Source organism: Centroberyx gerrardi, chromosome 13, assembly GCF_048128805.1.
Source record: "Centroberyx gerrardi isolate f3 chromosome 13, fCenGer3.hap1.cur.20231027, whole genome shotgun sequence".
NCBI classification, from domain to species: Eukaryota; Metazoa; Chordata; class Actinopteri; order Beryciformes; family Berycidae; genus Centroberyx; species Centroberyx gerrardi.
The window spans coordinates 15700094-15759458 of NC_136009.1; the positions used below are offsets into that span (position 1 = coordinate 15700094).

Here is a 59365-nt window from a genome sequence, read left to right on the forward strand (position 1 = left end):
TAAAACCCATACAAGTTCAAGTATAAACAACTGAACAAGGCAGACGTAATAGAGTAAAAACATTTTATTGGAACATTAGCAGTTGCACAAGAATTGTATTGGCTGGAAACTAGACTGGAAAAGGGAAATAGGGCATCGGAGGCATAGGAGGAGGATAATGGACATGTGGATGAAGGTGTGGGTGAAAGTGTGCTGCAGGCAGCTTTGTGGTCACTTCTGGAGTTGACTCAGTTGTCGTCTCAGTTGTCGTCGCAGCAGTAGTAGGCGGGGTGGTTGGTTCTCTTGGAGGGGGAACAGGGAAAAAAGGAGGGTAGAAAGGAGGGAAGAAAGGAGGAGGGAAGAAAGGAGGAAGTTTTGGAGGTTGGGGTTGAGCTGTTGATTCAGTCTTGGTTGTTGCTTCGGTAGTTGTGGGTGTGGTAGTTGGTGGAGTAGTTTGTTGAGTTACTGGGAAGGGCATATGATAGGGAGGGATGAAAAAGGGTGGGTAGAAAGGGTATTGAAGGAAAGGGTGAGGAGTTGTAGCTGGCTGTGCAGTGGTTGCATCAAGGGTAGTCGATTTTGTGGTGGTTGGTGTTGTAGTCATGGCTGGAGGGGCAGAGAAGTAGGGAGGATATTGGAAAAAAGGTGGGTAATAAGGGGGATATGGTGGAAACACAGGGATCTGAGGTTTCCCTGTGGTTGTGGCCGTTGTAGTGGTCGTAGTTTCTGGTGCAACAGTAGTAGGGTACTGAGGTAAAGGGGGAAGTTTGGGATACTGCACATTTGGGCTCTGGTGGGGCGGTGGCATCTGAGGAAACTGTGGGTATGAGGGAAGGTACCAGGGTGCTTGAGGCATAAGTGGTTTTGGAGCAGCAGTTGTGGTGGCAGCAGATGTTGCGGGACACAAGAGCGAGACTGGAATTCCCTGCCAGCGCATTGGGAGAACATGACTTCCACTCTGGGGGAGAGAGAGAACACAACACATGGGACTCCTGTTCATGGCAATAAAATGCCATGAGTTTTAATTAAATTAATTTGTAATGTAAAGTAATTAATTAGGGAAGATCAAGATGAGTAAATGCTATAGAAAGAGTAACTTTCCACTATTCTGGAGAAAGTCAAGTCTTGCATTTCAAAGCAAAGGTTACCTCTTCAATCATATTGCAGCCATTGTAGGGAACCACCATAACAAGTCCAAGGGAGTTCCTACGCATGTTGTAGCCACAGGTTGGAGGGACCTGGGCAAGAGGCAGTGGAGATGCACTTCCTGTGGGGGGAGAAGGTGCAGGTGTGACACTATGCACAAGCTTTGGTCTCAACATGCACTGCATACAGTTCATGTCTGAAGACAATAAATGGACCTTGTTACTCTACCTTGGTCCAACACAAACTGCGATGCTCCTGGTCCCATTGCTCGGAACTTCATCTGGTCCCCACCGCACTGCAACGAAGGAGTCATGAGCCTCCATGCTACTTCAGGGGAACTGGCATCTTTCATTTGTCCCATGGGCATAGCTGAAACATTAGATTACAACATTAAAGTCACTTATGATATCCAAGACTTTATTTTTACAGTTTATCCTCACTTTAAGTGGCCCTAGTAAAAAAAAAAAAAAAAGCTTGCCATTTAACAGTTGCTAGAATCCTTCCAGTTAAAATCCTATTACCTATGAGGAGCTGTAGTAACTTGCTCAAGTCAGAGTTAGTCTTTAAAATGAATTAAATAAATGCCCTTTTAACTGAAATACATTTGCAAGTCATTAAGAGCACTAGGCTATTCTTATCCTCAGACATAGTAGCTACTTGAAAATAAAGTCATAAAAACTGATTGACATCGGACCCTTAGTTAAGAGACACAGTCAGACTGTAGTGAACTCACTGATTTAAACTCATACCTGCATAATCTGCTTGATAAGATGTTTCATCTTCCACAGAGGCATTAGAGGAAGCTTGCTTGGCCCCACCGTTGACATTCGAGTTGACGCCCGCTGACCCTTTCTCAAACACTCTACCAAACAGAATCGTCCCCTCTTGGACACCTGTCGTTTTGGCAGCACCGGCATCTCTCCGTCCATCTCGTCTGTCGGCTTTCTTCAAGCTATAAGATTGTATCGTCGGCGCAAAACAACATACCAGAAAAACAGTTGCAGCCAGGTAAACACTACTTCTCCTTTTTCCTTTACACACCATTGTGCTACGCGTGAGACTCGTGGAACTGTTCAAGCGCCAGTGAGACGGTGGTTAGTCGAAGCTATTTGTATGGTAACGTTTTCCTCCAGCAGGTAGACCAATCAAAAGCTGCCGTAGGTAGGCCTAATTGACCTCCTCTAATGATTGTGCATTGGTCGCACCTGGGTCATTCTTTTTCCCGGTTGCCGTAATCATTGGCAATCGGGGAGCAATTATCGTGACATGCAGTTCAATGTTACATCGTATCAATGATGTAATGTAGCCTAATTCTCCTTGGCCCAGTTTGTCAAAACTTTTAATCTGTATCACAATTACCGTATACAGATTTTCTTATTCCTTTTTTGCAATCCACGATCAGATTTATCTAGCCGATTTTGTGTCAGTTTTTCAAAAAACAGATTACAGAATCCAGACTTGCAGCCTATAAATAGACCTCTCTCCTGCCATCTGTTGGACAAATAATGTCACAACGTTGTTGAGATAAAAAGACATAACAGGTGAACTACATGGAAATGTGTTCAGTAATGTGCCTTTTTAGCTTTTTGTTAACCTACAAAATGGCAGTTGGTAGGCTATGAGATTTATGTTGAAGGTTTCGTTCAATTAACAAAATGTAATTAAATGCTATTTATATTCAAGATGTACTGAATGTATTACAGTTACATCCCTATTTCTTGGTTATATAAAATACCCATCATGTCTCTAATGCTCTTCATGTCTTCCACCCTGATTCCACCCTTCCAGTGGAATTAAGATTATCCTGATTTTTGGCATCAAAACTATACTAATCTCTGGCTTTTAGTTTTGAAAAACTAGAATCAACATTTAAACTTGATTAAAGGTAGGATTGATTGCCTAATCCACATCTAAATGATCTGAACCTGATATATCAGTTTTGAAAAACCACATTTTCAGATCCAATCCCATCACTGAATTTTTTTCTTTTTGAAAAACTGAAACATTCACACAAAATGTAGGATTTTAACTCAAGATCCTCCTTTTCTCAACATGGCAGACCAAGGCAGGAAGGTGGGCATAGTGAAATCAGCACTTGCAGGACACATTTTGAATGTGACAATATTTGTCATTGGGATTCATAATGTATTATGACCAGCCAGCCGGCAACCAAAATTAGGTATTATGTTTACACATTGCTCTAGACAACTATTTAATCTCCAAGGTTACTGACAACACCAGCAAGAGTATTATCCATGGCTGAGCACTTGACTAGCACTGAGGTGAGTGTATTGCCTTGGGCATTTTGCTACTTTGTTGCTAGTTTTTTTCAAGGTGTGCTGTTTTCAAGATAATGTATTCTGGCTCCAGCTCAAATCAAATTTCCAAACCCATATAGACATTTTGAGACATTCAAGCACATAAATTGAACCGGTGCATTGCCCAGATCACTCCATTCCCCTCTGATTAAATGAGTATGATTTGGAACACAGCCTGTCTTTGGGGATTTGGATTTTTCTCTCTCTCACTCTCCTTCTCTATCTCTCTGATAGATGTAGACTTTGGAAATGTCTCCATCTCTCTTCCTCTCTATGTCTTTAACAGGAGAGAAACCATGCAGAAGCAGCAGATGCCATTGTTCCGACCTGGGACAACAAGGAAAGTGAACACAGTGACACAGGTAAGATGAGGCCCAGCTTTCACCCATGTCTGTTGTAATTATCATTTAAGTGAAAACATAAAGGGTGAATCCTATATTATTTCAACAGCCGTCCTATTGAGGCCAATGTTTAGCCTCTTTAGACTGGTGTGACACCTATTGGGGGCAAAATGTAATGGTGATATAGAAGGAAATGCCACTCAATTTAAGTTATGAGAAGAACTGTTGCCTATAGACTGTTGTCTCCTCATCTCAGATGTGGTAAATGGTTGAGACATGTGAGAGTACATCACTATATCTGTCAGTCTATTCATGCCATAGTGACTTTTCTTCTACCATTAGATGTCGCCGGTGCTAAACTAGAGCAAGATCTCAGTGAGGTGTTCTCTCTCCTGGATGATCATGTAAGAAGGATGAAGTGGAAAATAAATAAATTCATTTTTTTCTCCTTTTCAACTCTGTTTTTGTATATCTTAAGTAAATCAAGGATGAAATTATCCCATAATTTGCGTCTTTCATTAATTCATTGTTTATTTAATTAGATTTGTATTTTTCTTTGTGTTTGGTAAGAGGATGCAAGAGGACCGTTTACAGTCAGTTGGTGATCTACCGACCCGCTGGTCCAGACTGGCAGGAGTTCTGAGGTACAATCGGGAGTCAGACCACCAGGCGCTAGACTTGACGAGTATTCCTCCAGCGGTAACAAGATCAAATTTCTCCCTTCTGTTGTAAAATCCCATGCGCAATGACATTTCTTCATGTTCCTGATTAGCTCAGTTTAACTCGGTATGCTGAACACTGTGTCTTTTCTAGTCCCAGCATCTGACAGAGCCCCCAGTCAAGTGTGAGTACTGTGGAGAGAAGCCAAGGCCTTCACTGGATCTAATATGGGTGGAGGATCCTGAGGTGAGGCTGATAGTGGATGTATTCCATGGTTTCGCCACATGTGGTGCTGACTGTCTATGGTGTTTTCTGTGTGTCGTTTTTATTGTGTTTGTCCCTCTATCACCCTCTATCTCAGACAGTTATACCCTTCTGCTGTGCCCAGCACCAGCAGCTGTGTGAGATGCTGGTGTATCAGAGATGTCTGGTTCTGGCGAGGTGCAACCTGGGGCCCGGGACTCCGACCCCACTGGACAACAACCCAACCGCAGAGTTGGAGGAGCTGCTCTTCCAGGGCAGGGAGACAGAGGAATACAGGTATATCGAGTTAAAGCATGGACTTATTGAATGGGTTCGGGCACAAATTGAGTTTAATATGTCATGAGTTGAGATTGTTAGCTTATAATAAAAAGCCTATTTCTTAATAATGTCAGTTCATGAGCGCCACAGTCAACAACAACAACAGCAATAATAATAATAGTAATAATAGTAGTAATAATTGTACAGCATTTTTCAAAAAGTGCTTTGCAAAGGAGTATATATGAACAAAAAAGATAAAATCAGCAGTAAAAAGTAAAGAACAGCTGATAAAAGATAGTCACATAAAATCAAGTTCTAAAAAAAGTGGGTTGCAAGAAGAACTGCGTTGTGTTTGTTGTCTGTTTGCATGTGCCTGTGTGTGTATGTTTTTCCTTGTGTTCGTCCACCAAGATATCCTTACAACCATTCCATATAGGGCCACTAAATAAAAACAACAACGGGACCAGAGGACAAAATTGACTCCAATACTTCAAAGGTTTAGGTATTTGCAGGAATGGGAGAGATGTTTCAGTCCACTGACTTATTTGTACCTGAGCCCAGTCAGGAAATGTCATGTGAAAGGAAAGGTATCATGAACAACTTGTCAGAATTAACTTGTCAGCTCACCTATCTTTCTTTTAAAGTCCATCTCTACTTAGAAAACAAGAACAACCTCTAGTCTACGAGGAGAACTCAATCCACCCACCTGTTGCAGAAACCTGTGAGTAGCTTCTCAGTGAGCAGCATCTGGTAACTCGGCTTGAGTTTAAATTCTGTTCGTTCAGTCATGGTAATGCCCTGATGAAGACTTGTGTTGACAAAACTTTGGCTTACTTACATACAGTGCATCGAGGCTAGAATGTGTGACCACTTTTTCCTACTTTTCATGGCAGACAAACATGAACATCTGACTATAAATGGTTATGTATTAGAATTTACATTGATAGTTAACTGTTTGTTGTATGCTACTGCTTAGATATCCCACCATCAAAGGTCCTCAGCTTCCAGCTCTCCACCTGTGCTCCAGGAAAAGGCAGCTGGACTGTGACTCATGATACTGAGACTCAGAAGGGCTTGAAAATAAAAGAGGAAGAGGCAGAGGTGGTTCCCTTTTGTGGCCACGAGGCATTTCAGTTTGGCATAACTCATCATCAGGTAAAAACTACCTTCATGACCCATAAGACCAAACAAACAGTTATCTACTTAATCTAAAGTCATTACTAAAAGTGGTAACTGGAGTAAATGTCCTAAACTTGTCACTTGTCAGAATTCCTCTGAATAGAAGCAATAAAGTTCTGCATCTGTTTAATTTTCAATTGAACAGATGCAAATGAACATATAGTGCCACCATGTGGTCAAACCAGGTCTGCTCTATGCACAAACCACATACTTAGTCCAAATGTAAGCATTTTAATTTCATTGTAACATCCTAGGATAAATATTCTGAAATATTAATTAAAAAAAAAACATTCAAACACGTGAACACATCATCGTTTGGCTTTGCATTATGCTTGTATATTTTTATAGGATGGGGCAGGATTTCTACAGAAGCATTATTCCAATGGGATGAAGTTTCTTACCATGTTCCCTGATGGCTCTGCCCAGGTCTTGTATCCATTCACTAGAACAAATGAGTTTTTTATGTGTTTTGTGTGATATATGTATTCTGCAACGGGGTGTTCCCATCCTTATCATCATGGCAACAGTTACCCCTCAGGCCTCTTGGCCCTGGTCATCGTGGTCACTGAACGAAAGGGGAGGGTCTGCATTGTTTATGATGACAGCCACGCCCCTGATCGACCAATCAGGGCCGTGTTCCAGTCCGATGGCAGAGCAACATGTTACCACAGCAATGGCACCATCTGGTAAGAGCCCCATTCTGACAATAAAACACAACTTCTGGTCTCACATTGTGTACTTTTATTGTGAAGTAAATAACATAAATTAGACTAATTCCCCATTTTTATACTCAGGATATGTCATGCATTCATGTGTTGAATGGGAGGAACACATCCTTTTGCTGAACCTGTAGTGTGTGTGTGTGTGTGTGTGTGTGTACATGTTGCAGGCTGAGCCTAGATAGATCAGGTGGTCAGTGTTTGGATGAGGCGGGTGCCAGAGTTCGGCGGTGGAGCTGGAGCAGCCTGAGCCTCACTCCCACCCCCTTGCGGCCCGTCTTCCTATCCCTCAACAGAATGGTGGGGATCCGGGTCCTGGGACAGGAACGAGTGTTTGTCTCCTTCCTGGCAAGCGGCCAAAGGGCAAAGTTCAGTGTGGGTGCCTGCTGTGTTCAGGTACCAGTCAATCATTGTTTTCTATTTTCAGTCAGTTTTTCAGTTTTGTTAAAGAAGCCTGTTTCTGCCACCTGTAAAAAAAAAAATCCGGCACATCGTTGAGTTTTCCTCAACATTACGGCTAGTATTTCATAAATATGACTTACTATCTCATAATTCTGAATTTGTTTCTCAGAAATATGACTTAATATCTCATAATTATGACATAATTATGAGATGTAAGTCATAATTATGAAATGGTAAGTCAGAATTATGAGATGGTAAGTCAGAATTATGAGATGCTAGTCTAATACGTCATATTTATGATTATGAGATACTAAGTCATAATTCTGACATTATCTCACTTGATGACGAAAAAAAAAAAGTTATGTGCCGGATTTTTCTTTTTACAGGTGGCGGAAACGGGCTTCCATAGTTTTGTAGATATTTGCCAGTAACTTTGACCCTTGTCACAGTGTTTGTTAATTTATTAAAATGATTTGTGAACATTTTTTAACATCAGGTGGAATGTAGAAGAGACAGGCTTGCTTCAGGACCATCCATATCTAAGGAGGAGCTGTTTGTGTCGGCTGGGAGGATTAGGGTCCATCTGGCTATTAAGCGTCTTCACCAGTGCCTGCAGACACCCTCCAGCCTGCGGCCTGTAAGAGACACACTAGCCCCTCGCCTCAATGTTATTATCCGCAGGCTGCTGGAAGTCAGTGACGTTGTTCGAATGAGTGAGAGAGAGAGAGCCTTCATCCATAGATGCCTTCAGGATGGTCTGTGATGTAATAATGTTCACCAACAGCAGCTCTGCCATCATAACGAGGTAAGAGATGAATAATTGCATTTAAATTCTTGTAAAGCATCAGTTATACATTGTGGTATCACCAGAGGACACTCTTAATCATTAATACGGAAAAGGTCATTCTTGCGTAACCATTAACAAGTGTGTCAAAAAGGAAGAAAATACACAATTTTCAGAAAAATGAATTCACAGAAGAATTTGTTTAGAATGTCCTGTTACATGGATAGTAATATAGTATTATGATGCTTTCATGAAGTCACATACCATAGGTCATAATTGAAATGTACCTGTGATCACAAAAACATCCTAATGATCAGATATTTTACATGAGTATTTTTTTTATTAAATTTTTAAATAATTCAAAACATCAGTTTATGACGCCATCAGTAGGTATTAATCCCAGAGACTGAAATAAAAATAAAACACCTGTTTTGAGATATTATTTTTGTGCCTGATGATCTTCAATCTTACGTCCAGATGTTACTAAACAAACATATCCATATGTCAGAATATAGGATGAACAGACTGGCATATCCTTTGCTTTCAAAAACTGTTTAAACCTAATAGGGTTATTTTCTTAATAACAACATGAAAGTGGGAAAGGAAATAAGCAATGATAAAAGCCAATAGAAAAACCCTATAATCAATGCATCCTAATATGCTCAATTATTATGTACAGTTGCTTTGCTAAAAGAATTTGCACTGCAATATAATGCGCAAAAATTTCCAGTGCAGTCTGCCATTGTCCCAGGATTGCTTGCCACTCTAACAAACTAACAAAAATCTAGTGGAACTACTTTTCAGTTAGTTACCAGACCTTATTGGATCTTTTTAAGTTAGTATAGATGGCATAAGTAATTTAGTTAACCCTACATCTAAATTAAATTATGTCCGCATAATTTTTAATCATAAATCATAACTTGATTGTATGTTTTAGTCTTACATTGTACTCACATTGAATCCATTTTGTCTCATCTAATCAGATCAGTGTGTAGCCTCCAGTCCTCCTGACGACATTAGGTGGAGCAGATGGCTCTACAAGATGTGCAACAATCTTGACTTGACTCAATGCGGCCGTCCGGATAAGATTTTTGCCCCACACCAAATCCCCTCATTTCAAGCCATCTTCCAGCACATTTCAGAGTATTGGATACGTGGAAACATTACACATAATTTTACTCTCATGGTTCTAGTTGCAGCAATGTGATTACATCCAGAAACACGCCAAGCAAACTTGTCACGTTCTCTCAGTTGATGCCAGTATCAGCATGACACTGCGCCGACTCATCTTCGTCTGCTGAGTATCAAAGAGGGACGAGGAAGATAATGGACAAAAGGTGTGTGACACTAAGAAAACAAAGCAGGTTGATCTGATATGTATCATGGGACAACATCTGTCGTGCTCCATATAACTCCTTTTAAGCTTATCAGGGCCATTCAAGAAAAGCCAGATGGCAGCAACTGATTGGTGTAAACTCAAATGCTTAGGAAATCTCCAAGCTATTCAGCAAACTTTACCCCAGTTACATGAGTACAATCTTGACCATAGAACCGTTTTCACCTCAGCCACTTTAATGCACAGTCACTTCCGAAATTAGAATCTGTTTTTCTCCTCAGTTAGCCTCACTTACAAAATCATTTTGTCAGCTCATTCCACTACAATAATCAGTAAACCTCATCTAGGCACAAAGCATTGAGGGAAAACACCACAGCTTCACAGTTAAATACTTACTATACTTTTTATTAATCTTCTTAGCTTCCTTCAAGCTATGCAAATATAAAAATTAGAATTCAGAAATCATACCAAGACATATTTTCCCAGTGTCACTTTCATGACAATGACCAGAGAATGTAAGGCTAAGGCTAAGCTACTTCAGGAACAAAAAAACCCAACAAAAATTGTTAAATTATATAATGGCTCAGTGGTAAAAATGACAGATTTTTATTCACATGGATCAATTATATGCGACAAGTTAAAGACTATAAGAATCAATGTTAAATCTCTCCTTATGGGACCACTGATGTCCACAGGACTGCTGTAAGCCTAAACCTAATGTTGCACCAGGATGAATTTTGCAGTAGTATGAACAGTACAACAAAATGACAGAATGGCCGGCACTATTGCCACGGATCCCACTCTGGCGTCAGGGGCGGGACGTCTCGAAGGGGCATGGTGAGGAGTGATGGGGACATCCAGTCTGTGCTAGCAGTCTTCCTGCCTTCAGCGCAGACCTTCATAAACATCACTTCACAGCCCAATGAGAAACCCACCTCAAACCTAGACAGGCAGAGAGAGCGAGAGAGAGAGCAAACCTTAAGTATGAGAAACTCCACTGGCAAATATAGCTTACAACTGGAAAAAAAAAAGACTATTATACTTACATGGAGGGGCCTTTGGCTCCAGCCGGGTGGTGAAGAGTCGGGTTAGGAGCGGTGGTGTGACATTGTGTCCATGTGAACGTTCATCTTCATCTCATTCTCCAGGATCTGCACCAGCTGCTGCATGGAGGGCAGGTGGCCCGATTCCAGTTTGGACCACACTGGCACATCTATGGAAGCACAAAACAAATTATGTAATTCACTGTATTTGATTACATCTCCACACAGCCATATTGATGGTAGGGTTATTGAGATACCACTGACCATAATTAGACATGAAAACGTTTTGGACTGCTATACTTTTGCTGTGGTACTCCATGCAACACTACTTGGTAGGCAAACATATGACTGTAACTGAAATCAATCTATAGCCAGAGACAATGTTCAGTGTTTAGGTGGTAGTAGGAATAAAATATAAGTCAATACAATCAGCATATTGTGAATAAGAGTCTCACCATTTAATGTGATTTCAAAAGCTCCCGTTGACATTAACTGGTTTTCAATCATATTGCTGAAGAAGAACACCATCATGCAGGCATATATCTGAAAGAGACAGAATTTGAGTTGGAAACTTATACATAGAAAACACGTTTTTGTTCAGTTTCTTTCAACTGACAATGGTGCTTCCATTTTCCCTTGCAGCACTGTGCTCAGTGAGCACATCGATCAGAAAACCCACCCTAACAGAAAAGTTACAATAATACAGCAATAGGGAGAAAGAACCAGATGAGGAATGTGGCGCTCTGGTGAGAGTTCAACTTAAATACACACGTACACACACGTGCGCATACACACACAGTTGGAGACAGCCAGACCAGTTTGGACAAGTGGTGGTTTATTGACGCAGACCAAAACAAGTGCATGGTAATCATTATCTATTCTGTAGGTTTTCTATTGATCATCTGTCTTGCTATCAAAAACACGACTCTTTTAGCAGCCTCAGTCTTCTGTTAAAACACAAGCATCATAGATAGGCCATACAGGTCTTTTTGGTTTTGGGTCCTTATTTGCAGATACTTGTGTGTTAGCAGTTACAGGCTCTTCACTCTCGGTCCCCTAGGCATGTCTGTAACCATGGAGATAAAAGCTGCTAGCCAAACACAACAATACTCACCAACAGACTCTCAAAACCCTAAATGAACAGCTAATGAAATCCCATGGGCCTGAGGTGTGTATGTACACAACTGTATTAGAAACACGGCTAAGCGTATTTTCACCCAGTACACTGTACTACATTTCTGTATTCAAACCAGGTTGACATCAACTGTCAACGGCTCGAGTGATCACATGAAAAGCAAGTGCTCAGTTACATCACACTGGGAGTCCTGACCCCGCCCCCTCACATGCAGTTATGCTTGAAACTACTGTATGTGACAACCATGGCATGGGATCAGAGCAGTATTGTTAGCTGCAGCTCCAGGAACGCCCTCCTTACCTTATTTTCCTGGCCCCAGACCCAGATTCCTGGGGCTTGCATACCAAGGAGGGCGAATGGGTCCTTGCCGATGATAATCAGCCCGATCACCAGCAGTTTGAACATAGACAGGAAGGAAGCAATGTGTCTGAGGGAATAAAACAAGAAACCGGCTTGAAATACAATTTCTGGACATGGCAACATAAAGCAGACAATGCTTGTTATAGGTTCCAACTTAGTTCAAAGGCTTCAACATATATTTATGAGAGGGCTAGGCATGGAATTGAGATAGAGGTGATCCTGTATCCAGCTCACTGGTAAATATATCTTTGAGCCTTTGAAATTGTTTGAGACCTATTAATTGAAAAACTGCTACTATAACACAAATAGGCCCTAACTATTATTAAATTGTTCATGTTCAATGTTCATGATTCTTCAGGGGAAAATAGATCTCAAAAGAATAAACTAAGATTTGGCTGTAACACTTATTCTAAACTTTGCATTCAAGACCAACTTGCTTGCAATGCTTCTCAGCAAGTGACAATGACATTTTGTTTTAACCCTTCAAATTTAAAAGTACATAAGAGGTCATTGGAAAAGGTCCTCTTCTTTCAAATGAAAAGGCCACAGATGGACAAGCCCATATCTCAGGGAGGGAACAGGCTGGAGAATAGGAAGCCCAGGGTATGATACAGTCTCCATCATGTAAGGGCCTAATCTCTAGTGTGTTTATTAACAGTTCAACTGATGAGGACCTGAGGGTTTCAATGACACCGATATAACCACACCTTCAACCTACCACACTTGGGACTATTGCATTAATTGGCACAAAGCAGTCTCACTCACCCTGAATTAGCTGATGGCCCGAGTGTATGTTAGGCTTCTAAAATTATTTCCCAGTTTTTGAAAACCTTACATGCCGATTGTCTTGATTAGGAAATTTGAATATCATCAGTAGTAAAATTCTAGTCTATATCCTTTTAGGGTACAAAACAGTATGCAAAATAACGTTCATGAGCAAATTCTATCCAAAATATGGGGAGGTAGGCTATAACATCGGCCTCAGTGCTGTGGCAGGGTTGCTTTTGATTCAAGTCTACTACACTTAAGAAAAATATTTAACATTTGTCTCATTTGCTTATTTAAAAACATGATTCAAAGCCTTCATTGTAAATACTGTCTGTTAAAAACACCACTTCTCAATGGCTGAAATTAGTGAAAATAGCTAACGCTAAGAACAAAGTATATACACATCCTTATCTTACAGGTGCATGTGGTGGTGTGGGGCATCGTGGGAGGCATTAGCAAAAAAGTCAAGCAGCCATATTGATATCTTAAACAAATTACAGTGTAGTTCAGATGGACCCAGTGAGACAGAAATCTGAAAATTTCATGGTGGGAGTTTCAAACAAGGCAGGAGATATGTTCATTCAAAGCTTCCATTTAGTTACTATAATGAACCACCCGTAAGCCAATTAGTCTAATTTTGTATCCTAACTGCCAGATCTCAATAACATGATGCATATTTCACCCAAGTTTCATAAAATTTGGGGCCAATAGATTAAGATATTGTATGTGACTGCAAAAAAAACCCCCACAGAAACACCCGTGGCAAGATGAGCTCAACTGCATCACAATGAGATTTCCTCACTGAAATTACAGCTAATCCCAGGAAACTATCCGACTGCTTCAATTGGGTTAGTTACAATCCAGTTATAATGTAGAGGAAGACAATCTCTCTCCTACCGATAGATGGGTATTGGAAGGTAGTTCTCCCCCTCGATGCGGATGTCCGGGTACCGCTGGTACAAGGCCTGCGTGTACTCCTCAAACACCCGCTTGTACCCTCAGGAAATGCTGTGTGGAAGACAGAAGGCACAGTCATGAGGAACAAGAGCAGGCACAACAATACGGTCAGCTGGGAGGCAAGACTGGAGTGTGAACTTGGCCCTGAGGTCTGGCACACGTGAATTCCACTGTTATCTGTAGATCTTTTGTTGTGGCTTTTCTTCTGAGTGGAAAGTTTTAGTGCTGGTGTGAAATTCCAGTTAGCGGCACAGAACTTAAAATTCTGGCCCCGATTCGTGCCATTTTCTGTCCATCTTTGTGTGGATCATGACACACTCCAATGCAAAATGTGTCAGATTAATGTTGCCTTATACCTCATAGTCAAAGATCTTTCCGAAATTGTGAGAGTCCGCTGAGGGATTTGGCATACATCAAGTATCTGTTATATCAATAAACTCTCAACTTTTATTGCTGGTCCACCTATTATTCATTCACCTGCTTCACTGCCAATCAATTAACATTTTTTTGGAGAGAACATTAGAGAGAAATTGAGAACTCGCACCGAGGCAACTCACATGTCCAGCTCTCTGTACTTTGGCACTGAGCAATTAACAAAGTCTCAAATCGGACAGACACTGGCGGATCCATTGTTGATCCATTCACGACACATAGTATCTTTATTTTGCGTCAACGGATAACTAAAAAGGATCCATCTGGCTGGATGTGGTACCCATACGACCAGCTGCACGAGCATACGCTTTTTAGGATCCCAAACTGCCCTTTTTTCACAAAATCAAAGGCATTCACATCACATGGCTGCAGACAAACGCAGCAGTTAGCCAGGGTTTGGAGTAGCTAATCCCATTCTTCACAATGGAATTACATGTTAATCCAACCAGTAGCTAAACTCACATGAGACGGCAATCACTGGATTTAACGTAACTAACGTTAGTCTGTTTGACAGCGGAAGCGGGGCCATGTTTTCACATACACACTGAAAAACGGTGGCTAACGTTAAATCAGAGACTAACGGTTGCTAACCCGGTGTGTTTAGACCGCGGTTGAGATTTAAGTGGGTAATACATAGCGAATACACGCAAGACCAAAGTCATATTTTAACGTTATCATCTTTAATGTTGGTTAGCTTCAATCTGTAATCAATGCTCGGCCTGCGCGGCGGTTAGCCAGAATCAACGTTGACGTTAGCTAGCTTACAATGACTCGTAATGACCGTATTTGCAGTGTTGCTCACCAGATTTGAAACTTGAGAAGGGGTCCCGTGGCAAACTGCATCTTCATCTTCTTCACGCCGCTGTTGTCAGCCGACGTAGCGCAATACAGCGAGAAAACTCCTAAGAAAAGGAGTGAAAAACGCAACCACTTCATCGCCATTCCGTTCCGGGTTGTTTTCTCACTCGGTCATGGCTGGAGATAACCTGCGCATCTCTCTGGTTCCGCCCTCCTCTCCGCTCCTCCCCCTCGCCTTCTTCTTCTTGCCTTTTAAAGATGGCTGGCATCCTTCTTTAAGGTGCGTTACTGCCACCTGCTGCTCCGGAGTGTGGATTACAGCACCAAAAATCTCTTTACTTGATTCAGATTCTCTCGAATAATTAAAGAAAATTTAGTTTAAGCGCCATTCCAGATAGCTTCCAAAATATTCCTCCTTTATTCCAGCTTCCTCTAGTTCAGTTCAACTATCATTGCCTGCCTCTGTCTCTCTGATATCTCCACCAGTGCATATATTCACATAAACCTGTCAGATGTTTTCTAATGACCTGCAATGTGTTGTCCCATATATCTACCTGTATTCAGTTTTTTTCTGAATTTGGTATAGGTATCTGTTTCTCCATCCCAGTGTTCTTGCCACTTTCCACTGCATTCCTCCTTATCAAACATTTTGCTTCTGCCTTGCTCATTTGAATAGACACACCTGATCTCGTCATAAAGCTTCAGCATCTATAGATTCATTCCCCCTCACCCCAACATGAGCTGGAACCCATATAAACCTCACAACTATGTCCATCTGAAGAATTCTTCAATGTTCTTGCAGTATTTATTTATTTATTTTTTTAGATTTATGAGGATCTTATATTCACTTCACGAAATACTACAATTTTACATGGCAGTGATTCTTTAAAAGCACAAACTTAGCGAACTGAGATCCATCAGGCTACATTAGGCCTCTCTACCTTTAATGAAAAATTGAATTCATTTGGTGTGCAGGAGTCATTTTCCTCTTGATATTAGCCCACCTAGTACAAAGTGAAACACGTAGGCCCTATTCATTGTCAACAAGCTAAGTATAAACAAGAGAGTGATAAAAACAAAAATTATGATTTTTCCTTGTCTGCTCTGCCTGTTTCTACTTGAATATGAATTACTAAAAAAATCAAAGCAATTCTAACAATACTACTAATCAAATAATTATAATCGCTAGACAATGAAATAGGAGACTGACATCATTGTGCTGATGTTGTGATACTGCAGGTCCAGCCAACCTGTGTCCAGACAAGCAGTTCCTGTAGCTGTGTGTCTCCAGCTGTGTGTACAAGCCTGACCACTCTTTACTGTGGCCACCAAATAAATAAACAAATTATAGTTGAAGAAACAAACAAAGTTTTTCAGCTGGACAAACTTAGGTGGCCGTGGGCACGGGGTGGGGGTGTGGGTGGCAGCGCTCATATGTGAACAAACTGCTTCTTGAACTATTTCACTGCTTGAACTGATGTTTGAAGAGTAAGCTTAGTCTACATGGCAGCATTTCTTAAATGATGGGCCGGGAACCAAAATGGGTCACTGGCATGTTTCAGTGGGTCTCTACATGCCAAGAATACTAATATGCTTTAATGAGCCGATGTTCCAGCCTCACTACTTGCTCATTTCAGTTTTAAAGCTCCTGCTGTCGGGTGTTTGTTGGACGTACTCTAAGTTCAATTATGAAAAGATAAATCAAACCAGACACCCAACTGAACAATACAGTAGAAAAATACACTTAGTAGAGGAAAGACCTTTTTCTGATATTGGCTCACATGCCACAGTGTAGGCTGTTGGCTCTTATTCTCAAGAGTAAATTGTAACTGACAGTATTTTGCTTTCTGTTTTTACAGCTAGATTGCTCTCTGCTGGTCATATTGTATAATGCACCACAGACTAAGTTTTTATCCTTATTTATCAGGGCAAGATCAAGAACACATCCTAATTTACAACAGTGTACAAGGTCAGCTTTTCCATAAAACAGTGATAGAACAAAAACATATAATCTTAAAGAACATTTATAGCAATTCATGTTTGACAATGACAGTATCTTTATGTTATGTTAAACATTTTGTTTTCCTAAGTTTCCTAACAGGTTGATGTTCTTATTACAACCTTCCATTAACATCTGATTGGTCTTTATTCCTCAGTATCAATAAGAGCAGTGGTTTCCAAACATCACATAGGCCTATACTTAAAACATTTTTTAAGACAAAGTTTAAGTGACTACATCCCATTTATGCAACAAAATGATTTCAAGAGCAAAGAGCAAAAAATTCACACGTGCGCACACATTTACACACAATTGAATCATCAGGACCAAGTAAAGCAAGTAAAGAACAATTTAAACAAAATTGCAGCAGACAGGAGTTCAACACTGTCCCATACAAGGCCGTTGGGGAAGTGTTCAGCATTGGGCCTAGCCTGTGAGAATGGATGGACTTACTGACTGCTAGGAGGAGAGGGAGGTGAAGAGGGGAGGAGTGGAGGAGGGCTTGGGGTAAAGAGGATTGGATGAGGGGTTGAGGGAGAGAGGAGAGGAAAGCAGAGGAGGGGTGTAGAGGTTGGGGGGAGGATGAGAGGAGAAGACGGGGGAGGGGAATACCACCCACTAAGCCAGTTGCGAGAGGTTGTGGGGGGGTTGGGCTGCTCACAGGAAACAGTTGTGGCTCCGTCCCAGGCCTCACACCGAGCAGCCCGGGCCACCCAGTCACCGACAGACAGACCCACCAAACGGCCTGGCCGGCCCGACCGACACAGACTGGTCAGGTCCTTGGGAGGAGCCCCTCTATTAAGAGCCGGGCTCTGTGTGTGCGTTTAGCAATGCACACTGCTTAGGGGAATTACGGTATAAGCTCGAAGATACAGCCCGCAATACAGTGTGCACTCGTACACTAGGCAGTACGTTTTTTTCTTCTCCTCTTTTCTTTTCCCCTTATGTTCATTCTTCATTATTTTTGTCTTTTATTCAGGCTACTTTCATCATTATTATTCGTCGTTATTCTATTCTGCATGTGCTGCACATTGAATTTAATGTGAAATGTGCTATATAAATAAAGTTTGCCTTGCCTAATTATATGCTCTTTGTTTTCAATTGTAATTTCTTCAGAGTATGAATTAATCCTTGAGGACCCCAGGAAGACAAGCCGTTACTAAGGTGGCAGCTAATGGAAACCCTAATGAAGCAATTAACAATAATAAATAATAAACAGTATAAGTCAAACAAACATCAACAAACCCGAGGTTGGTGCGCTGTACATCCACATACCAGGAAGTAGCTCGTTTTCTAACTGTAGTGGAGCAGTAAACGCATGTTGTTCAGCGATTCTTAGTTACATTGTGCTACACATGGACCATAAAAACATAAGGTGCTACCACAGTACTTTGGTGTTAACAGGTGGAGTTTTTCAACGTAGTTTCACTCACTCCAATCATGCACACTACTCAACCCCACCACCGAGAAAACACTAGTGCACTTAAATGTTTCTCCACTGGACTTTAATTAAACAGAGTTTCCTACAGAGCAGGTAGAGATTGGTTGTTGCCTACTGATTTGTATACTTTGTATCTGTGTTTTGTTATTACATTGTATGTTATTGTTATAAACTTGTAAAAACATTATAACATTGTATGTTATTGTTATAAACTTGTAAAAACCTGTATAATAGAAATTTTCATCAAATAACTACAGTATAGACAGTTACTGAAGTCTACACAAGCTCATATCCAACTCTAAAACTCCTCAGATGTATTTCCTTTGCTTAACATCTTATCAAATGATGGTACCTGGCCATTAGTCCAGTGAGGTCAAATCAAACCCAGAAGACAAACACTAACTAACTAGAAGTTGTCACAGAGGCTATTAGCTTTGCAAGTTGGAGAATGTTTCAGCGTTGGTGGAAGTTTGTGTTATTCTGGTTTTCATATAGACATTTTTTCACACATTTTGGGGGCATGAAAACCTCAGCTAAAGGTAACAAGAGAACAAAGAAGTAAAGAAATCACAGATACTAGTCTTCTAATAGTGTTGTTTGAATATATTTTAGTTTATTAACAAAAAAAGTAGTTGATATAAAATACAACAATACCTCAAAACATGCACATTTTTTGTGTTAAAACAAAGACTTGGGTGATGGCTGGGCGGGTTTTTCCTCAGCGACAATTGGGGTTCAACCTTGCCAGTCGCTCTTGATCCACACTAGACTGCAAAGCCAACACGGTATCTGTGGATGACAGAAGAGATTCTACTTTACATTAAGCTGCACAGACACTAATCCTCCTGTATCTACTGCCCAAACAATACAACTACATGATTTCAACTAAATCATGTAACCTAAGATTTTTTTACTCTCTTGTACTTTTATAATGAGAAGTAACAATAAAGGATCTTGAAATCTAAAACAATACATACTCAAGAGCCAAACAACTTCAAGGTTCAACTTTGACAGAATATTGCAATCATTAATTAATGCACACATACACATAATGTGTATTGCATAATTATGGAGATGCTGAAAAAAACATCTAAATTAAACTGTAGGTCACAATATAAAATCAGACACAGTAAAACTGAGCATTTGATAAATATTTTTAGTTTTTAGTTTAACCTTGCAGACACAAACCCAATGAAGTTGAACATCGAGTCGAACACAGAACATGAGTAAACGGGGTGTTATGAGTCAAGGTCAAGACAACTTGCCATTTTTAAATAACAAATCTAAATGGCAAGAAAGCATTACCAAGGCACAAACACTAATAGAAAGAATGAAAAATCAAGCTGTGCTGTGTACGAACCCAGCAGTTTTCTGGCATGATCCACCAGGTCAGGAAGTCCCGTCTCAATGTTATACAAAGTTTGTTCCATTGCCTTGACGAGCTCATTGGCCCCCTGGGAAGCAAGAAAATGAAAGAGGTCTGAGGATTAACAAAGTAAAATAATTTTGAATGGCATTATGTCTTCTCTGATTAATAGGACACTACAGTAGTGCGAAAGGGAAATGATACCTGGAGCGCCACATAAACCTTCTCCTCCAGCTCTGACACCTGAGATATGGCATCATACACACTGGGATCCACAGACTCCTACAGCAAAGAAGAGTAGACTTTCAGAAAGCTGTACATGATACATCATCAAAATATTAATACTGATTCTGGACTTATTTGCAACCTGACCTCTTCTGATGAGCTATCCATGGGCTCTAGTGCCTTAGCTGCTCCACCAGCTTTGGACGAGCCATTCAGCTCCTTGACCCTGACAAAGAGGGGAAAAGACGTTTAAAGTGAGGTGAGGGGAAGGACTTTTTTGTGAGTGGACATGATCCACTTTCTGAACTGGCTGAATTGAAAGCAATGGAACCCAGCCATCCTAAATATAGTAAACAGCTAACTGGGATGTTTTAATAGTGGCCTGCTAGGTTTGTGATTTTGTTCTTATTTGGCATGATTTGGCACAACGACGTACCTGTCAGCGTAGCGTAGTGTGTTCATTGTGTAGTCACATGATGTCATGCCTGGAGACACCATAGCAATCTGAGGGAGACGGGGGTAAAAATAAATAAAGAAAACATGAATAAATAAATAGATTAAATAATCATCAACATAATCAGCATGATTAGTCTAGTTCTAATGCTTGTCTGAAGCATTAAATTAATTATAATATTATGAGTGATAGCTTCTTTAAACTGAATTCTGATAACTAGCACCTCTTAGAGAGCCGAGCAAGAGCAGCACTGAGGTTTTGTTTTCAAGGTAATTGGTACAGCGAGTTCTGGGGTTTCAAGTGTGTTTGGTGCTGTATAAACACACCATGCAGGTCCTGGACTTCTCTCCAATGAAGGAATCTCTGAGGACTTTGGTCAAAGTGCTCATCCTGAATGGAATGTGATCGCTGTTCATTCCCAGTGAACGAATACACTCCTGAAGGAAGAAGAGTGGAAGCATCTTTAGTCACATCTCACATGTTGTAAATAACAGACCACGGAAACCTGTACACCAAGCAAGAAAAAGTTGTATTGCAAAAATACATTGCAAAAATTGTTAGTAGTTAACCTGTATTGCAAAAATACAGGTTAACTACTAATTACACAGCCTTTCAAGTGGTGTGTATGTATATTAAATATTTGAGTTCTGACTAGAGTGTAGCACTTCATTCTCCTTATTAGCTTCCATTTGAGAAGTCAGAGTGCTTATCTGCATCCCAGCTGAGGTGGGAGAGAGAAGACGCTTCATATTCTCTCTTCACAGCTCAGCTACTAATTCATGTAGTGTGCGCATGTTTCTGTCAGCCAGTCTACCTTGAGAGCCAGGAGGCTGCGGTTGATCTCGGCAGTCTCGACCAGCGTGCTGCGGTCGTTGCTGCTAACGTCCGTGCCGCGCTCGTTGCCTGCCAGGTCAACCAAAGAAAACTTGCCGTGCAGCGTGGCGGCGCGGTCACTGCGGCGCAGGACAATCTGGAGGATGGCGTGTGAGCGGGATGAGTTGGCGTTGGCCGATGTCTGGCCCGACGTCCTGGGACAGACGGTGAGGGAGAGGGAAAGAGAAGGCAACCACGTTAATGCCAAATTTCATGAACTGCAGAGTGATGTATGAGTGGAGCGGGACATCCGGAGAAGATGCTAAAAAGTACTGAGACCGTTTGTCAGTTTGTTTTCCACTAGCACACACATGAACGCATCCTTCTTGATCACTCAGGAAGCAACACAAATTCTGAGTTGAAAGAACATATTTCCAATCAATATTAAAGTGTTAAAGTGTTTTAGTGTGGATTTTTCACTCAGTGAGCTTTACTACATAACTACTAATTAACTTTGATCAATCAACTTGCAATTTCAAGGCAGTAAAGAAACTTACGATTTTAAGTTGAAGTGCCTTATTATTTATTATATTTCTCTTACCTTTGGAGGTGTGTGTGTGGGGAGGTCTCACTCATACGTACCTGCAGGCAGTGCCCATCTCTATCATCTTGATGACGTCTTCTGCTGTGGACACGCACACCTCCCGCAGGCCGACCACCTGAACCTGCTGCCGCTCATCCTCCAGAACACGCAGCTTGGCCTTCTTATTCAGCAGGTCATACACCTGAATCCACAAGCACATTTCACTTGAAGGATACCATGACAATACGGACAATATAAAGTGGGTTATATTTTATGTCAAAGGTTTTAAATGAGTACAGTTTTGGAGGCCGGAGAGCCTGTCATTCCTACCTTGCCATTGTAAATCTCAAAGAAGCTGACGTAGGGACAAAGATCCAGACTAGCATATCTCCTCTGGCTCAGAAGGGCAAAAACATCCTGGGCTGAAACGGAGAAAAGTGCAGCAATCATTCATATTGAGATTCTAATGCGAAAAAGTAGCTTGGTTAATCCTGGGTGAGTATTTTGTCAGAATAATTGAGCTAGTAGATGCGATGGGATTTCCTATCCTGGGTGAGTGGGGGACAAATCCAATGCGAAGAATGTGCATGAAACAAGCTGAAAAAATGCTTCTGATGAATTCCTTTTCAGTGATTCAAATGTTAAATCCTGTGATATCCCATGATTCTACACCTCTCACAATTCCATGACGTTCCAGGAATTCCATGACCAGATGGAACCTTGATCTCAAAACAGAGTCCCCAATAAACCCAAATGGCTATATTAGGGAGTCTGTGGAATGGACAGTTGCGAGCCACTGGGGAGGATTTAGCTCCTACCTGCCAAGGCGTAGATGCCTTTAGCGTTGTTCTGGTGCTTCCCAGTGAAATCACCTCCCATTGTCTGAGGGGGAAAAAGCGCTATATTAAAAAACACATTTGTGTTCTGAAAAGTCTCTGGCCTTAACCCAAAGAATAACTGGAGAACACTTTTTTTTTTTACATTTGGGTGCAAACGACTAACACTTTGAAGCATCTTCAGAGCCAAGGATGATTTGACTGATGAGAACATGATTAATTTGTTTCCATCAAAATAAATAAAGCATACTCCATATTCCAATGTTTCCTTTGGCTTAGGCCTCTATGAAGCTGGAGAACAAAATTTATGGACTAATCTGCATATGGAATTAAGCTTTTAGACAACTCAACCCCGGTACAGTAAGCATACTTAGACTTACATGAGTCTTTCCACTTCCTGTCTGGCCGTAGGCAAAACATGTTGCCATGGCACCTTCAAAAATGGACTGGACCAAAGGTTTGGCTGTGAACCTGAGGGAAAGAACTTGTGTCATTTATGTCAAAAAACAAAGGTCTCTGCTGCCTTTGCTCTGTTAACTGCTCTCACAACCAAGGGATAAATAATGCATGTATATGTAGCATGTATGAAAATTATAGATTAAGCCTTCCACCTTTTTATTGACCTACCTAAGTATTTAAAAAAAAAAACACAGAGCATTTCATAATTAAACACGGCTAAGATCTACCTATGGACCAAGTTGTTTGCAGGTGGTGTTAACACACAGGTCAAAATGGGAGCTGTTAATCCCATTCTCTGGTCAGGCAGAAAATTCACCCCTGAACAACTGGTGCATCTTTGCCATCTCACTCAGAAAACCTGGGATCAGATCTGGTCTGCTGCATGAGAAAAGGTAAGATAAGGTCACTACCTGTAGACCAAGTCGTTGGTGGCGGTCTCGTCAAAGGAGTAGTCAAATTGGAACACCTGGTTGTCCAGGTACTTGGTGAGGTCCACCTTCTGTTTTGGCTCGTGGACCAGCAGACCACCGTTCCCAGGTACAGAGACCACGTCTATCTCCTTCTTAGTGACCTCTGAATACGCAAACAAGGAAGTCAAGTGGGAATACAAATCCAGTTCTGGACTGGGCTTTCCAAAAGCCACATAATGTGTGTTTTCCTTGTAAACCAAAGCCGGTGGTGAGATTATGTATGGACGAAACCATTCCCTTCAATTAATCAATTTTTTCAAGAACATACTGTATACAGGATGTGTGAGACATCATTCACAACTTGCCTTGCTTGTTGAGTGGCCGCTTGCGAACGCAAACACAAATTCTATGAGTTTCAACCTGTACAAAAACAAAGTATGTGAAAGTAAGTGTTATGCTCATTTTACAATGAAGACAAAAGCAGTGCACATCTAAAATGGTGAAACCTAATAAAGCTGTCCAAGTTAGAAAATATACCAAGCTCTCTCAAATGCGTGACATTCGTTGACCTAAATGTCACAACTGCAAACACAGTTTGAGTGACATTATTTGAAGAAGCGTTTACTTTCACTTTGTCACAGCTGCCATCTGTGGTTATTGTGCGGCCGCATTTTTGTGTCCGTCCTTGTAAGCATTCAGTTCAACTCTGTGGATTCAACATGGCGTGACAGTACAACCCCAACACCGGCACATGTGTTTTCAGTCCAGTCTTACCGGGTCAGTGGCTGACATGGGAGTTATTTCCAGGGTTTCTCTGAATTCTTCGATCATCTGGTAGAATTTCTGGTTGGGTCGAGCAGCCTCTCCAAACTACAGGAGACACAAAGGGAAATTAAATCAAAATTTAGTTATCCAAGGAACTCGTCTTTTCACCCGCCGGCATACCACCACATCTAAAATGATAGCCAAGTAGACCACTTTCCACTTGACAAGGATAGAAAGACATAAGAATGAGAAAGAAAACTATAATCTCACCTTTCCCTTCTTGGTCTGTGTGTCCAGGGGCTTAGCAACACAAGACAGCCTTTTGCTGCCCTTGTTTAGTTCCTGCGGGGCCACAGATCTCCTTCTGCCTGAAGTGCACAGAAATATTGAATATTATCATCCTTAGAAATAAAAAAGATGAATGATATAAGGGAGAAGTTAAAATTAACATGCACAACATCTACTGATGCAAAATATCCACTAATGAGCTCTTCTTTACTCGTGTGATGAAAATGATGTATGTCTGCATAGAAGGAAAACACCCCAAACATCCCCAAATCCTTGTCTAGAGACAAATGAGGCGATCTTGTCAGGCCTGTATCAGTGAACAGGAGGTCAGGCTCTTGCTTTCTTCATTGTGTACAGCTCTTTGTGTATAGAAGCGATGTCTATATGATCTAAATAATCCTGTTGATTTAAAACGACACTATGAAGGCAGTTTGTGTATGAACGTGTGTGTAAGATCCACTACTGACCTGTGACTACAGGCACAGGAGGACGTTTCGCTACCTCATCATTTTCCTTGCTGACCTCACTGAGGGAAGGCAGAGCCGACTGTTTGGCCTCGTTCCTCCTGCGCTGCAGGTTAGGAATCGCTGGGGAAGGAAGGAGACTGTGTCTAAACATGTAACACATTTAATAACATACATAAACCCAGGAAGATCTTGTTAAGATCTACCGTAATCCATGTAATATCTTCCACACTTTGTGATACAGTTACTAATGTGCCATGTCCACTGTGTGTACCATAGGGATTGTGTAAAATACATGGGCATGGGATGTGGTTATCAGACATTGATCAACAATTCCCAATTGCCAATGTGGAATGAAGCAAATGCATGGACATTCAAATTCCAGTATGTGGATTTCTCTTCCCTATAAACCCTTCAGAAGAGCCGGTACCAACCAGAGTTTGTGAGGACTGATGCAGGAGGGATATCAGGGTAGAGAGTCTCTGGGTTTGGCTGAGCAGACTCTGGGGTCGGGACTGGTGCTGCAGCAGGGGCAGGGACCTGGAACAGACATGTCTGCCTGGCCTGAGACTTCCTGGCAACTAAACGCAGAACAAATCCAAGTCAAATAGCTGCAAAATGAGTAATGGTGGCTGGTTCAATGTTTAGTCAATGTCTGAAACTGGATAACTATTGTTTCTTTGGGGTTAAGCCTCATCCAAACTCCTTGAAACCATGTGCACAATGGAAAGATAGACCATGCATGGCTACAGCCTGACAAATCACAAGTGAGCAAAAGCAACGGGTTTGCCATTCAAGTGGAAACAAAACAAGACTTATTTTACAGACCCATAATGCAGAGCAGTGAGTTAGGAGTGAAAAACACAAGCACAGAAAGGTGGAGGGTTTAGCGATACAGGTGTTTAAATAATTATGCCAACTCTTAAATCACATTCATAGATAAAGATTTCAATAATTGACAGTTAAGAACTTTACTTTATGGACCAGTTAGTCTTAAGAACTAAAAAGGAGTGTATTGTATCATCAGAGTCAGAAATGGATGAAAAAAAAATGGAGATTTTTCCAATGGTCTTTTCAATTCTATTTCATTGTTAATGGATAAGACTCAGTGTACATGTCACACCTTCATTACTGGTGATGACACTGACCACTCTTTCTTTCCTCTTTGTCTAGTGTATTATTGTTCTCATCAGCCACAATTTAAAGCAGATTAATGGAGACAAAAATAGATAGTGCTGCATGCCCATAATTGCCAAGTAACCAGAATTGATCATTTCCATCCCTGTGACAATAATCATTAAAGTGAAGCATGGGATTGCTGATCTAGGATCAGTGGCCAGGTTACACAGTATGACACTAGAGATCTCAGTTCAGCTCTCCTACTCCTAGGATTGTTTTTTATGCACACAAAGCCAGATCCCATTAACAAAGGAGTGATTAGGGAACAAGATTCATTTGTTTAGACAGAGGAACATGCATAGCAGGCCGACCTGTCTCTTCAGCTCGGGTGGCTGCTGGAGCAGAGGCTTTTGGAGGGAAACAAGCAGTTAGGAGAAAGACTATTGAACATGTAACCAATATAGACAAATAATGTAATCAATTTACATACAGGAGGGAGGGGCAGGAATCCTGGATGAACGCAGTCGACCCTCAAACTTCTATTGAAGAAACAAACAGAAAGAAAGAGGGATTAGTCGCTCAGTACGTCAATCATTTTGCTCACACATAAGAGGCCAGTTGTGCTTCTGTAACAACTGATTCCAGTCTGCAAATAATCTCCAAACAGTTTTTCTGAGCTTTGCCAAGGCTGATGTCATTCATAGCAGGTTGCTACACTGTGTGAACAACAAATGATATAGAATAATGAATACAAAATGTACATAAACACAAAACTGTTTTGCTGGCTCCATCTGCCTCAACTGAAAAACAAGCAGAAAGCCGAGCATTTGACATTCAAATTGACTGACCGTGAAAGGCATCATCCCTTCCTAAATGCAGTCTTGTGGACTCATTAAAATTGAAAAGACATAAGCAACAAGCTGATTCACATCCTTGTTTCTAGGAAACTTAAGGTAAATTGCACTTGCCTTCCCTGGGGCAGGACGTGGGGGGGTGGCAGCTTTGGCAGTGACAGAGTTTATGTGGTCCAGCAGTTCTGGATTGAGTCCACACAACTCTGACACTTCAACCTGCACAACAAAGACATACATGGGTCATCAATGTCTTACAATATTGGCAGCAACTGGTCAATAACAAACTCAAGGAGAAACGAGCCAGTGATCTATATTAAACTGGAGCTGAAGTACACCAGGTCAATATCCTCAAAACCCCTCAATGCATGATGGGATATTTCAAAGTAAAGGGCTTTTACAGTAGGCAGTCACTGGCAGGCTAGTTAATGTTTTCACTACAAAGTGTGCTCTTTTTGGAGACACTCACCTCCTTCCCTCGGCAGATGTTCCTCTCGTGCCACTCCACCATGACGGTGGACTTGGTGGCATCAACGGATTTCACGCTGGCAAGATGCACTCGACCTGGTTTACACAAAAACAAACCGCCAGTCAGACTTTATTCATAACAGTCAACGTATTAGGCGATAGATAGGGAACAGTCAGCTCACCGTCACTCCGACTGATCTGCACCGAAAGCCCGACGAGAAGTCGTGAAAGGCTGCTCGTGCTCTCCATTTCAACACCTTGGAAATCAACAATAAACTCCTAACACATAACTATATCTAAAACTTCGAGGTGTACTAAAAACTTTTGGAAAATCAACGCCACCTACGATTTAAATTGACGCTGTTTCCGGATTCGAAAGAATCTCATTGGTCGTGCACGTCCCTCTTCTTCTTCTTTGACTTTTACGGTATATATAATCCAATGCTGCATTATACCGCCACCCACTGGATCTGTTGAGAGCGTCTTTTTGTAACGAAAACAAAACCGCTCCTTCAGTTGAACAATTAAGCACCAACTTGTCCTCTAGGCCAGTGATTCTCAACTTTTTTCATATCAATGACCCTAATTTAGTCCACATTAGAGCCACAGAACCCCATTTGATGAGATTTTTGTCTCTTGGACCAAAATCTGACAATATTTATATTGTTAGATATGATTTTGTCCAGAATCCCATGACTATCTGTATTGTAGGTAGAGAGATAACAGTGAAACTATGATCAAAACAGTCATTCTTCTACATTCTCTAATTGTGTTAACTTCTTGTAAATGAAGTAATGGTGAAGTTTAACAATTCATCGATTTGCTGGGGACCCCCTGGAACCCCCTCAAGGACCCCTGTGGTCCCCGGACCCCACTTTGAGAACCACTGCTCTGGAAACTAGGCACTGAGACGGTACCCCTGTATTTCCTGTTACAGAACGCATCTGCCATGACCCACAACACTTTTTCCAACATTTTTTATATGACAATATGTCTAATTTTCTATATTGATAAACATCTGCAGCATATTTCTTCTTGTTCCTCAGTACATTGTATTTATCTATTCCTGTGTGCGTGCATCCAAATATGAGGACTTCATAGTTTTACTAATCATTTCATGTATTGTAATGACATTCTCAGAAATCAATCAAAATATGAAATAGCACAGTCGCTAATGCTTTCCTTCGTAATGTTTTGAGGTTAGCTCTATCTCGAATATGAGTTCAGTCAGCAGATATTTGTTCTGACTACCATTTGTGGCCAGGTGGACAGTGGTGTATCTTGGTTGACACTTGGCTTAGTTTAATTTAGTTTTAGTTTATTTGTTTGCGCATAAAAAAAAACAACCAAAAATTTTTTTTTTGAAATACATTTTGTTTTGTTTTTGTCACATAAATCGCTCTCAACAGATCCAGTGGGTGGCGGTAAAATGCAACATCGGATCATATCTACCGTAAAAAGCCAAAGAAGAAGAGGGAAGCGCACGACCAATCAAATTCTTTTACACCCGGAAATAACGTCAATTTAAATCTTGAGCGGTGTTGTTTTTAGCATTTTTTTTTATCCGTGAGAGAAAACACATACACTTATAAATTTATATACGAACATGAGATTTTAGTGCAGCTCTCGAAGGAAGCAACATACAGCGAACAAGATAGCCCTAAACAGAGTTCTGTCTTCGGCTAGGTAACGTTAGCGAGTTAACTGTTTTAACTGATTTCCCCGTTACAATAGTGAGCGCATAGGGTGTTGGTTGAAATGGAGAGCACGAGCAGCCTTTCACGACTTCTCGTCGGGCTTTCGGTGCAGATCAGTCGGAGTGACGGTGAGCTGACTGTTCCCTATCTATCGCCTAATACGTTGGCTGTTATGAATAAAGTCTGACTGGCGGTTTGTTTTTGTGTAAACCAGGTCGAGTGCATCTTGCCAGCGTGAAATCCGTTGATGCCACCAAGTCCACCGTCATGGTGGAATGGCACGAGAGGAACATCTGCCGAGGGAAGGAGGTGAGTGTCTCCAAAAAGAGCACACTTTGTAGTGAAAACATTAACTAGCCTGCCAGTGACTGCCTACTGTAAAAGCCCTTTACTTTGAAATATCCCATCATGGGATATTTGAGGGACTTTTGAGGGTGTTGACCTGGTATACTTCAGCTCCAGTTTAATATAGATCACTGGCTCGTTTCTCCTTGAGTTTGTTATTGACCAGTTGCTGCCAATCTTGTTAGACATTGATGACCCATGTATGTCTTTGTTGTGCAGGTTGAAGTGTCAGAGCTGTGTGGACTCAATCCAGAACTGCTGGACCACATAAACTCTGTCACTGCCAAAGCTGCCACCCCCCCACGTCCTGCCCCAGGGAAGGCAAGTGCAATTTGGCTTAAGTTTCCTAGAAACAAGGATGTGAATCAGCTTGTTGCTTATGTCTTTTCACTTTGAATGAGTCCACAAGACTGCATTTAGAAAAGGATTGTACTTTTCACGGTCAGTCAATTTGAATGTCAAATGCTCGGCTTTCTGTTTGTTTTTCAGTTGAGGTGGATGGAGCTAGCAGAACAGTTTTGTGTTTATGTACATTTTGTATTCATTATCCTTCATTATTATGTATTCATATCCTTTATACATTCATTGTTCACACAGTTTAGCAACCTGCTATGAATGACATCAGCCTTGGCAAAGCTCAGAAAAACTGTTTGGAGATTATTTGCAGACTGGAATCAGTTGTTACAGAAGCACACCGAGCCTCTTATGTGTGAGCAAAATGATTGACGTACTGAGTGACTAATCCCTCTTTCTTTCTGTTTGTTTTTTCAATAGAAGTTTGAGGGTCGACTGCGTTCATCCAGGATTCCTGCCCCTCCCTCCTGTATGTAAATTGATTACATTATTTGTCTATATTGGTCACATGTTCAATTGTCTTTCTCCTAACTGCTTGTTTCCCTCCAAAAGCCTCTGCTCCAGCAGCCACCCGAGCTGAAGAGACAGGTCGGCATGCCATGCATGTTCCTCTGTCTAAACAAATGAATCTTGTTCCCTAATCACTCCTTTGTTAATGGGATCTGGCAGTATTCTCTGTTTTTCTCTATTAATCTGCTTTAAATTGTGGCTGATTAGAACAAGTATACAGTAGAAGAAGAACTTTCTTTCCTCTTATAAATGAGAGGAAAGAAAGAGGAGTGGTCAGTGTTATCACCAGTAATGAAGGTGTGACATGTACACTGAGTCTTATCCATTAACAATGAAATAGAATTGAAAAGACCATTGGAAAAATCTCCATTTTTTTTTCATCCATTTCTGACTCTGATGATACAATACACTCCTTTTTAGTTCCTAAGACTAACTGGTCCATAAAGTAAAGTTCTTAACTGTCAATTAGTGAAATCTTTATCTATGAATGTGATTTAAGAGTTGGCATAATTATTTAAACACCTGTATCGCTAAACCCTCCACCTTTCTGTGCTTGTGTTTTTCACTCCTAACTCACTGCTCTGCATTATGGGTCTGTAAAATAAGTCTTGTTTTGTTTCCACTTGAATGGCAAACCCGTTGCTTTTGCTCACTTGTGATTTGTCAGGCTGTAGCCATGCATGGTCTATCTTTCCATTGTGCACATGGTTTCAAGGAGTTTGGATGAGGCTTAACCCCAAAGAAACAATAGTTATCCAGTTTCAGACATTGACTAAACATTGAACCAGCCACCATTACTCATTTTGCAGCTATTTGACTTGGATTTGTTCTGCGTTTAGTTGCCAGGAAGTCTCAGGCCAGGCAGACATGTCTGTTCCAGGTCCCTGCCCCTGCTGCAGCACCAGTCCCGACCCCAGAGTCTGCTCAGCCAAACCCAGAGACTCTCTACCCTGATATCCCTCCTGCATCAGTCCTCACAAACTCTGGTTGGTACCGGCTCTTCTGAAGGGTTTATAGGGAAGAGAAATCCACATACTGGAATTTGAATGTCCATGCATTTGCTTCATTCCACATTGGCAATTGGGAATTGTTGATCAATGTCTGATAACCACATCCCATGCCCATGTATTTTACACAATCCCTATGGTACACACAGTGGACATGGCACATTAGTAACTGTATCACAAAGTGTGGAAGATATTACATGGATTACGGTAGATCTTAACAAGATCTTCCTGGGTTTATGTATGTTATTAAATGTGTTACATGTTTAGACACAGTCTCCTTCCTTCCCCAGCGATTCCTAACCTGCAGCGCAGGAGGAACGAGGCCAAACAGTCGGCTCTGCCTTCCCTCAGTGAGGTCAGCAAGGAAAATGATGAGGTAGCGAAACGTCCTCCTGTGCCTGTAGTCACAGGTCAGTAGTGGATCTTACACACACGTTCATACACAAACTGCCTTCATAGTGTCGTTTTAAATCAACAGGATTATTTAGATCATATAGACATCGCTTCTATACACAAAGAGCTGTACACAATGAAGAAAGCAAGAGCCTGACCTCCTGTTCACTGATACAGGCCTGACAAGATCGCCTCATTTGTCTCTAGACAAGGATTTGGGGATGTTTGGGGTGTTTTCCTTCTATGCAGACATACATCATTTTCATCACACGAGTAAAGAAGAGCTCATTAGTGGATATTTTGCATCAGTAGATGTTGTGCATGTTAATTTTAACTTCTCCCTTATATCATTCATCTTTTTTATTTCTAAGGATGATAATATTCAATATTTCTGTGCACTTCAGGCAGAAGGAGATCTGTGGCCCCGCAGGAACTAAACAAGGGCAGCAAAAGGCTGTCTTGTGTTGCTAAGCCCCTGGACACACAGACCAAGAAGGGAAAGGTGAGATTATAGTTTTCTTTCTCATTCTTATGTCTTTCTATCCTTGTCAAGTGGAAAGTGGTCTACTTGGCTATCATTTTAGATGTGGTGGTATGCCGGCGGGTGAAAAGACGAGTTCCTTGGATAACTAAATTTTGATTTAATTTCCCTTTGTGTCTCCTGTAGTTTGGAGAGGCTGCTCGACCCAACCAGAAATTCTACCAGATGATCGAAGAATTCAGAGAAACCCTGGAAATAACTCCCATGTCAGCCACTGACCCGGTAAGACTGGACTGAAAACACATGTGCCGGTGTTGGGGTTGTACTGTCACGCCATGTTGAATCCACAGAGTTGAACTGAATGCTTACAAGGACGGACACAAAAATGCGGCCGCACAATAACCACAGATGGCAGCTGTGACAAAGTGAAAGTAAACGCTTCTTCAAATAATGTCACTCAAACTGTGTTTGCAGTTGTGACATTTAGGTCAACGAATGTCACGCATTTGAGAGAGCTTGGTATATTTTCTAACTTGGACAGCTTTATTAGGTTTCACCATTTTAGATGTGCACTGCTTTTGTCTTCATTGTAAAATGAGCATAACACTTACTTTCACATACTTTGTTTTTGTACAGGTTGAAACTCATAGAATTTGTGTTTGCGTTCGCAAGCGGCCACTCAACAAGCAAGGCAAGTTGTGAATGATGTCTCACACATCCTGTATACAGTATGTTCTTGAAAAAATTGATTAATTGAAGGGAATGGTTTCGTCCATACATAATCTCACCACCGGCTTTGGTTTACAAGGAAAACACACATTATGTGGCTTTTGGAAAGCCCAGTCCAGAACTGGATTTGTATTCCCACTTGACTTCCTTGTTTGCGTATTCAGAGGTCACTAAGAAGGAGATAGACGTGGTCTCTGTACCTGGGAACGGTGGTCTGCTGGTCCACGAGCCAAAACAGAAGGTGGACCTCACCAAGTACCTGGACAACCAGGTGTTCCAATTTGACTACTCCTTTGACGAGACCGCCACCAACGACTTGGTCTACAGGTAGTGACCTTATCTTACCTTTTCTCATGCAGCAGACCAGATCTGATCCCAGGTTTTCTGAGTGAGATGGCAAAGATGCACCAGTTGTTCAGGGGTGAATTTTCTGCCTGACCAGAGAATGGGATTAACAGCTCCCATTTTGACCTGTGTGTTAACACCACCTGCAAACAACTTGGTCCATAGGTAGATCTTAGCCGTGTTTAATTATGAAATGCTCTGTGTTTTTTTTTTTAAATACTTAGGTAGGTCAATAAAAAGGTGGAAGGCTTAATCTATAATTTTCATACATGCTACATATACATGCATTATTTATCCCTTGGTTGTGAGAGCAGTTAACAGAGCAAAGGCAGCAGAGACCTTTGTTTTTTGACATAAATGACACAAGTTCTTTCCCTCAGGTTCACAGCCAAACCTTTGGTCCAGTCCATTTTTGAAGGTGCCATGGCAACATGTTTTGCCTACGGCCAGACAGGAAGTGGAAAGACTCATGTAAGTCTAAGTATGCTTACTGTACCGGGGTTGAGTTGTCTAAAAGCTTAATTCCATATGCAGATTAGTCCATAAATTTTGTTCTCCAGCTTCATAGAGGCCTAAGCCAAAGGAAACATTGGAATATGGAGTATGCTTTATTTATTTTGATGGAAACAAATTAATCATGTTCTCATCAGTCAAATCATCCTTGGCTCTGAAGATGCTTCAAAGTGTTAGTCGTTTGCACCCAAATGTAAAAAAAAAAAGTGTTCTCCAGTTATTCTTTGGGTTAAGGCCAGAGACTTTTCAGAACACAAATGTGTTTTTTAATATAGCGCTTTTTCCCCCTCAGACAATGGGAGGTGATTTCACTGGGAAGCACCAGAACAACGCTAAAGGCATCTACGCCTTGGCAGGTAGGAGCTAAATCCTCCCCAGTGGCTCGCAACTGTCCATTCCACAGACTCCCTAATATAGCCATTTGGGTTTATTGGGGACTCTGTTTTGAGATCAAGGTTCCATCTGGTCATGGAATTCCTGGAACGTCATGGAATTGTGAGAGGTGTAGAATCATGGGATATCACAGGATTTAACATTTGAATCACTGAAAAGGAATTCATCAGAAGCATTTTTTCAGCTTGTTTCATGCACATTCTTCGCATTGGATTTGTCCCCCACTCACCCAGGATAGGAAATCCCATCGCATCTACTAGCTCAATTATTCTGACAAAATACTCACCCAGGATTAACCAAGCTACTTTTTCGCATTAGAATCTCAATATGAATGATTGCTGCACTTTTCTCCGTTTCAGCCCAGGATGTTTTTGCCCTTCTGAGCCAGAGGAGATATGCTAGTCTGGATCTTTGTCCCTACGTCAGCTTCTTTGAGATTTACAATGGCAAGGTAGGAATGACAGGCTCTCCGGCCTCCAAAACTGTACTCATTTAAAACCTTTGACATAAAATATAACCCACTTTATATTGTCCGTATTGTCATGGTATCCTTCAAGTGAAATGTGCTTGTGGATTCAGGTGTATGACCTGCTGAATAAGAAGGCCAAGCTGCGTGTTCTGGAGGATGAGCGGCAGCAGGTTCAGGTGGTCGGCCTGCGGGAGGTGTGCGTGTCCACAGCAGAAGACGTCATCAAGATGATAGAGATGGGCACTGCCTGCAGGTACGTATGAGTGAGACCTCCCCACACACACACCTCCAAAGGTAAGAGAAATATAATAAATAATAAGGCACTTCAACTTAAAATCATAAGTTTCCTTGCTGGCTTGAAATTGCAAGTTGTCTGAAATAGTGCTGAATAGTTAGGTCAGAGTTCATTAGCTGTTTTCATGTAGCGAAGCTCACTGAGTGAACTTAAGACAAGTTCAATCAGCAAATCTCTAGCCATGTTTACAAGTCTTTACTAGTTGAAACCACTGATTGATGAGCTGCATCACACTGTTATTTATCTTTTTACCACTAAGGAGGTTTTAGTCAGTTGCTCATGTGTCATAAAATTATTATACTGTGTGCTGAGAAGTAAGCAGCTGACACTGTACTTATTTATCAGCTTCATAACTTATAATCACACGTCATGCTGCAGTTGATGAAATATGGCATTAACGTGGTTGCCTTCTCTTTCCCTCTCCCTCACCGTCTGTCCCAGGACGTCGGGCCAGACGTCGGCCAACGCCAACTCATCCCGCTCACACGCCATCCTCCAGATTGTCCTGCGCCGCAGTGACCGCGCCGCCACGCTGCACGGCAAGTTTTCTTTGGTTGACCTGGCAGGCAACGAGCGCGGCACGGACGTTAGCAGCAACGACCGCAGCACACTGGTCGAGACTGCCGAGATCAACCGCAGCCTCCTGGCTCTCAAGGTAGACTGGCTGACAGAAACATGCGCACACTACATGAATTAGTAGCTGAGCTGTGAAGAGAGAATATGAAGCGTCTTCTCTCTCCCACCTCAGCTGGGATGCAGATAAGCACTCTGACCTCTCAAATGAAAACCATTAAGGACAATGAAGTACTATACTACTCAGAACTCAAATATTTAATATGCATACACACCACCTGAAAGGCTGTTTAATTAGCAGTTAACCTGCCCTTTGTTGAATGCATCAGCAAATGAATTTGAAAAGTTAATCAATGTATTTTTGCAATACAACTTTTTCTTGCTTGGTGTACAGGTTTCTGTGGTCTGTTATTTACAACATGTGAGATGTGACTAAAGATGCTTCCACTCTTCTTCCTTCAGGAGTGTATTCGTTCACTGGGAATGAACAGCGATCACATTCCATTCAGGATGAGCACTTTGACCAAAGTCCTCAGAGATTCCTTCATTGGAGAGAAGTCCAGGACCTGCATGGTGCGTGCCAAGCACACACCAAATCTTGGTTATTATTACTCTGCCACACAGTATATCGCAGCATAAATAGATAAAGACGACAACGCAGTAGACTGTACTACAATAAGCACAAAGTCTGCCTCACTGTTACTATGATATTCGAATTGTACACAGTATATTAAAGCATAAATACAGATAAAGAAGTCCACACAGTGGATAACAATAGTTTCTTTGATTTTTTTTGAATTTTTTTGTTCACATGAGGTGAAAATCACCATACTTGGAGAATCTTTCTGACCATTGTTAATTTTGAATGTCACTTACCTGCTAATGAAGTAAAGATGAACCCCCATATGCTGCACGTACTTAGTAATATGTAATTCTTCAGACCTGCACTGGCACTAAACTAATCTTGCTGAGTATGCGTTAGATGATTTGATTATCTGTGTGTCTATCTATGCCCTTTTCAGATTGCTATGGTGTCTCCAGGCATGACATCATGTGACTACACAATGAACACACTACGCTACGCTGACAGGTACATAGTTTGTTTATTTAACCTCTCATGCCAAATAAGAACAAAATCATAAACGACTAGAAGGCACTCTGTGGAGCATAAACCTCATTCTCCAACTTGCAAAGCTGCAGCCTCCATAACGGTTTATGTTTGTTAATCATTTGCCTTCTGGGTTTGGTTTAGCAAAATATGACAAAATAGCACATAATTGCAATGCTGTATGCAGCCAACTTGGAAGTCGGAACAGCACATGAACACAGCATTATTGATATGGCCGAAAAACGAAAATCACCTCCCAGATCCAGATCACCACCAGTCTAATCTAATCCTTGGTACCTGTCCACCACATTTCAGACAAATCCATTTGTAACTTTTTTTGAGATGCTAACAAACATAACTTTCTTCCCATTTCGCTGGCGGAGGTAATGATGGCCTAGGAGGTCACTGTCAGAAACATCTCAGTTAGCCGTTTACTGTGATATTCAATATGTCTGGGTGCTACTGCTTTCAGTTCAACTGGTGGATTTTCTTGAATTGAAATGTTAACAAACTTTCATCATGACAAGGATCTCCCACTCCCATTGGCCAAAAAAGTCCTTCCCCTCACCTCACTTTAAACGTCTTTTCCCCTCTTTGTCAGGGTCAAGGAGCTGAATGGCTCGTCCAAAGCTGGTGGAGCAGCTAAGGCACTAGAGCCCATGGATAGCTCATCAGAAGAGGTCAGGTTGCAAATAAGTCCAGAATCAATATTGCTATTGATGATGTATCATGTACAGCTTTCTGAAAGTCTGCTCTTCTTTGCTGTAGGAGTCTGTGGATCCCAGTGTGTATGATGCCATATCTCAGGTGTCAGAGCTGGAGGAGAAGGTTTATGTGGAGCTCCAGGTATCATTTCCCTTTCTCACTACTGTAGTGTCCTATTAATCAGAGAAGACATAATGCCATTCAAAATTATTTTACTTTGTTAATCCTCAGACCTCTTTCATTTTCTTGCTTCCCAGGGGGCCAATGAGCTCGTCAAGGCAATGGAACAAACTTCGTATAACATTGAGATGGGACTTCCTGACCTGGTGGATCATGCCAGAAAACTGCTGGGTTCGTACACAGCACAGCTTGATTTTTCTGTCCTATTGGTGTATGTGTCGGATAATACCCCCTTGCCATTCAGATGATATATAAATTCGAAATGGCAAAAACTTTCCTGTTTTAAAGCCCTAATCCGTGATTTCACTGTAGGGCCTTTCACTGCTGAATGTTCAATATGAGTTATAAATGGTTCTGAAAGGTGCAAAAGCTTCATTTTGTTTTAGTTGAAATCATGTAGCTGTGTTGTTTGGGCAGTAGATACAGGACCAATTGTTGTGTGAGTGAATGTAAAGTAGAATCTCTTCTGTCATCCACAGATACCGTGTTGGCTTTGCAGTCTAGTGTGGATCAAGAGCGACTGGCAAGGTTGAACCCCAATTGTCGCTGAGGAAAAGCCCGCCCAGCCATCACCCAAGTCTTTGTTTTAACACAAAATGTGCATGTTTTGAGGTGTTGCTCTTCGGCTTTTATTGTGATCTAAACTACTATTCATTTTTTTTTTCAATAAAATATATTCAAACAGTATCTGCTCATTAAAAGGCAAAGGAAACAAATATCTGATTGCTTTACTTTTGTCTTGTTACCTTTAGCTGAAGTTTTCATGCCCCCAAAATGTGTGAAAGAAAGTCTATATGAAGAAAAGCAATGGTTTGCATGTGTTAAGCCAGTTTTGGGTTTTCACAGTGAGGTTTTCCTCACAAGCAATACCAATAGTAAGATGCTTTTCCTCATCCCCAAACAACAGATATTTGGCTTAAATAACATCCACACAGCTGCAGCGCTTTCTTCGTTAAAGTGTACTTTTGCAACTTTCATCTAAATGCAGCTGTTTGGCTGAACTGTGAGTCTGCCTGGGGAAGGACATTCATCTCAGGTTGTTACATTTTAACTCGGTAGTAGAATTGCTTGACCTTTCCCTGGGGAGTTTTTGTTATAAATTTAAAATACATTGAATTAAACATTTCCACATAACCTTCCTTTATCGGATGTAATCCCATGTGGGCGGATAAAGACAATATTGAGTTTTACAATGTTTAATTGCAATGTACTTTATTGTAGGTTATACTGTAGTTTATCATGTGAAATCTCTTCAAAAATGACTTCTGGTAAAGTCTATGCAGTTAATTCTATTAAATTATTTGCATTTCGTATCAGTGGACATTTTCATCCGAGTTCATCCAACCACTCTGCTTGCACACAGTGACTAACAATAATACTCCCTTTATACAAAATATCATACTTGCAATGTTGTAACAGCAAATACGAATTGTATGAAAATTAAGAAACTAAAATAATCTTCAAGCAGTCTTGGATAATGAACTATTAGGCAGTAGGGTGAGCTGAGGTTTAGTGAGTCAGAAGACAATCCTGTCAGCAAGCAGCCGCTCTGCTGAAGTGTCCTTGAGCAAGACAAGCAGTCTCTACCTGCTCTGTAGGAGACCCTGTGATTCAGCCCACCTGTCAGGGGAGACAAGTGAAAGGAGACTTTCCCTACAGAGATTAATAAAGTATCACATCAGGTCATCTAGTTGGCTACTGCCCTGAATTTGATCACAATTTGAACATGCCAGGATAACTCAGAAAAAAATAGTATGGAAACACTATTTAACAATTTCTGCTAAATCACTACTGTTAGCGTTACAGAATGGAGACAGGGGTACATGGTAAAATACATTCATTTCAGGAAAGTTGGCTAAATCTGAGTTTGAATTATTGATTTGTACTGAGATTCTGCACAGTCAAAAAAGCTCTGCTCTCAGTCCAACAGGCAAAGCTGGCGATGGTGTAAAGTCTAGACTAACAAAGGCCAGTACAGTGCCATGATAAAGGAGATGTTGGAAAATGCACCTATCTGAATGAAAAGCTAAGGAGACCGAGACTTTGAGTAGCACCAATGAGTTCTCAGAATTATGATCAGAAGCAGGCCAGGCCGCTGAAAATTTGGCAAATCAACTTTTCTGTGCTGAGAAGTAGTCAATATTTCTCCCACATCTTGCAGGTTTATTTCTCTTTTATCGCATTATGGCAATTGCCATAACAAATGTCAACTCGGGTAGTGTGTTGTCATGGTACTGCACTGTCCTCTCTGTTAAATTTAGCGCATAAAAGGATTAAGCAGTTTACAAATGAAACAAATGAATGACAAATAAATTCAGCCTTTTTTTAATTATACTTTTTCTTCTGAAAAAATCCCTTTCTGCTGACAAACATCTCAAATGTTTGAACCCACGACTTGCTACCTCTTACTTAAACTGTTGGAGTGCCGTTTCCTTATTAGTCTACAGATGTGCCCAGATTCTGCGAAATGCTAATTTACTGCACCTCAGCCATTTGACCGCAGGAATCTCGCCGTGTGTTTGTTTGTCCACATGCCCCCTCTCTCCCCACACCCATGCAAACCAGGCCCGGGAGTTCAGTCCCCCATGACATCAACAAGCAAAGACAGCTGGAGAATGACCCATAATGCAGTTCAGCCTTGCCTTCAGTGTGGGAGGCTTCCATTTTTTCCCCCCCTGTCTCCCCCCACCCCTTCACGCCCCCCCGCCCCCCCTCTCGGCCTCCAAACCTCCTAACTATACACAAGCTGGACTTATGTATACACATTCCCCGCAAGCGAACGCTGACACATGACAAATCAAAGGTCTAATAAACAGCTTGTGCCGAACAATTTTCCCCCACCACCAAAGGATAAAAATAAACAAATCTGTGTCGGTCGGGCCGGCCAGGCCGTTTGGTGGGTCTGTCTGTCGGTGACTGGGTGGCCCGGGCTGCTCGGTGTGAGGCCTGGGACGGAGCCACAACTGTTTCCTGTGAGCAGCCCAACCCCCCCACAACCTCTCGCAACTGGCTTAGTGGGTGGTATTCCCCTCCCCCGTCTTCTCCTCTCATCCTCCCCCCAACCTCTACACCCCTCCTCTGCTTTCCTCTCCTCTCTCCCTCAACCCCTCATCCAATCCTCTTTACCCCAAGCCCTCCTCCACTCCTCCCCTCTTCACCTCCCTCTCCTCCTAGCAGTCAGTCAGTCCATCCATTCTCACAGGCTAGGCCCAATGCTGAACACTTCCCCAATGGCCTTGTATGGGACAGTGTTGAACTCCTGTCTGCTGCAATTTTGTTTAAGTTGTCGTTCTTTACTTACTTTAGTCGGTCGTGATGATTCATGTGTGTGTGTGTGTGCGTGTGTGTCTGCTCTTAATTGTTTCATCAATGGCATGTATTCATTTGAACTCATGATCTCGGGCCTCATTTATCACAGGTTGTTACGCACTTGTGTTCTGCACTTTTGCATGATGACATCCACGCCAAACGTTTGATTATGAAACGTTGCTCTTGATGTGAAAATCGATGCTTTACTCTGATTTCCTCCAGTCTTGTAAAACTAGCTTTTATCGTTATCCAAAGTATTAACGTAATAGATCGCCTAGCATTTCCTTTGTGTTGTTATCACACTCTTTGAAATGATATCCAGTGGAATCCAGGAGAAAAAAAAACACTTAATGTCTTTAATTACTGATGCAGATCTAGAGATGAAGCAAGTGTGTGTCTGTGTGGAGGGAGGGGGGAGGAAGGGTAGATATTGGTTTTGTATACTCGATGTCTTTAAGACACTTTGAACCTCTTGTATTTGAATCTTACATGATTTGGATTGGTTTATTGGATTCAAATAAACGTGTGTGTGTGTGTGTGTGTGTGTCAGTAAGTCTATCAAATCTCAGTATTCGGGTGGACCTTATCTTCTCACAGCCTTTTACATGCCGTCTGTCTGACCCCACAATCATAGGGATGAGAAAGACTGAGTTTGCTGTAATGGTGAATGTCTCACTGAAAGAGTTTTTTCACTTACAGAGCACAATGACACACTGTAATAATTGTATAAACACTTATTGCTAGCTCAACTAACTTTGTATGCCTTAGAGAATCCATGTGCGTGTGCTGCATTCTTGTGTTCATGTGTCACTCTAACTAGCAAGAACAGAGAATTATCCATTTTAGAACTGATTATAGACACTGGAAAGAGAGAGAGGTTGACCTACAACAAAGGTCATGAGGTGAATTCAAAGATGATGAAAATACGCTGTATGTGTCATAGCCTGCTGAGCCTGCAGCACGGGCCCTTCCTCACACACGCACACAACGCTCGCCAGCATAATAGACAACTCCGACATACACATCCATGAGCAAATGTTTGCTCATGCTGGTAAGGAGTCAAAGTTTTGCTCGAGGACACTTCAGCAGGATGGAAGTTTGCTGCCAGCCCTTCCCTTTGAGTGGTAGTCTCTCTACTCACGCTGCCACCGTGCTGCCTGGAGACTGCAGCCGTGGAAAAGTAGCAAACCAGCAGAGTTTCAAGGTGCTGGTTTCTCAATCTGGAGAGTCGGTGGTGGCAGTGGTTGATTTGAGGAAGGAGGGGGCCTTGTATCTGTTGGCCCTGAGTCTGTTTAACTGCTCCCCTTTTTCCAGCTGTCCAAAGGCATATTTTCTCAGTGTAAAGAAAATTGGCAGAGGCCATGGCTGTGTTCCCATCACCTCTATACAGACTAAATAAACACACATGCGTACGTGTGTGTGTGTGTGTGTGTGTATGTGTGTGTACATACACACATAGACATGCGTGAGCACACTCTTACAAACCACCCAGGAAGGTTGACAGACTGGTAGAGGAGAAAGAGGGGGAAAAGGAGAAGAAAGGGAGAGAATGAAGAGGAGTACCAAGGCCCCGGTTTCTCCACTCCTCTGCCTCTCTTTCCTGTCACTCTGTCCTTGAAGCTCCTCTGCCTCTTTGTTTGTGTGGTTTGAGTGGGAGTAAATGATAGTAATTTTGCAATTCTCTCACACACTCAGCATTTAATGTCCATCCTTTAAGTCCGTGTTTTTGAATGTCTTTTCAAAGTTTGGGGCCTCAAAGATGGGTCGTGGGGAAATTAAAATGTTTCCCTAATTTTTATTTTTCTTGTGTTTTCTTGCCGAAGCTTCCAAAAATCCCCGATCTAAGCTACGATGAAACTCCATAGGCTAGTAGTAATAGTTTTGGCACAACAAAGCGACTCATTAGTGCACAGAATAAATTGCAGGCCACATAAAACATAAAAAAAAAAAATGATGTTTGAAAACCACTGCTTTTATTCATGCTGTGCAGTAAGGACCAGATGTGAAGGGAAGGTTTCAATAAGAACATTGTATCTATTGTGAACCTTAGGAAAATTAAATTTTGAATGTGCAGTAAAGATACTGTAATTGTCAAACATGAATTTCTATGAATGCTTATTAAGATTTTATGTTTTCTATTACAATATTATTTGAAAGAAAATCTAAGGAAGTTGCTGTAAATTAGGATGTGTTCTTGGTCTGTGGTGCATTATACAATATGACCAGCAGAGAGCAATCTAGCTGCAAACAGAAAGCAAAATACTGGCAGTTACAACTTACTCCTCACTTGAGAATAAGAGCCAACAGCCTACTTGGCATGTGAGCCAATATCAGAAAAAGGTCTTTCCTCTACTAAGTGTATTTTTCTACTGTATTGTCCAATTGGGTCTGGTTTGATTTATCTTTTCATAATTGAACTTAGAGTACGTCCAACAAACACCCGACAGCAGGAGCTTTAAAACTGAAATGAGCAAATGGTGAGGCTGGAACATCGGCTCATTAAAGCATATTAGTATTCTTGGCATGTAGAGACCCACTGAAACATGCCAGTGACCCATTTTGGTTCCCGGCCCATCATTTAAGAAATGCTGCCATGTAGACTAAGCTTACTCTTCAAACATCAGTTCAAGCAGTGAAATAGTTCAAGAAGCAGTTTGTTCACATATGAGCGCTGCCACCCACACCCCCACCCCGTGCCCACGGCCACCTAAGTTTGTCCAGCTGAAAAACTTTGTTTGTTTCTTCAACTATAATTTGTTTATTTATTTGGTGGCCACAGTAAAGAGTGGTCAGGCTTGTACACACAGCTGGAGACACACAGCTACAGGAACTGCTTGTCTGGACACAGGTTGGCTGGACCTGCAGTATCACAACATCAGCACAATGATGGCAATCAATACAAACCATTTCATACCGACAGATTATTAAATTATTAGATTATGAAGACAATTTTAGTAGAAACATGATGCAGATTAGACAATGAAACATTTTTTTTTGTTTTTATCACTCTTTTGTTTATGCTTAGCTTGGTGACAATGAATGGTGGATCTCAATTAGCTGAATTTGTGTTAAAGAATCGCTGGCATGTAAAATGGTACAGTGACACACTTTGTGAAGTGAAGATGCGATCCTCATGAATCTGGAATGGATTTTCAGTTACATAAGGTTTCATCACCGCAGGTTGGCTTGTTAGCCGTCACGCTCAGGAGAGAAGCAGAAATGTGTCCTCCTGGTCCACTGGACAGGGCAACCCTCAATGAAGCTTAAATATGGTGCTTAATATGAAATACATCTGTGTGTGTGTGTGTGTGTGTGTAAAATGAGAGAGAATCTATGAAGACCACAGTGAATTAGTCAAAGCATATGAGTGTCCCTGGTCTGTCCCTCTGCATTCGGACCTTCCTGTGGAGGAGTCACACATGGGGCAGACAGCGTAGCTCAAACTATAGGACCAGGAGGGGTGTCCTGCTTGGCCCCAGAACCAGTGTTTGATTCCTCTAACTACCTCTGTTTGGATCAATCTAGGCTGGATCCAGTTGGGGATCACAGCTTCCCACAATCAGGCTCCGTTTCAAAAGCTGACATGGGACCAATCCTCCTGTCCCACCCCATGTAACACTGACATTTTATGTTCCTAAAGCAGTATAAATTGTTGAATGCTCCACTGGTCTTCTTTAATACTTTCTATCAATGTTTTTTTATGCATGCATTATTTTCTTTTATAATTCAACATATTTTTATTCTCACAGACCATAATCACTTCTAATAGTTGTTTTGGTTATCACAAGGCCCCCTGCTGGTCATGTCATGTTTTGTTTGTAGCTCTTGGAGGTCCTAAAGGATGCAGTAGCAGTCATCATACCAAACTTTAATCCTGTATTATGTATCTATCCATCTATGCTAATGCTGCAACAGCCATGAAAGGCATTTATCTCAGTGAATCAAAATCAGTGTGCAGTAACACAGAACTGCTCAAATAACTACTTGTCCAATGGCTGAAAAAAATTAAAAACAAATTTAACAAATTAAAATTTTCCTTTTCTCCTTTTGGGGCTTGAGCTACATGTGCAGTAGGCCTACAGCACTAGTGCAGCAAGGTTGCAGTAAAAACAAGGACTTCTATAATAGATACATGTGTAAATCATTCACTGAATTGGCAACACCAATACAGACAGTTAAAGTGATGAAATCTGACATGTCGAGTGAATAGCTGGACATGTAGGCACTTTTAAGACATGTCCTGTGGGCTACAGTACTGGAATACCTTAAGAGTTAGTGCTTTACACCCACACCCATACATACATACATACACACACACACACACACACACAGTGCAGCTCTTGCTCTCTCTGTTTCTCCATTTGGTCAGTAACTAGTCCACAGGGCCACTCTGTCGCTCACAATTTCCCTGTTGGTCCTCATCAGTTTTCCTGCTGAAACACTCCGTCCTACAGAGAGCAGAGAGCGCCTGAAAAAAAGGAAAGGAAAATAAAGTTTTAAGCTTGGAACTCAGTTAAAACTTTTCCATTGAAAACTTCACTGAAAAAATAAAAGAATAAGTCTGAAGCAAAGTTTTATCCATGACTGTGAAATTAGCCCAGTAAATTCTATTCTTGAATTCAATCAATTTCTTTTTATGAACCATAAAAAATAAAGATTGAGATACTGCAGGCCTGCACATAAGCTCTTTAAACGAACACCAATCAAAACCGCCAACCACGAATAGCGCAGAAATGTGTCAGTGTGCTTTTGAAATTAATCCTTAAAACCCACGAGTATTTTCCTTTTTTCTTTTTATAGGGCTGGGTCATGTGTGTGCTTGCACAGCGCAGGATACAACATGTGGTCCGCAAAGTTCCCGAAGCAAAGCTACACCTACACCCAGAGTTAATAGTCAGCCGCCCCCCCAAACCATACTGAAAGGATGCCATGTTGATGCCAGAGAAAGCCTTATACATCAGCCTTGCCCTTATGTTAAAATGGGGCCACTAGAGAAACTCCTAATTAAATGCAAATGGCTATAATGACATCTGATTGTTATTTTGAAATGAAAAACTGTGTCTAATGGCTTTTGGACTACACAGAAGCCACAGAGTTACTTATGAGCGTGTAAGTTGTCGCTGAACAGCCTAAAAGAGCAATTCGACTTTTTTAAAAATTGAACATTGCATTTACCCTATAGGCCGACCCTAAACACTGGGACAATCTGAACACAATTTTAATTTGTGTCAAATGTTGGGGAATGATAGTTACGTGTCAAAAAAGGTTTGCAATCTCTGATTCTACATGGTGTAAATTCATTCTGTCTGTGCATTAAAGTAATAACCTGTCTCATTTTCATTGAAATAAATTCCCACTTTGCTACTCTTTATTGTCGATTGATAGAACACAAGTCACCTATAGTATATCCAGTTCATGAAATGTTTTACTTTTCCTGTTCTAAACACCCAGTGTCAGGTGGGTCTTTCCTGGGAAAAATTATACAGCGCACAGGGAAGTTATGCGTGATTCATTACTGAAAGAAGCAACGACCGTTTGTTTGGAATAAATAGACAATCTCGGTAGTTAGCATGACCAACAATAGCCACCGTGGCTGAACAGACAAAGAAAAGCAAAGACTGGTATCTACAGAAGAAGACGTCACAGTACTGGCAACACTGACTGTCACGTGATCTCTGGGAAGTGCAGAACAGAAACACCACAGCAGCCACCACTTATCACCAAAGATGCCACCAAAAAAACAAAAACAAAAACAAGAATCTTGCACATTACCACTTCAATTCACATGACAAAAGATTACACACTAATGAGGCAGTGAATGAAAATTGTTGCAGTTCTGATACCTTTTGGAGCTCACTGTACATACATGGATCTACATTTGTGTATTGTGTAGTTATGCTGCAATATAGCATGCTTTATTGACTGTCCTCTTAAAATAAATAGCCTGCATTGTTTAATTATTTAATTCATTTAGTACCCTAACACCCTACCACTACTGGGTCCTGGTGAATGGACCTTGGGCTGGTTAGCTAATGTACTACACCTCCCATAAATAGGGACTATAATGAGCAACATTATACATAGGTTTTATTGTAAGTGCTCCCCAAAGGTGTTGATACCATTGTTTGCCTTTCCCCGTTCCAGAGACAATTATTTACCAGTCCCTGAGGAGTGAACATATTGAGAAACCACAATCATGCATGCTGTCATTTATAGTTTATCCTCTGGTTTGCCTAACTTACTGTAGTGTACGGCTCTGCCTTATTGCTCCCCAGCCTGCCCCAGTCCTCCTCCTCTCCTCTTCACCACATGAAATGGTTGTCTGTGCCAGCCTAGCGCTGGGCCTTCATTAGCTTTTACTACCCCACTTGGATGTGTTTAGCTTTGCTCTCTTTCTCTCTCTCTGTCTGACTGTGTGTGTGTGTGTGTCTCTCTCCCTCTGTATGCGTCTGTGTCTGCATATGTTTAATTACCAACCCCCGCCCTCCCTTTGGAGTACCCCACAATGCCATGCCACCATATCATTACACTGTGGCTGCAATTTAAAGACTCCACTCACACATACACACACACACACACACACACACACACACACACACACACACACACACACACACACACAGACCAACATTACCCTGGCTGGGCTGCAAATTGTAAAGAGGAGACAGTGGGGTACTGCAGAAAGCCGCTTCAGCCCCTGTGTGTCCCCCTAAAATGGACTCCTCGAATGGAAACACACACGCACACACATGAACAGAGTGATGAAGAGAGAGAGAGAGAGAGAACATGAAAAAGACAATGAAGGACGCAATGCCACAGCGCAATGTAGCGCAACGCAGCACGGCCGATCCACAACTGCGTCTGGCGTTCAAACTGTTATTGTTTGAACTAAACAAACCACTTCTAAACACTAGGCCCCTGCCTTACGAGGCTCATATTTAGGCCCTTCTGTAAACAGCCAAGCACAGAATGAATCAATTAAAAGGGCATTACGCTGGTTCCTGTTTATTTAAAACATGTTTACACTATACGGGCCCTCCCGCCTGCCTGCATGATTGCCTGGAACTTCGTATTCCTCCTCCTCCTGCCTGCCCCCCCAATTCCCCCGGTCACGGCCAAGGTATATCAAACACACCCCCCCCCCCCCCCCCCCCCACACACACACACACACACATCATAGATTACAAACACATTTGTTAGTTTGAGGAGCGTTTTTAGTAAATATTGATCTCGTTCTTCCTCTGTTTCTGCGAGAGATGATTAGAAGAAGTCAGTCGGAGCAACAATCTGGGTTATGGGTGACTGAGTGAAAACACACACGGTGCATGAATACATACAGCACATGAGCACTTCTGCTTGGGAGATGCGCTATACAGCATATTCACAGAATGGTGGGCGAGCAAATGAATGGATGAGGGAGGGAGTGAGTCAGTGATTGAGGGAGTGAGTCAGTGAGCGAGGGAGTGAGTCAGTGAGCGAGGGAGTGAGTCAGTGAGCGAGGGAGTGAGTCAGTGATTGAGGGAGTGAGTCAGTGAGTGAGGGAGTGAGTCAGTGAGTGAGGGAGTGAGTCAGTGATTAAGGGAGTGAGTCAGTGAGCGAGGGAGTGAGTCAGTGAGTGAGGGAGTGAGTCAGTGATTGAGGGAGTGAGTCAGTGAGTGAGGGAGTGAGTCAGTGAGTGAATCAACATGTGGATGGATGGGTCAATGGAGGACAGAAGGATGGCTGGATGATCTTTCAAAAAAATTGGAATATCTACAAACGTTGAGTGACCAGATTTCATTTAAAAAATCTGCCTGTACATTAAAAATAATTCCGAAATTACAGTCAGGTCACTATAGAGAGTTTTACTCACATTACTGGTGTTTTAATCATCTTTCACTTTACAGATTTACAATCCCAGAAATGTCTTAGCACTTTGATCATTTTGTCCACCGACTTACAATGGAGAGAGGATGATCTTAATACCGCAAAACATATTTAGGACACTTGGTACAGAACAACACTGCATGTCAGAAAATATCAGTTGAAGACTAATAGTAATAGCAAGTAATATTTCTTATTGCCGTGTGTCAAAACACATTTCATTAACATTTGGACCCAACTGTTTGCAATTCACAGTTTGCAATTCACAAAGACAGGCGTGAAAATTCCACATCACAGTTGTTCTCAGATGTTCTCTCGCAGTGCTCGTCTCTTGATAAACTGGCTCGGAAAGCAATTTTGTGCTTAATTAGTTCAAGATAAACTTCTTGCAGTGCTTAGGGGCCAATGCTCAACTCTCCAAGAACTGTACAGCAGATGTCTCAGTGTCCCATGGATATTGCCGCTTCACAAAAAACATCAAGCATTCATTTTTTTTTTAATATCCATCACTGTGTAGTGGCTTTGAGAGAGTTGTGAGTATCGAAACAAAGCGTCGCTTTGGAAGTGAAGGCTCTGAGAAACAATCGCCATTCCTCAGATTTGTGTGGTATGTCACCCTGAAGTCTGCTTTCTCACTGGCTTTACAGCTAATTCCCCCATTCTTCTCTGCTGCACTTAGTGCTAAAGTACAAACACATACACCACCCCCTGCTTCACACAGGCATGCATGCCAGTGCTTGTTTTGCACACACACACACACACACACACACACACACAGAGAGACGCACACACACTTTTCTTTACTAATCAGCCCTATTGAATTCCTACAACAATGGGCGCTCATCCTTGGGCCACCCAAGCAGCGCACACACACACACACACACGCACGCATGCACGCACGCACGCACACACACACACACAGACACACACACCAAACCACCAGCATCATGAGTTAGGTCTTTTGTTCCTTCATTCTGTTTTCTTTTCCTCCATTGATCCCTCCACACACAGGTCAGGAGTTGGTAGTGGGAGCTCCTGTTATCTGGGTATCAGCTGCTATCTGGGCCCACACACTGCAGGCTGCTGGAGCTCCTTCAGCCCCAATGTGAGCTGCAGTCCTCGATCTGCTCTCTGCCCACCTCACCCTGCGTTACTGTGCATGAGCACACATGTACAGAGGTGTAAAGTTGTATTTTTGTGTGGTTGATGATCGCATCAAGTCCCTGACAGTGAAGTTCCTCACTCCCTCTCTCTCTTTCTCTCTCTCTGTATGTCAATATTTCTGCATCACACAACACACATAGGGCTACATCCCTTCACAAATATATGTGTGTACAAATATATAGATCTCTGACTCATTTTCTGTACCCTTATCTCTGTCTCCCTACTGCCACTCTTTAGAAAAACTTAAATACTAAACTGTCTCGGAAAAGTTCAGAGAATAGATGCAGAGGAGAGGAGGGTAATGCTGTCAAAATGTTTTGCAGAATATGAAACTCCACCCTCTCGCCTGTGTTTCCTGACAAAGTGCAGCCATCACACCACTTCCCTATTTCTTGGCGATATCGCTGTGCCAGGTAGAGGAGCGAGAGAGGTGAGAGAGAGAGAAAATAAACAAGGAGAGCTTCTTCACCAACTTCGTACCATCGGCCACACGACACAAACACAGCTTATGTCATCGCCACAGGAAGAGACATTTTTAATGGTACATCAGAAATACACACTTCCAACTTCCTTTCACATCCTTTCACGTCTTCAATCTGGATAATTGATCTCTGACATCAGATTTTTTCAGTTTTTTACTGCTCAGTCAGAAGAAAAAAATGATGCTATGGATCTATATGATAGTATGATCAAAACTGTTTTACACAGGATTAAATAAATCTGAATGCAGATGAAACGCATCTTGGGAACTCCTCAACATGACAGAACTATCAAAACAAACAAAAAAAAAACTCATTGGAGGAAAAGAAAGCAGATGGTTACGTGTTTCAGTGTGACAGTAGTACAATACCTTCTAGCTAATTTACCCACTACACACACATTTAAACAGTATCCAATCTGTGGAACAATAGAAGCAGAATCGCAGCACAGGTTAATGATGAGGTGATGCATTAATGATTCCCACAGTGGAGATCCTCTCTTTACTTGACCTCTCCACAGGGAGGTCAGAGGTCAGAGGTCAGACACAGAACAACACCTCTGGAGCTGGTAGGGATTCAGTTTCTTGCTAAAGGACACTTCAGGAGGGTGAATTCTTCAACCTATGTTCTCAAGTTAAAGGATGGTCTCCCTGCTCGTCACACCACCCTGCTGCCCCCTTAACTATAGTATGATGGTAGATTTAAAAAATCTAAATATACTTTTCTTAACCCAAAAACATAAAGAAGTTCAGCTCCAACCCAGAAGGCTGTAAAGTTATCTCCTCTCTCTTATCTGATGTACTCCTGTACAAATATGCCATATCCCTGTGGGAAACTCCAGGATCCTCTAAAGTATTTAAGTGTGTGCGTGTGTGTGTGTGTGTGTGTGTGTGTGTGTGTGTGAGAGAGAGAGAGAGAGAGAGAGAGAGAGAGAGAGAGAGAGAGAGAGAGAGAAAGTGAGTAATAAGTAATAAGTTCAGGTGTGCCTTTACGATTTTGCTGCAAATCAACATTTTAATTTCCATTCAAATCTAATAAAACCAGGCTGTGCAATCACATTTTTTTCTTGATAATTAAAGCAATTTGCTCCTGGGACGTTTCTTTGAAATCAATGTTAAGAGGTTCCTTGGAATTTTGTGTCTTTCCTTAGAGTACCATGAAATTAAAATGTTTTATAATTACTGCTACAGAAATTAGTAGGGGACATTACATTTTGCCAATAATAGGGCGGTACAGTGGCTCAGTTAACGCTGTCGACATGCAACTCAGATGGACTGGAGACTATTTGTCCATAGGTATGAATATGAGTGTGAATGGTTGTTTACCTGCCTTGCACCCAATGTATGCTGGGACAGGCTCCAGCCCCCCATGACCCTGAATTGGAATAATCAGGTAAAGAAAATGAATTTTTTTTTTTTCACCAATAATAAATTCCAAACGTTGTTTTGTGTCAAGCTTCCCATGCTATATTCCCCAAGGAGGAATTTCACAGCGGTCTGCATTTCATTGGGTATTTGATTGTAATGCTTTGCTTTGATTTGAATTCCTATAAAGTGCTGTTCGCTGTATTAAGTCTATAAAAACAGCTTAGTAACCTGAAAACTATCCTTTCCCGAGCGCGGGGCCTGCCATGTTTTCATTATCATTTCACTGAGCTGTGTTTAACGTTAAATAGAATGTCTGGATGACATCAGAGGGTAAATTTCATTCTCATTGACTCCCAGTAACTCTCAAACCAAATCAACTTGTCCGGACGGTTTACGGATTTGGGATATGTGTAAAATTACGTTCTTACTATAATAAATTGGCTTTGTTTTTTGATCCGTCCCTTTAAGTTCTCAACAATCTTCGGCACACAGTGTACATTATCTCAGCTTGTGTTGAAGTAAGCAGCCAGCTATGAACATTGTGTTGTACTGTGCGCTTCTATATATGTGAGCGTGTGTGTGTGTGTGTGTGTGTGTGTATGAGGCTGGGTGAGGGTGGGGGTGCATGACAGTAACTTCAAAAGACTGAGGTATCAGATTCAGACATGGGCCGCTTTGCTCGGCCTGACAAACGAGGAGTTGTTGTGTGTGAAGCGAAGGAATTTACAGCATCTACCTTTCATCTACACAGGTGGGCCTGCTGTGTGTGTGTGTAGCTGTGTATGTGGAGGTGAGGGAGTGTGTATATATGTGTGTGTGTGCGTATGCGTGTTCTTGAGTGTGCGTTTGTGTGTGTATGTGGGTGATAGTGCACACGTGTATGCATCCATATGTGTGTGTGTGTGTGTGTGTGTGTGTGTGTGTGTGTGTGTGTGTGTGTGTGCAGTGGCAGAGAGGTAGACAGACGAGTCACAACAATGATCCAGGAAGCCAGTGATCCCAGACACTTTCCAGACAGTTAAATGCTCCAGTTCAATGGTTCTCCAGTTTTTATTCATTGTTCATGATGAGGCTAAGAAAACACATTTGGACACATTTTTTTGAATCTTATAATAAAATAAGATTTGTAGCAGTCGAACAACAAGAAAATCTGGCCCAAAAAAACAGCCCATTTTTTTTCTAACTATGTGTAGTTTACATTTTCCACAGTCATTTTGCAATGCATGCTGTATGTGATTAGTTTTTTAATTGTTTTTAAAATTGAAACTTTATGGTGTCAAACCTAGCTTGAAATTAACTGTTGTCCTGGCTAACAAAGACGCCCTAACTACAGCCATGGATGTGAAAATAAAGTTTGCAAGGAGACATATTTTGAGGGATTATTTCCTGGAAGAGACTTCCATCTCTGCCTGTGGGTGTCAGGTGACTGACAGGAAGCAGAATGTAATGTAATGTAACTCGCTCATATGAAAACACTCAGCTCACACACACTCTGGCACAATGAAATAATAAAACAGAAACTTTGACAAAACCAAATTAAGGCTCCGTGTTTACTGTGATGGATTATGGCAGCAGATGGAAGCACTGACATTTTCAACTACACTGGACCACCAGGAGTAATGTAAAGGAGAGGGGCCACCTAGACTATTGGCACCAATTTGTATTATCGTTTAACATGACTATATATATCTTCCCCTCAAACATGAAAACATCTGATCAAATCTGATAGTTTAGTGAGGTTTTCTGAACATCATCCTATATGTGGCATGGATCAGATTTATGAGTCCAGACATGTTGAAACAACTCACATGTATGTTGAATGTCAGATGGAGCCTCATTCATAAAATCTACTTGGATATCATTTTCAATGCAAGAGATCACTTTGTTCTTTAAAAAAAAATTCTACACTTGGTGCAGATGTTGTGGGATTAATTAGTCTTACATGTACTGAGGGCCTATTGATCTTCAAATATGCATTTATTGTGACATGACCTATATAACTTGTCTTGTATGGGAATTGCTGTTTGTCCATGATACATGAGGCTTCATTGGGCAGCACTTTGATTTAAATGTTTCAAAGGAGATGAAACCTTGAGATGATTGACAAATAAATTAGCTTAAAATAGATAAGAGGATGGTTTTGTGTTGAGACAACAACACAATGTCAACACACTGATTAAACCTTTTGTTTGATACCTCAACTATTAAACCTTGATAGTTAAGAATAGTGGGTCTATTCTATCAGTCTTGAAGTTAGCTTATCTGCAGTTGTGATAACAGTATTGACCCTCTACGTATATGCAGGGATACAGGTAAACAAACACACACACACACACACACACACTAGAAACAACATTCAAACTAGAATCCACTGGCAAAGACCACAGAATCAGTTCTTTTTTTTTCATTGAATTTATTTTGTTAGTTAAATTTCTATAGCAGGTGAGGGAACATAACGGTCACACAAGGGTTTTCTTGAGCATAGTTTTCAGAAGTCACAGTGTTTTAGACATTGACAAGAACACTTCAAAAAAATGACAATGAAGGAGGAAGGGCCAAGAGGAAACTTAAAAACAAGGTGTAACAGTTTAGTGTCTACTGACACATTCCTACACACCTTCTCCTTCATGGTCCTCCAAGTGCACCCTTCGCTCCAAAAAAACAAAACAAAACAAAACAAAAAAAGGCCTCTGCTCTAACTTGTCAACCCCTCCCTCCCACTCCCATGACCCCCCCCCCCCCACCCTCCTCCCCAAAATGCAAACAGAACAAAACAGAAAACAAAACAAACTCGGCAACAAATAGATATATTTATATATAATATATATTTACTCTTTAAAAATAGAACTTCAGTCTAGTGACTAACATCTGTACAAACTACAAAAATAAAAATTTAATATAAATAATTTATATGGCATGACATTAACAATTTGTTTGAAATAAACTACAAACCAATGCAGGCGCTCCCCCTCTGCCCCTCCCCATAAACTCCTTGCCACTGTTTGACTGTCCTCCTGTCCTGTGACCGTCAGATCAAACTGTAAATGCTGCGTTGCTCTTGTTTTGTTTTATTCTTCAAGACTGCACAGTAGCTACTTAACTTTTCTTTCATATCATATTTACAAAAGAAACCAAAAGCTGCCACTTTAAAAAAAACAAAAACAAAAGAAATGTAAAAGAAAAAAAAAAAAAAAAGATCCGGAAGGTTTTCCCTGCATTTTAACCTGGCAGTGATGTGACCAATACTGAGCAACAACAAAAAAAAAACTTCTGTAAAGCAGATGAAAGAATAAAAGAAAATGTAACGTGGCTTATATGAGGTTTATACTGACAAGAAGAGTGAGAGATTAAAAACTGAGAGAAGACGAGGCAGAGCAAGCTGAAGCACTAAAAGACTGAACCAGCTCTGTTAAGCAGAGCTCGTCTGTGTGATGTAATCAATGCACAAACTACCTTGTCAATAATTGCACAGGGTCACGAGGACATGAGCGTGTATCACGACCCTAAAGCAGCCAGCAAGGAAACAAACAAAGAGAAAAACAAACAAACAAACAAAAAAAACAAAAAAAACACTCCCTTTGCATTGGATTTTATAATTCCCTTTCAAAACACACTTGGGTGAACGACACTATGAACTTCACCCAATGTAGAGCTTACAAAAACTGCAGAAGAAAAACAAAAATCTTATCATCACAGCTCCTTCAAGTAATTTAAAAAACTGCAGAGGACATTGAAGACAATTAAGACGACGATATAACATGACATATGATTTAGCTGGGGTGCAGTGACACTCTGTGAGCCAGAGAGACTCTGCGGGCAAGATGGCTGACTGTTGACACACTGAAATATTCAGATGATGGCGATCACTAACAAACTCATCATGACAGCACCTGAACATGCTGAGTCTATAGTTGAAAACCATTGAATTTGACGACTGGACAAGACTGAGACAAAACAGGACAACAATATGCTAATAGCATATTTACACCCAAGCTTGAACATAATACTGTGCTATGAGCGCTGTGATAACAAGGGACAAAGGGACATTATGAAGGCACAATGGTTACTACTGTTAAGAGAACAGTATCTGCTGCGTATTTCTCTGCTTGCTCGTGTTTTTACAGTGCAAAACGGTGACAGAGAATGTGTGTGTATCTCGAATACAACAGAAAGTGTGTGAGATGCAGAGATGCAGCTCTCACCGGCAGTGTAATAGCTTGTACATGGTTTTTAAGTTATGAAGTATATTGACTTGAACGAAGAGGGGGGGAGAGGGGGTACTGCATCTTTTAAGGCAAATCACTTTAAAATTATTTTTGAAGTGTAGCAGCAAAAAAAACAAAAAACAAAAAAAGAGAAAACACTGACCATGTATGTTCAATAGCCTAATATCTTAATAACATCTCACTTTTTGTGTGGACCATTTTTTTTTACATATAACACATTTTCTTATTCTATACACTGGGGAAAATCAACCGCCCCGCGAAAAAAAATAATCTTTTACATCTGAACTTTTACACAAGAGTATACCCAAGTTATACAGTACTCTTTTAAATAGCTTCCCTCTTTTTTAGTATTAAAATATATACTCATAGATTTATATAATTCTTAGAACAAGTCCATTTTCTTAATATGTCCTTGAAATAAATCCTCTCGTTTTGTGTGAGGTCTATGTACAGTTGAGAGTTCAGACGTGACGCGGCGGGCGTCAAGGTGCTCAGGGAAGCAGCCGGAGACTCAGAGAGAGAAGGCGGGGCTTGCAAGAGAGTCTAGCAATCTTTGGCTGCCTGGAACCTCAACCCACCTGCAGCAGACAGAGAAGAAGAAGGAGAATGATTAGACATTGTTAAACTAGCATTCAGGCAGTAAACAAAGAGAAATAAAGTCTAGAAATTGTGGCATCTCCCTTTTGAGAAACTAGTCATAACAAATGCTCCCGATATGCTTTACATGGTGAAATTCCTCTTGCTAGTTCCACTGTGTGTGTGTGTCAGATTTGAAGGTTGCTGACTCACCTTGTGTCTTGCTGAGCGGATGCTGCGTCTGCCTCTGTGCTGCTTCCAAGTCCTGCAGCTCTAGAGAGTCTTTCTTACAGGAGGACACGTTCGTTTTGCCGCCACAAGTCCTCTTAGCATCCTCAAAACAGTCCGACTCGCTGTCCGTGTCGAAACCCTCGTGCATGTAGCCTTGGTACGCCGCCCCCGGCAAGCTCGGGTGCACGGCGACCGTCACGGAGGCCGTGGCTGTAACCATGGTAACAGGCCCCCCGGCGGAGCCCTGTTGCGTCGGCAGGGCGGAGCTGTTACTGCTATAACCCGGCCCTTTAGTCCTGCTAGGCTGAGGCCCTCTGCCGGCCTGAAGCCTGGGGCCACACTGACTAGTCCTCCCAGGGAAGTGAGCTCTGTCGCCGGGCGGAGCCTGGAGCCTCCGGAGGCCCGGCTGCTGCTCCCGCTTGGTCCCGTCCCAGCATGTCACCTGGGAGCCGAGAGACGGCGGCGCGCTGGGAGAAGACTCATTTGAGAGTTCTTTTGTTCCACCGACGCCATTTTCTCTGAACGGCTTCACCACCTACACAACGGGAAGGAAGGAAAAGCGAAAGAAGATTAATAAAAGTGATATATTTTACCATGAAATAAAAGCTACAAAGCAGCATTTAGAACTCTGTTAAAGTCCCCATGAAATGAACTCCCATTACTTTTACTTCCTGGAAAACAGAGTATCTTTCATGGTGACCTCACGCATTAAAGTACCTTAACTGTCAACTCATGACTACATGACTTTGGAGAACCCTTAAACACAAAAGTTTCTATTTTCTCTCATTCTCTTTGCGTACCGTGAGCTTGGGGAAGTTGGGGTTCTTGCTGGCTTCCAGCAGTATGTGCGATGTGGCGGTGGGAGCGCAGTGCGGCGCCACGTACGCGCTCCGGTCGCAGTACTTATACTCCTCCTCCCCGATCCCTGAGGTGGTGGTCGTCTCGGAGTAATACTCGGAGTCCGACGATTCGGAAAACGCCTGTTGGTGTGTCGTCCGGGGGTTGTGGTGGCCCGCGTAGTAGCCGTGGTGGGTCATGGGCGGGGGCAGGGGGGGCTCCGGGGACGGGGTGGGCAGGCGGCTGGCGTTGTCGGCGGGGGTGACCTCAGCCGGAGGGCCCGTGAGGGACAGGAGCACCGGCAGGAGGACCAAGCCGTTTAACATCCCCAGAACGGTCAGGATGGCCAGCACGGCGAAGAAATACCTGCAGGGCGGGGAGAGAGAGGAGGAAGGTTAGCTCAGTTTGAACGTGAAAACGTAAAAACACAATCAGCGCTAGAAGTCCAGCAGGTGAAGGGAAAACAGTTTCAGATGAAAACTAGCACACATCCTTCACTTCTCTCTCTCTTTCCCTCTCTCTCTCTCTCTGCTGGCATCTTGTCAGCTTTCTGAAGGAATTTGCTGGTCTCTGTTTTCCATAGGGAACCCTCATCTATCACACACACACAAACATCCACACATGCACATGCACAGGCACACACACTCACACCTTTGCAAGGCCTCATCTATCAGTACGCCCTAGCTGCTACCTGAAACTATGTGTTTATACGAGGCAGCAGATCCTCAACATCAGAATCTTTCCCACCCTCCTTCTCTCTCTCCTTTCCCACCGAGGAGTGAGGGTGAAATAAAGAAGGAGAGAGAGGGCAGAGAGTGACAGCGTAATGAGAGAAACCACACCTATCCTCTTAGCTCCTCTTAGCTCCTAGCGGCTGCTAATTGTCTCATTTTGAGCTCAGTGAATTTTAGCTGAGGCCTGGCAACACCAAGGCACCTCTGTGTTTACGCAAAGGTGCAGGTCTGCCAAGCCTTCTCTTCCGGCCTACAGCCTGCATCAGCCAGACTGCACACACACACACTCTCTCACACACACACACACACACACACACTTGAATGCACATGTGCATATGCATATGCACACAGTCTAAACTAAATCCATTTAATCTTGTTTTCTTTTGCAACTTAAAATTTTAGGGGTTTGGCTGAAGTTCAGATGGATTAAGAGTGTCAGCCAAGCTCATGACACTCTTAACACCAAGTGCGAAAAGCAGAATATCTGAAAAAGAAAATCTAAATGTTCAGGGTTTATTTTTCTCTAAGTATCAAAAATACACATCCATTCTTTTCATGTGAGAGAAAAGGGGGAAGACCACACTGGCCTGATGTTTTATGTGGAGAAGAGCACACATACGCGTGCGCACACACTCACACACACACAAACTCTCACACACACATGCACTCTCTCACACACACACGCACACGCACACTTGGCTCGTGAGGAAGGGAAGTGGCTCAGGGGCAGAAGTCAGGGAAAGCCCAGTGTTTGTGTATCAAAGGCAGGGGGGGCAAATCTGATTCCCCACTCAGTCCAACTAAAACATGCTTTGATGCCTCCACTGCTGCTACAAGACTTTCTCTCTCTCTGTTTTTCACTCTCTTTCTTTGTGCGTGTGTGTGTGTGTGAATGTGTGTGTGCGTGTGCGTGCGTCTCAGCAGAGCTCCGAGGAGGCCAGGGGTGGAGGCAGGCCACAAGAAAGAGCTCCCCAAGAAAATTAGAGAGGACTCCACTTAAACACTAACAGAAAGCAGAGAGCGAGAGAGAGAGAGAGAGAGAGACAGTGAGATCCTAACCGC

The 59365-nt window shown here is 41.8% G+C and overlaps 5 protein-coding genes across 6 annotated transcripts in view; 2 read left to right on the forward strand and 3 right to left on the reverse strand.

Annotated features, from left to right (window-relative positions):
* Positions 1-4357: 4357 nt before the first annotated feature.
* LOC139931550 (uncharacterized) lies at positions 4358-8029 on the forward strand. Its single transcript, XM_071925084.2, has 8 exons — positions 4358-4483; positions 4598-4690; positions 4806-4962; positions 5994-6121; positions 6494-6576; positions 6673-6831; positions 7035-7276; positions 7779-8029. The coding sequence occupies exons 1-8, from the start codon at positions 4358-4360 to the stop codon at positions 8027-8029; spliced, it is 1239 nt and encodes a 412-aa protein (XP_071781185.2).
* Positions 8030-9601: 1572 nt separating this feature from the next.
* selenot1a (selenoprotein T, 1a) lies at positions 9602-15071 on the reverse strand. The gene is made up of 6 exons (XM_071925116.2): positions 14884-15071; positions 13590-13700; positions 11865-11991; positions 10885-10972; positions 10433-10599; positions 9602-10328 (listed from the first exon to the last, which is right to left on the reverse strand). Exons 1-5 carry the CDS (start codon positions 15021-15023, stop codon positions 10475-10477), a joined length of 591 nt encoding a protein of 196 aa, XP_071781217.1. The 5' UTR covers positions 15024-15071; the 3' UTR covers positions 9602-10328; positions 10433-10474.
* Positions 15072-18674: 3603 nt separating this feature from the next.
* Positions 18675-27777, reverse strand: LOC139931573 (kinesin-like protein KIF2C). Its single transcript, XM_071925113.2, has 22 exons — positions 27603-27777; positions 27422-27516; positions 27070-27171; positions 26592-26640; positions 26473-26508; positions 25417-25563; positions 24986-25105; positions 24501-24598; positions 24240-24335; positions 23831-23885; positions 23466-23628; positions 22977-23067; positions 22579-22642; positions 22091-22182; positions 21820-21962; positions 21179-21392; positions 20691-20801; positions 20347-20414; positions 20058-20136; positions 19890-19967; positions 19680-19773; positions 18675-19108 (listed from the first exon to the last, which is right to left on the reverse strand). The coding sequence occupies exons 1-22, from the start codon at positions 27667-27669 to the stop codon at positions 19038-19040; spliced, it is 2133 nt and encodes a 710-aa protein (XP_071781214.2). The 5' UTR covers positions 27670-27777; the 3' UTR covers positions 18675-19037.
* A 1221-nt stretch (positions 27778-28998) lies between these two features.
* On the forward strand, positions 28999-38204 carry LOC139931532 (kinesin-like protein KIF2C). 2 transcript variants are annotated; one of them, XM_078287990.1, is made up of 22 exons: positions 28999-29245; positions 29332-29426; positions 29682-29783; positions 30237-30285; positions 30369-30404; positions 31166-31312; positions 31624-31743; positions 32131-32228; positions 32394-32489; positions 32844-32898; positions 33101-33263; positions 33662-33752; positions 34087-34150; positions 34547-34638; positions 34767-34909; positions 35393-35606; positions 35987-36097; positions 36547-36614; positions 37234-37312; positions 37401-37478; positions 37595-37688; positions 37997-38204. In XM_078287990.1, the coding sequence occupies exons 1-22, from the start codon at positions 29179-29181 to the stop codon at positions 38065-38067; spliced, it is 2133 nt and encodes a 710-aa protein (XP_078144116.1). In that variant the 5' UTR covers positions 28999-29178; the 3' UTR covers positions 38068-38204. The 2 variants fall into 2 exon arrangements, with proteins under 2 accessions (XP_078144116.1, XP_071781160.1); XM_071925059.2 differs by lacking the exon at positions 30369-30404.
* A 16278-nt stretch (positions 38205-54482) lies between these two features.
* ptch2 (patched 2) overlaps positions 54483-59365 on the reverse strand; it is a 34643-nt gene continuing 29760 nt past the window's right edge. The window contains exons 21-23 of the mRNA XM_071925063.2: positions 57533-57935; positions 56715-57267; positions 54483-56503 (exon numbers count right to left, since the gene is read on the reverse strand). Of these exons, the coding sequence (XP_071781164.1) occupies positions 56469-56503; positions 56715-57267; positions 57533-57935 (991 nt within the window). The 3' untranslated portion in view covers positions 54483-56468. The remainder of the gene's footprint in view (positions 56504-56714; positions 57268-57532; positions 57936-59365) is intronic.

Coding starts and splice junctions, on each gene's coding strand:
- LOC139931550 (XM_071925084.2), top strand. CDS start 4,358: ATGCAAGAGGACCGTTTACAGTCAGTTGGTGATCTACCGACCCGCTGG. Junction 4,691..4,805: donor TATGGGTGGAGGATCCTGAG/GTGAGGCTGATA, acceptor CCTCTATCTCAG/ACAGTTATACCCTTCTGCTG. Junction 6,122..6,493: donor TTGGCATAACTCATCATCAG/GTAAAAACTACC, acceptor ATATTTTTATAG/GATGGGGCAGGATTTCTACA.
- LOC139931573 (XM_071925113.2), bottom strand. CDS start 27,669: ATGGAGAGCACGAGCAGCCTTTCACGACTTCTCGTCGGGCTTTCGGTG. Junction 26,641..27,069: donor CACGTCCTGCCCCAGGGAAG/GCAAGTGCAATT, acceptor TTTCTTCAATAG/AAGTTTGAGGGTCGACTGCG. Junction 23,068..23,465: donor ACCAACGACTTGGTCTACAG/GTAGTGACCTTA, acceptor TCTTTCCCTCAG/GTTCACAGCCAAACCTTTGG.
- LOC139931532 (XM_078287990.1), top strand. CDS start 29,179: ATGGAGAGCACGAGCAGCCTTTCACGACTTCTCGTCGGGCTTTCGGTG. Junction 32,229..32,393: donor CACAGACCAAGAAGGGAAAG/GTGAGATTATAG, acceptor TGTCTCCTGTAG/TTTGGAGAGGCTGCTCGACC. Junction 33,753..34,086: donor CAGGAAGTGGAAAGACTCAT/GTAAGTCTAAGT, acceptor TTTCCCCCTCAG/ACAATGGGAGGTGATTTCAC.